The sequence below is a fragment of the Molossus molossus genome, unplaced genomic scaffold, assembly GCF_014108415.1.
Source record: "Molossus molossus isolate mMolMol1 unplaced genomic scaffold, mMolMol1.p scaffold_m16_p_6, whole genome shotgun sequence".
In the NCBI taxonomy this organism is placed as follows: Eukaryota; Metazoa; Chordata; class Mammalia; order Chiroptera; family Molossidae; genus Molossus; species Molossus molossus.
The window spans coordinates 91,363,352-91,435,440 of NW_023425399.1; positions in this window are offsets into that span (position 1 = coordinate 91,363,352).

Here is a 72,089-nt window from a genome sequence, read left to right on the forward strand (position 1 = left end):
TGTTTACATTTAACCATCACATTCAGTACCTTTATGTAACTCCTCAAACCTAACCCTATTCATTGTCAATGCAGATAGGTAGTGCTCACTGACAGCACTTCAAAACTTTGCACACTCACACAGCACACAAAGGAAAACAAAAGCCAGAATACTCAGCGAGAGAGAATTAGAACTCTGGGGGAAATTTTGACCAATAGTTTGCAAACATTTATTTTTTTAAATTTCTTGGACATATAGTATTTAAAATATACATAAAGTCATCCAAGCTGTGAAGATAGAGGTGGGGCACTTTGACGAAAATGACAGGGATTGAAGACAGAGAGTGAAAAGAGAGCAAATGCATTTATGAACCATCTATCCTATATTGAATACCAAGGAAGGCACAGGATCTGTTTACATTGTGGAAGAACAAAGGGCATAATATAGAAATTCTCTGGTCCCCAAGAAATTATAAGCTTTACTACAATTTACCCAAGTAGTAATGAAAAGATGTAATACATTAGGTGACAAAAGTGAATGAGAGAAACTATAAGGAGACTGGAGAAAGAGAACACAAATGATGTTTGAGTGGTTAAAGAAGGGAGAGAAGATGACATTTTTCCAGAGTTAATAAAAGAGTGGATTAATAAGAAAGTGAAAAATGTAATGCTCATTGTTCTGAAGATAGTATAAGCAAAATTCCTGGATAGATAAAGGAGCTGAATTGAAACTTCCTAAAGGAGGAACATGACTAGAACAACACTCTTATGCCTTGGTGGAGGGGAGATGTGTTGAAAATGGCTGCTGGACATCAACTGTACAGTTCTAAATAATTAATAAATGACTTTCAGTAGAGCATCATATCAATAAAAACTAGCATGCATCATAACGTCTGGCACATAACTGGTGCCCAACGAATGAGTGGTGAAATCAATGAATACATGAATTAATAAAAACAAGTAAATGCACATAGTGTATTAAAGGAAAATTAACCTGGTGACAATGTGGAAGTAGAGAAGTAGCCTGGAGATGAAAAGTTTTAAGAGGCCATTTCAGGAAACTAGATAAGAGGTAACTGTGGTGATAAGGAAAGAAGAAAGAGAAGGTGAGAAGCAGTTCAAGAGATTTAGGGTACTTCCTTGGGGTGGGGGGTTGTAAAGCCTGGCTATTTGAGAAAGAGCAGGAATTGTGGTAAATTTGATACTGGAGACATTAACATTTGTAGCCATTGAAAATATAAAGGTGGTAGTTTGAGATTCAAAACTGGATCTTGGTACAAGCATTAATCTAGGGGTCTTATTAGAAAGAGTGAACATAGTGGTCAACTGAGACCATGAGAATGGTTGATGTCATATTGAAAAAAGGGAAGATTAGACAGAGAAGAATTGAGACTGGGGAATATTCATATGACCCATGAAACATACATCAATATGCATTGACCTAAGAGATGAAAACCCTCTGTCCACTGACCAAAAAAAAGTTGGCATGAATTGTTTGGCAATTCTTGAGCACAGAGATGTCTTAAGATGAAACAGTTGTTACAGACCAGTTCTGCTAGTTGCATTTGAACAAATTCAGGCTAGCTAAATTTGTTACTCATTTTACATTATAGAGGAGATCGCTGATAGAACTGTGAACATTTCCTTTGGGATTCCTTGATGAAGCCCAGTTATCTTCATTTAGCTGGTATTATCTGTGTTACATGTTCATGGTAAAGTCTCTTTCCTGACATTTCTAAAGCAAGTTAATCAACTCCCTTTTCATAAGCACACATACAACTAGAATAAGGTCATTTGATTTTGTTCTTTGAACACAACATTTTAGAAAGTCTAAATAACCAGAGTTAGTTAGGAGTGTTATTATTATTATTATTTTTGGTAGTATTTACTATATAAAATTATTTAAACTTAAATCTACTGGTAGTCAAATTAAATATTTAAAGTAATAAACCAAAAGAAGTCATGACAGTATTGTTTTTATAATCTGAGGTGGTGGGCTGGTGGTCATGGTGGTAGTTGTAGGGTTGCATGTGACATAAGATTCTAAGAGCTCAGTTGTATTTAAAATCAGGGAAATATAAGCAAAAGAAAAAAAGAGACAATATATTTACATTTGGGAAGAGTGATCACAAAATTTAGGGATTAGAAATTGTATTGGCAAGTATTTTTGAAGCTTCACTTTATGTTACTATAAATACAATGTTTTAGGTGGCACTCTTCATTTTTGTTCTTAATCAACTATACCAATTAAACAGAACCCTATAAATTATTAGGAGAGCTACACACACACAAAAATGCCTGTCAGTTTTGGAGTATTTGTTTTCTTTTTCCATGTTATATTTAGCTGTCTAGACTACATATATTTAAGTCAGGGCTTATTATTATAAGTCAGAAAGTCACCACAAATTAATTATTTTCAGTTCATTTATGTGATTAATGTTGCAAACTTGGAAACTTGTACACACCTTGAGTTGGCTCCAATTAATCAATGTGGAGAAAAAATTCAAGGTGCCCCCAGTCCTACTTCCAAAGCAGTGAAGTGGTACTAAATTTCAGACATGTTATTAGTTATTCTGGCTGGAATGAGCACATCAAAACTACACAGTGCTCTCATCCCTCCTACCTGACTCACTACAGAATGCAAAGGTGAAGAGAAGAGATACTTTTCATAGATTCTCCTCAAATGTAAGACTTCACAATGACAGGCAGGATTGCTATATTGTCTCCATATCCAGAAAGACACATTTCTTCAACCACAGGATCCAAAGACATTGACTTCATTACTGTTATTAAAGTCTGGCTTGAGCCAAGACCTTCAAAATCCTTACCCTTCAACAGCTGTTGGGTGGTTTATTTAGGACTTCAATGGGCAGTCTCAGCACAGTTCCTCCTGGACAAGTGTCAGCATCTCCTCCAAATCTCTGTCATCCTTTCCCTTAATTGGCTCCATTAACAGGTGTTCTCAGGCCAAAAGATGAGGATTCAACTGATTCATCACTTCCTGAGGCCCAATGTCAAAGATAGCATTTGGAGCACACTGGGGGTGAAGCAGGAGCTGGGAAATATGATAAGATCTTGCAGTCCATTTGGCTTAAGTTGGTAAAGTGTAGTAATGGGTTGGACTGAATTGAATTTGAACACTAGCCTTAATCTGAATGCCAGTATAATCATGGGATCTCAGCTTCTTGCAACTTCCTTGTGTTCTGTTTGGAATGATGCCAATGAATATATTACTGTTACTACTTCTTGTACAATATTTTTTCTTGCATTATAGCAAACATTATTTACTTTGCTTTTCATGGTACCATATCACGATTCTTATTTTAGTGTTGAATAAACTGAAGTTCAAAGAAATTAAAAGTCTTATAAAAAATTGTATTGCTTGAGTCTCAAGGTGGTAATGGTAATTACCTGTCAATGGGCATGAGGAATCTTATCAGGGTAATAAAAATACTTATCTAAAGGTTATTTATGGTGATGTTACTTGTATATTTATTAAGAGTTATTTACTGCGCTTGAATAGGGTAAATTTTACATTGCCTGAAATATACTTCACACAAGATGCTTGAGAAAAAAAAGTCTTAACAAAAGTCACATCCTTCTACTTGAACGCCAGTTGCTTGCATACAGAGTGCAATGCAACAAACTATGAAAAACACTGAAGAATGTTTCTCTTCTAGTTTGTTGTAGAATGCGGGGCAATTTATGTAAGTTTTCTGGGCAATAGTTTTCTCAACTGTAAAGGGAGGTCACTAGACTAGTTAAGTATCTTGAAGATATGGAATTATTTCAAGAGCATCCAATTGTAACCGAGCAAGCTGTCCATGAATTGACATGCAATGATACAATACAGGTTTTAAAATTGCAATATCAAAAATGATGGTATAGAAAGGAAAGGCATGAAAATACAGGTTATCACTTGAAAGTGGGACTATGAGAATTTAATTTATTCCTTTATGATGATTTTATTTTTTAAATATTCTAAAATAAATGTGATGTGAAAAGGAAGTGAATATTATTTTATTTTTAAAATTTACTCTGTAAGGACATTTGATGAAGACAATTTCATATGAAATCCTAAATGGAAAATGCTAGTGTGTTGAGATTCTGCTGTCTTTCTTGCTTCCAATCTGAAATAAAACGTCCATAAATCTGTACAACTATTTAACATTATGCAACAACAAGTCTGAGTTTTCTTTGTTTTGTTTGTTTATTTGTTTTTGTAGTTTCATTGGTGACTTAATAATTTATAAACACCCAGAAGATAGTCCTGGGATACAGTTAGATTTCCAGTATTTTTGCAAACCATGCTGATCTATAACTACACAGCAGAATGAGTAAGCTATGACAGGGCAATTTTATGAACAAAATAAGAGAACTATTTTAAAATTTACTCTAAGTTACAAGCATTCTCTTTAAGAGAACTCAATATTAAATTGAATAAAGATGTAGGGGACATATAAAAAAGATGGTACTTTTCCCACCATCAAAATTATATTTAAATTAAATTATTTTTCATATATTGACTTTTTATTGAATTTATTGGGGTGACATTGGTTAATAAAATAGATATGCTTACTTTCACCATAATTTTCTAATAAGATTTAATTTAGATTATTTTTATCTCATGTTTTAATTTCAAAACATGCCCATTGTCTAAAAGTGAGGCATATCTGTGTTCTAAATACACGTGAGACACTGTGGCTTCAATGCCAGTAGGTGAGCAGAAATGGGGCCTCTCTTACATCAGGGAAAGAAGAAAGAAAAACTTTCAGCCTCAGTGAAGGCAGCAAGAAGACCATGAGTAAATCTACACGCTGCCAAATATTTGGAATAAAATGAGCATCTCAGTTAGACACAGGGGTATTTGTACTACACCTCTGAAATTTGGGCCAGATGAACATAAATATCAACATGGTAGAAACTGCTCACATTTTATTCAGATTTTAGCTTAAGGATATTTTGAGAATGGCTCTCAGACGTAGAATCACAACTGAATTGTGAACTCGTGTTTAAAATATTTCTCTATTATGATCTATGTAAAGTACCCATTTGGTAAACACAGTTACACATATCACTAATCGTCACATCTGCCACTTGGGTTAACTATATGAGTTATTCATCGACTTATTAAGTCCAAAAATACTTTGTGGTTATTTTACCTAATCTCCCACCAAAATAAAGACTCTCAATTCTAGAAATGGATACTTAGATCCTCTATATTCCTTCAGTGACAATGAACTCACAAAAGCAGAGGAGGTCAGACCCATTTCTGACTTTTCAATTCTTTTTAAAAGATTGTTTTTCCCAATAAAAATAAAATATATTTTATCAAAAAGATATGGCTTTATTACTAATTGTAAAGGATAAACAACAACTTTACTCATTTTCCCCCCCAAGTGGCAAGTCTTTGAATATTTTAAGAGGGTTACTATTTTTTCAGCCTACATATATCTAGAATAATCTACCTGTTTTTTCAAATGTTTTTATTGATTTTTTTAGACAGAGATAGAAACATTGATGTGAGAGACAAACATGGATAGGCGGCCTCCTGCACATTCCCTATTGGGGATCAAGCCCGCAACCTGGGCATGTGCCCTGACCAGGAATCGAACCAGGACCTCTCAGTCCACGGGACAATGCTCAATCCACTGAACCACAGTGGCTGAGCCCTTTTCTCACTTTTTAAAAAAATCATAGAATTGTTAGGAGAGCTGTTTTGTGAATGTGTGTGTGCGGTTGTGTGTTTACAGGCAAACAGACAAAAAAAAAAAACAATCTTACTCTGATATCGTATCAGTTACAGTTCTACCCCAAAAGCTGCCCACTAAGACAGAACTGTGGAGCCAACAGAATGAATACCTACAAATGTGTGAAAAAAGAAAGAGGAAAGCAACCAGGAGATAGAAACATTGAGGCAAGATTATCATCTCTAAACATCAAGGGCCAAGGTTAGAGAACAGTAACTAGAATTAAAGAGAGTCGCTTTAGGAAACAAAAAACAAAAAACTAAATATCTTGGCAAGAACTGTGTCCTTCAGAAGAAAGACACAGCCAAACGTGAACTGCAAGGAGGGACATGGCAAATAAAAGTCCCCAACTCACTGGGCTTTGTTGTCCGGGGCCCACTGATGTCAGCCTCCTGAACCGCAGAGAGGACAGACATCGGTAGAGAGGAGATCTCAATGGAAAACAGAAAAATGTCTAGCACAACTACTAAGATAATTTTTTTCTTCACTAATTCAGTCACTGGTTTTCTTTTATCCTACAGCATTCTTCATGTCTCTCTTTACCAAATGTCCATTAATCCCAATACAAAATGTATTCTATAATTTTAAGATTAAATTCCTCAATGTAACACTTCCATGTGGTCACAGCCCACACACACACACACACACACACACTCACAAAACCAATATGTTCTGATATATATATATATATAAATATATAAAAGTTAAGAAATTTCAAATATCTTTTATAAACCTCACCTTAACTAGATACTTGGCAATAACCTGATGAATAGGAGTGAAGAGTAATCGTGATAATTTGAAAATGAGAAGAATAAAATCAGTTGACTGATTTGTCTGAGGTCAGAGCAATGGTAAAAATATAGGTACCACAGTCAGTTTTCCTTTTTTTCTTTTTCTAAAAGTCTTCCACAAGAAACTTTATAAAACCAGGCTGTAAATTCTTATATATGTATGCTCAGAGAAGCATCAATTGGACAGTGAAATGTCATCTACTTTCTATTACATAATCTTACATACTCAAGCTGTTGTTTATTCAGTATATGTGAGTGGCTTATAAAAATATCTACATATAAGGTCACATACATGCTGCTGTGATGAACACAAGAGAAGGCAACTGAAAATGTTTGAGGATCTAGACCAGGGGTGGGGAATGTCTGGTCCTCCAGCCATATAAGGATTATGAAATTATTTGGTTTGGCCCAATAAGGCAACCGCAGACAGCACCCGATATTCAATAAATCTGGGAGCATTTTTTTCATAGCAACATAAATTTATATTAAGTGAATAATAATAATAATAATGTAAATTTTGAGGGATAAGCAAGGAACATCCATTACGGGATAGACAGGACTCATAGGAGTACATGATAAAACAAACACATGACAAAGCATGTACGAAACAGTACATGCTTCTTGTTGGCTGCCTATATTTCGGTGACTCAGAGGACAGTCGGTGCAGGCAGGCTGTGAGTATACATGTTGTGAAAGTGTTAACACACCGTGGGAAAACCACAGCGATCTGGTGATGATGAGACGACGTGAGATGAGGATGATTCCTGACAATGTTGATGACCTTGCCTCTGGTGATTGACAATGCTGTTGTCAACTTCTTTGTCAACACAGACAGTAATTCCAATCCAACCATTATCCACACATCCACGGTCAACATTCCTCGCAAAAAGTGAATCTCAGATAAAGATTAAGGAAATTACAGTACACAGAAAAGACTGCAAGCTGATGATCTGAACATTGGATATGTTCCAAATCCAAGATGCAGGATTAGAAGAGCAATCAAAACAAAATAATCACACTGCGGTGACACACACACTGGATAGTTATTAAAACTTAAGTGGTGTGACATCCGACAAATGGCGACTACAAAGGAAAGTTGATGCAGAGTGTCAGTCTTTCCTGGAGAAATGATCATTTTGTTGTTGTTGTTGAAATCAAAGGCAAACCTGTGTGCCTAGTTTGTGGCGATGCATTAGTAGTAATGAGAAAAGCCAATCTGGAGCATCATTGCAGCTCAAAACATGCTGAAGTCAATGAAGTGGGAGGCCAAATGCTTCTGGATAAAATCCACTAGGATGCACTAGGCATCCCTGTGACAGAGACAGCGTTATTCAGAGGAGTTACATAGTGAGCAAGCTAATCACAAAGAAGCTGCGGCCTCGTGTAGGGGGAGAGTTTATAAAAGAGTGTGTGGTGGCTGCTGCAGAGTGTTAGCACCAGACAAAGGAAAATTGTTTCAGAGTGTTGGTTTGTCTCAGAGAACTGTCTCAGTTCCGATTACTGACTTAGCACAATATATTGAAAAAACACTGAAGGATTCTGCAAGAGATTTTCAATTTTTCTCTCTGGCTTGTGATGAGACAACAGACATAAGAAATACTGCCCAACTGGCCATTTTCGTTCATGGAATAACTGCAGAATTTGACATGCGAGAGGAACTGCTGTCACTGGGAGCCATGCTTGGCTCTACAAGAGGTGAGGACTTTGAGAGACTTGTTTTATCAATGAAAAACTTGAGCTAACATTTGAAAAGTTAAGTGGCCTTACTACAGATGGAGCTCCAGCCGTGGTTGGCTTGCAAAAAGAGTTAACTGCATTTGTCAAGAAAGAACTGAATTGTCTCAGTCTTGATCCAAGTAATTTAATTGTATGCCACTGCACCATACACCAGGAAAGTCTCTGTGCACAGTCATTGTGGCTCAACAATGTGATGTCAACAGTAGTGTCATGTATAAATTGTGTCGAAAGCAGAGGGTTTAACAGCCACCAGTTTAAGGAGCTACTTTATGATCTGGACTCTGAGTGTAGAGACCTTGTTTATCACTGTGAAGCATGGTGGCTGAGTCACAGAAACATGCTTACAAGGTTTCATGAACTGCAGGATAAAGTCTAGCATTTCATGGAAATGAGGGGAAACCTGCCAGGGAACTCAATGATAGCAAGTGGCTGTGTGATTTAGGGTTCATGGAGGATATAACAGAGCTGAATGTCAAGCTGCAGGGCCCCATCCAGCTTTTCAGCTCCCTGTTCAAACATGAAATCATTTGAAGCTGAATTAAGGTGGTGGAAAGTGCAACTCAAAAGGAATAACATGGTGCACTTCCCCACTCTGGAAGGACAAAAGCCTTCTATGACATTTGAATATGCTGGTGAATGTACAAAACTAATTGAGGCATTTAATGAAAGATCCAAGGATGTGAAAAGTAAACAAATGGAATTGAACATCTTTGCTACACAGTTCAATGTGGAACCAGCTGATGTGCCTGATAACCTACAACAGGAAATCATTCAGCTACAAAGTGATGATGAGCTAAAAGCTAGGTACAAGAACTGCCCACTGCTTGAGTTCTATAATCATTACACAAGCAATGATGAATTTTCCACTTTGAGGAGATATACACTGAAATATGCATCTGTGTTCAAAACAACTTACTGCTGTGAGCAGATATTTTAAAAACTTACCATCTCAAAGAGTCACCTGCACTCCAGACTGACCAACACAAACCTGGAAACACAGTTGTGAGTGGCAACATCACCAACACCGGCTAACATCACATATCTCACCAAAGAGAAGCAGGTCCAGCCATCATATTAGGGGTGGTTTAATTAAATGTTTGACCAAATATAGCAGGCTAATTTTTAAGTTAATAATTGTGTATGGCCCGTGAATATTTTAAATATCCAAATGGCCCTGGGCAGAAAAAAGGTTGACCACCCTGATCTAGACTTTAGGATAAGCAATTATCTCATGTTATATCATGTAATAAAATATGTTGTGCACATTCAGAGGGCATGCAATGTAATGGGAAGCAGAAAGTGCCTCGTTGCAATGAAAGGATGTGGCCAAGAAGCTTCTTGTCAACTTCACCAGAAGGGACACGAGCTGGGACTTGAAGAAAAAGAAAACATGCACAGAGCTGGGGGCATACAGACACAGTCATTACATCCAAAGGGCACTTTATCTGCAATGTGTAGGCACAGAGGTAGAAAAACTTATGGAAGCAGGTAGAAGAAGATTTTGGAACAGAGTATTGAGGGAAATCCTTAAAAATAAAGCTAGAATGAAACTTTATTCTAGCTCATACTAAGAATGGAGGGTCATGGATGCTAGTCAGAATATTTTGGCCTTTATTTAGTGTATATTTAATATCACGGAGCTTTTGATGAGAGGTGTGATATGATCACAGCCAAACTCAAAGTATTTTACTCTGAAAGCAGATGGAGAAAGGTGGCCCTTTAGGGCACCCACACTTAGAAATCAACAGCGCTCACTCCAGGGACTTTCCCTCTGTTCTCTTTATTGCTAAGCTGTCTCTCCCAGTGTTAGGTTCTGCTCACCAGACATGTGACAGTGATGTTTCTCACAGGTCCATATCTTCTAGGCCGCAGGACTATATGTTCAACTTTCTAATCAACATTCACTCAGATTTTTCGAATAAATACGTCCAAATAAATTCCTACATGCATGTATACAATGTGGCTCTCTTCCAGTAGGCTCCTTTTCTCTCTTCTATCATCTCTATCAACCCAAGTTTATAATCTAAAAACCAAGAGTCCTTCCAGATACCTCCTTTCTTGCCACTTATGTCCAACTCATCCCTATGTCTGCTTCTCATGGTGGTTGTCTTTCTAGTTCCCCCTCGTTAGTGTCTCTGTGACCTACAAGAGCTGCTTCTGGGAGGTTTCTAGCCCCATGCTTTCAGAATCTCAGTGTCCTCCATGTTGCCTCAAATCCTTGGTGCTGCAGACAATAGAGATGGAGGCAACAATCAATGAAGGTAATTTATATAAACGAGAGATCTTTTTGTTTTAAAAAATAATGGAATTTGTTTTCTAACTAAATATCTGTCTGAGTCATCAGAGTATGTGTGGCCTGATGATTCCCATACTGAGGCAGGAGCTGTACAGTGTCAAAGGAGTTCAGAGAGGATTCTAACTCATCTTCTAGAGACAGAAAAATAATAGATCACAGACCTAATTTTTCTTCTTGATGTTCTGCAGTGTCAAAAGCCACTTAGTGTATTGTGGTAAAGGTTCTTAGAAATCTCACTAGCAGTGATTAATATCTTTAAACCTGATTTTATCAGAAGAAATTGTCTTCACACAGCATGGAAAAGAGCTCTGCTAAGTCTATCCCCTGGAAGATATTGTCTGTAGGTCCCAAAACCACATTTGCCACAAGTGTTTTGGGGTTGATCAGCTGACCCCGTTTTAGGTTCTGATAAAAAGAAACCTAAGTGATTAATCAATGGGTGAATATTTGCCTGACTCTATGGATTGGGCTGCTCTCTCTCTTATAGTAAAGTGGCCCAATTCCACCCATACTTAATTAGAATTTCATAATATAATTGTAATTAAAATGGGTTCAAAACATTGTGTAGTGTTGATCTGGAGAGGTATGCTATTCAATGATATTTTGCTGTGAAGAAAAGTAAATTCATGATGATCGGTGTTCAGAATGGGAAAACATAGTTAACATTTGAAGGAACGTTTCACATCTTATATAAAATAACCCAGTACAAACTAAATGCCTGTCTTGTTGAATGGAGCTCTCCCAATAGGTATCTCAGGGGCCCTTTGAATTGCCAGAAGTGACTCTCATAAACATGCATTAATATACCAGGTTTGGGAAATATTTTTTTCTTTTTCAAAACATTGCAGTTTCTGTTAAAAAATTTTCATATAAGAAAGATAAATTTGAATACTGAAAGCAAATGAAAAGAGAGGAAAAACAAAAGATTTTCTGTGTTATCTCTCTATACCAACCGGTGCAGGAGTGAAAGAAGGTGCAATTAGGAACCTGTAGCATGATTGTCTCTTCAGGATAAAGAAGAGCAGGCTGGGAATTGTTTTTTGTTTTTGTTTTTTTCCTTTACCATTTGAATTCTGCCTTTATCTTTCTGATCAAATCTAAATCTAGATCTGTAAATTCCTATATATTAGAAAGGTTGACCTAAGACTTGAATATCTCTGTAAAGAGAGACATTGTTCACGCTTCATGAGTTTTCACAATACTTGGTCAGTTTCTGAAAGAGATCCATTTGACCATGGCACATAGTGGGTTTGGTCATTGTTGGTATGACATTAGCCTCTTCTGACTCTTCCACAAACATAGGAAATTCTGACAGAGCCAGCCTGGGTGTGGTCCTATAGCCTGGTCCAGTACTTCCCAGATTAGGTTCACATAATGGGAGAGAGGCTGCAAAATAGAACGTTCATGAGATTAAAAGACGTATCCGGAGAGTATTATGTTAAATGAAATAGAACAATCAGAGAAAGACAAGTACCACATGATCTCACTTGTATGGAATATAATGAATAAAATAAGCTGACAATCAAAATAGATCCAGAGACATGGAAGTAGGGAACATATTGACAAACCTCAGAGGGAAGAGGGGTAGGAGGTGGGAAGAGATAAACCAAATAACTTATATGAATATATGCACAACTAATGGACACAGAAAATGGTGTGGGGAAGGCAGGAGGGGGATGGGAGTGGGGAGAAGAGGGTCAATGGGGGGAAAATAGGGGAATATCTGTAATACTTTCAACAATAAATATTAGACTTACCAAAGAGTAAATGCTTTCTAAACAGTAGAGCTGGGGCTAAAACCAGCTGCAGCTCTGAAACCCAGTCCTCAAGTTTCCCCAATATTCCTTGTTAACAGACATGGCTCATTCTTTCATTCAGTAAATAGTGGTCATTGTCCTTGTGTGGCATTCTTCTAAATGTAGGGGATATGGCATTGAACAAGGCTCATGCACCCTGACCCTTCTGACACTTGCATTCTGAAGAGGGGAAACAAATAGATAAAATAGAATGAGTTCTGAAAAATAGTAGTATGTGCTATGAAAAGAATTGAATTAATTGAGAAGGAGGACTGAGCCTTTGGAAAAGTAAAATTTTAAATAGATTATTTATAGAAGACCTCAAAAGGAGATGGCATTTTCAATAAATACTTGAAGGTCTTGGTTGCAGCTTGTCCCTGGCCCTGGTTGGGGTCACGTGGGTGGTGACCACTCAATGTGTCTCTCTCACATCAATGTTTCTGCCTCCCTTCCTCCCTCTCTCCCTCCTGCTCTATCTGAAGATAAATGCAAAAAAAAAACAAAAACAAAAACAAAAACAAAAAAACTTGAAGGAGACTATGGAACAAGCTTTGGGACTAAGTATGAAATAGAATCTAGGTAAAGGGGGAGCAAATGCCGAGGTTATAAGAAAGCAATGTGCCTGATAAATATGAAAATAATGAGAAACCTATTGTAGCTGGAAAACTGAGCCAGAGCACTAAATGGAAGAAAGTTTTCACAGAACATTGTAGAAGGACATTAGTTGTACTCAGAGTGAGATGAGATACTACAGGAGTACTTTAAGGAAAGAATGACATGATATTACTCTGTTTTAATGGAATTAATTTATAATCTGTATATTGTGTTGAGGATAGACTCAAGAGGGACAAGGGAGAAAGCATGATACCTGATTTGGTTGGAATCACAAGAAATCAGTTTGGCTGGCTTGATGGAATTTGGAAGAAAAGAAGTGAAAAGGAGAAATTGGACTCTGGACACATTTTTAAACCATTAGAATTTACTGAATCATTGGATGTAGGATATGAGATAAAGAAAGGAGAAAGAATGCCTTAAGGGTTTTGACTGAGTTCCTGGAAGGATGGAGTTGCTATGAGTTGGAATGGACCGACGAGGAAGAGGAGATTTATGGTGGCAGAACAGAGGTCCAGATTCGTATGTGTTAAATTTGAAATATCTCTTAAACTTCAAGTAGAGCTGTGAATGTGAATTTGGATACATATTTGTCATTCAAAGGAGAAATTAGGCTGGAAATATAATTTGTTAGCTGTGCTAGGTTGAACAGTGTCCCCATGAAAGACTTATCCTTCATGGAATCTCAGAATGTGACCTTATTTGAAAATAGGGTTGTTGCAAATGTAATTATTTAACATGAGGTTCTACTGGAGCAGGGCGAATTCTTCATCCAGTATGATCTGTGTTCTTAAAGAAAGAAGCCACAGATGCACAAGAAGAATACCATGTTACCATGGGGACAAGGGTTGTGTGATGCATCTATAAGCCAAGAAACAAGCACCAAGGATCACCAGCAACACCAGAAGCGAAAGAAAAGCCACAGGATAGATTTTCTTCTATAGCCTTCAGGTAGAGCAAAGCCCTGCCAACACCTTGATTTCAACCTTCTAGCTTCCAAGATGGAGACAGAATACATTTCTATTATTTTAAGCTACTCCATTTATGGTACTTTGTTACAGCAGCCTGAGAAACCAATATATATGTCATCAGTGTACAGCAGTTAAAGTCAAGGGACTACATGCAATTCCCCAAGGGAGTAACATAGTTAGACAAAAAGGAAGTGCAATGTCTGAACCTTGGGTAACACTAGCTTTTGGAGGCCAAGGAGATGAAGAGAAACCAGTAAAGGAGATTAAGTAGTAGTCAGTGAATTAGGAAAAAAGTAAGAAAAGTGTCAGATCCTGGAACTCAAATGGAGAAAGTGTACAGAAGAAAGGAATGTGTTAAGTGCTGCAAACAGGTAAACATGAAATTGAGAACTGACTATCGGTTTCAGAAATGCAGCAGTCACTTGTAAACTTGCCATTAAATTGATTTTCCATATTGAAAATGATCCTAATATGATTAATTTTTAAATCTCCAAAGATAACTATTTACACAATCCAACATAATTTCCAAGGGCATAGCTACCTGACAGAGATTACAGGATGAGAAAAGCAGGATGTGGTAATATTTCTAAGGGAAAAAAACAAAACAAAACAAAACAAAACACAAAAAACTTAATTCAGAGAAAGATGAAGAATCTATGACTCTAATGCTCACACCAAGAAGAAAAGAGTTGAGAAGTTACCCTTCTGCATTTCCTAAGCTTGTATTTTAGAGGGCACTTTGTATTTTGGCTGTTCCACTTTTCCTTTTTCTTATAAAATAGAGGAGATAAAAACAACAAAAGGAAAAAAGACAAAGAAAGCCACTAATACAAAAGAAGGCAAAAAAGTGAGACTCATATGGGATCATTCTCTTTGTTGTCCTCAAGTGGGAATTCTTGATAGAAGGCAGAATACCAGCCAGACATCTTTGTCAACAGCATTTACCTTCCCCACCATAATTCTCTGCTTTGAAACCAATCTGCAATTCCCCTGACATCAGTTTTCAATTTATGACCCCAGGTGGGTTGGTCTCTGAGGATGGCCAGCCTATCTATGCAGCAGCTGAATTACCTAGTTGGGGCTAGCTAATGAAAATGAGACTGTCTGGGGCTGGTTAATATTTATATATTTAAAGGGAGCATTTCTATTTAACCCGAGGGCTATATTTTATTAGATTTGTGCACTGTAATACAATATCTGAAAGCTGAATAAAACTGGTAATGTTTTGTTAAATACCTGCAGTATTTTCACTTATGCTCCAGATAAAAATCCGCCCATCTTTGTCACATGCACGCCTGTTCTCCCTCTCAGCTACTAAGGTTTTTCTCATCGTGGTCACTATATCTTATTGTAGTAACATAGGTAATTCACTTGGATATTAGACTAAGACATTCTTTTCCCCGCAAGAGTGAATGCAACTCTTTGTCAAAGGTCTTAAGCAATTGTAACATCTAAAGTAATGACTGCAGCAGGGTCTAGAGACATATTCTTACCAGTGGCATGAAGGGTGACAGGGGCAGCCCAAGGGCCCAGGAAAGAACAATAAGATTCCAGAGGCTGGACCACACACTGCAGCCAAAGGCAAATGAGGAAAGCTATTTTTGTAATTTTGTTAGACAGAGAAGTATTGAATGTTGCAGTAAGCAAGAAGAGTTCACAAGCACGGATCTCAAATGTGGATTGCATTGGAATGAAGTGAGGATCCTATTAAAAGGTATGGCTGTCTAAAGCCCTTCGAGCTTCTGGGCCTACCTAGTTAGAGTATGTGGCGGTAGATCTCAGACACCTGTACCAGAAGGAAGGAAGATAAGGTTCTGCAGGAAACATTACACAGTGAAGCCAGTTTCTGAGTAAACTCTGGCCATGTTTTCTGCCCTCGTCTCTTCTGCTTAATAAACATTATGTTTGTGGTTTCACTTTTCTTGTTGATAATTGGAAAGATTACAAAGTCCTTCATGTGAACCCTATCATTTTTTTGAGGTAGCAGAAAGCAGAGGGAAGTTCAAGAATGGTTCAAGTCATCCAGGAGGTGCCAATGCATGCACACACATACAGGATTCCTCTACAAAATGCACTCATGGAACACTGCACAGACAGCCGGCAAATACTTGGATGATCCAAACTACACCTTAGTCCATTTCATATTATGTGGAGTACTAAAGTTAAAAAATCAGCTTATCAGTTTCTCTTTGTTGAAACTAGTATTTATTTGCCCATAGAATCCTCATTTATTCTGCTTACCTTCAACACAGCTCAGAAGATGCCACCACTGGTGGAATTTCTATTCTGTTTACTTATTTTACATTTCACTTTTGATTCATGAGTCTACCATATAGTTCTCTTTAATGGAACCCTATCTTTGTTAGTTTATAGAATGAAATTGCCCAGTTGAATATGCTAAATCAGGAGCCTAAAGTTCAAATGCACACAGGGTTCAAATGGTAATAAAATGTATAAACTGAGCTGGCTGCAAGTCAGTAGGCAGTGGTGGTGTCTATGGGTGACTGAAGAATTTCTTATTTGCCGGTGGGTACTCATAATCTTTTTCTAAACTCTACACCAAATAATATAAATATTTTCTCTTTTTTTCTCTATCTATCTATCTATCTATCTATCTATCTATCTATCTATCTATCATCTATCTATCTTTTTTAAAGAGAGAGCTTGCTGACACAATTCAGGTTGTGGGTCTTCATTTTCAAACCCGATTCTAAGTCAATCTTATCATCAAGGCTAAGAATTCCAATATGTTTTTCTTGATAGTATTCAATTACCTTTTCATTAGCAATTTTTATGAAAGGAGACAAACTTTACAAATAATGGATAAGCCATAAAAATCCACCTCAACTACATTACATGACAAAATAATTTTTATATTTTACATTTATTTCAGGTAGTAACAATATGCTCATGTATCCAACATGTGTACTCCCCTGTAGAAAAACAAAGAACAAGCAAGGTAAAGGAAATTTTTTTAGAACCCAAGATTATGCCCAGTCTGTGTGGCTCAGTGAACTGAGCATCGTCCCATGGACTGAGAGGTCCCAGTTCCATTCCCAGTCAGAGCACATGCCCAGGTTGAGGGCTTGATCTCCAGTGTGGGGCGTGCAGGAGGCAGCTGATCAATGTTTCTCTCTCACATTGATGTTTTTATCTCTCTCTCTAAAAAAAAAATCAATAAAAACATATTTAAAAATAATAAAAATAAAACCCAAGGTTATGAGACTATTAACTCAAATCCTCACATATCTCAAATGGGCATGCCTGTTCTTCATAGACACTAAGTGAAACAAACCCAGATAAGACATCCATAAAACTTATGCAGCTCTAAAAAAAAAGATATGCTTAAGTTTCTCCAATGTTTAAATGTTTGATTATCAGGTCTTAACCCAAAAGGGAATAAATGCTACCCATGAGGCAGAGAGAGTTAGTACATTCTGATGTCTACATAAAGATCGCAAAAGCACTTGATAGGAAGTGAGAGAATATCTACATATTACTGTCTGTCTATCTATCTATCTATCATCGATCTATATATCTATATATCTATATATCTATATATCTATATATCTATATATCTAATCTTTATCTCTGTCTGGTCTGTCTACCCGAGGTTAGCTGCATGGCAACACTTCCTACAAAGGGCAAATACTTCAGGCTCAAGGAATTCAAGTGTCACAGACATATTCAGAAGACAGCCAGCCTTTTGTGCACTGGAGCATTCCAGCCCTCTCTGGCCCTGTAGAAGGAAGAGAAGTCAATCTTGGTAATCTGATGTGATGACACTCCATTTTTTTTTTTCCGTGGTGTTTTGTTTTGGAATTGAAACACTCCATTAACATGTGTCTTGAAAAATCGGACAGTTGAAAAGAAATCTGCCTCAGAGAAATGTGCCCATTCTGGCATTTGCATCCCGCACCCTCTAGCTAACCCCTCTCAGAGGGCAATATTTTGCCATTTAGGCTCAACTGCCTTGCCCAGTGGGTCACACGGCATGGTGAAGAAAGCTGGCGACTTAAAAGTGGTAACAAGCGTGGATAGTTTCAGAAATCTATTGATTTAAAATGCTTCCTCTGCTCTTTAATTTTGTCAGAGCCCTTATAAATGTATTAAGACATTTTTAGAGACATTTTAGGTTCACAGTAAAATAAAGAGATGGTACAAAAATTTCTCCATAGACCCCTTTCCCCACAGGCATGACCTTCCCTATTAACATCCTCATCAAAATGCAAAATTATATACATATATATGTATATATATATGTATATATATAATATATGTATATGTATGTATATATATATATATGTATATATATAATATATATATATATATATATATATATATATTTTTTTTTACCAAGGATTGACTTACATTGACACATCTTCACCACCCAAAGTCCACAGTTTACATCAGTGTTTACTCCTGGTGGTGAACATTCTACGCATTTAGACAAATATACAATGTCATGGATACATCACTATAGTATGCATATTATTTTCACTGTCCTAACAATTCTCTGTGTTCTACCTGTTTTTTCCTCCCCAAACCTCAACCCCTTGCAACTACTGATCTTTTATCGTCTCTATACTTTTGCCGTTTCAATAATGTCATATAGTTGAAATCATATAGTATGCAGCCTTTTCAGATTGGCTTCTTTCACTTAGTAATATGCATAAAAATTTTCTCCATGTCATTTCATAATTTCTTAGTTTTGTAAGAAACTGGCAAAATGTCTTTAAAAGTGGCTGTATCATTTGCATCCCTACCTGCAATGAGTGAGAGGTCCTGCTGCTCAACATTTTCATCAGCATTTTGTGTTCCAAGTGCTCTGGGGTTTTGCCATTCTAATAGGGGTGTGGTGGTAGCTCATTGTTTTAATTTGCATTTTCTAGATGAGATATGATTTGGATGCCTTGTCATATACTTACGTAGCATCTGCAGGTCTTCCATGGTGACATATCTATTCAGGTCTTGAGCTCATTTTGTAACCAGGTTGTTTGTTGTTGTTTTTTGGTGAGTGTTAAGAGTTCTTTGTATGTTTTGGATACCAGTTCTCTATCATAAGTGCTTTTTTTGCCATTATTTTCTTCCAGTTTGTGGCTTGTCTTCTCATTCCTTTGACATTGTTCTTCACATAGCAGTAGTTTCCTGGTTTGTTTGTTTTTTTTCAATAATTAATTTATTTTTGTTACAGATGTTTCTCCTTTTCCCCCTACTGATTCCCCCCTCCCTCTCTCTCACCGCCCTGTCCCCACTTTGTTGCCCATGTTCATTGTTCATGCACACATGCATATAAGTTCTGTGGTTTATCTCTCCCCCACCACCCATTCCTCTGGGGATTGTAAGTATGTACCCCACTTCCACGTCTATGGGACCACCCCATTCCTCAGACTGTTATGTTCCACAAATAACTAAGATCATATGATACTTGTCTTTCTCTGTTTGGCTTGTTTCGCTTAAGATAATACTTTCCAAGTCCCTCCATGACATATCAAAGGATAAGAGATCTTTCTTTCTTACAGCTGCATAGTACTCCATTGTCTATATGTACCACTGCTTTTTTATCCATTCATCTACTAATGGACATTTGGGCTGTTTCCAGATCTTAGCTATTGTAAATAGTGCTGCTACAAACATGGGGGTACATATATTCTTTCTGATTGGTGTTTCATGCTTCTTAGGGTATATTCCTAGAAGTGGGATCACTGGGTCAAATGGAAGTTCAATTTTTAATTTTTTGAGATAACACCGTATTGTTTTCCATAGTGGCTGCACCAGTCTGCATTCCTACCAGCAGTGTACTAAAGTCCCCTTTTCTCCACACCCTCGCCAACACTTGTTGTTTGATGATTTGTTGATGGAGGCCATTCTGACAGGTGTGAGGTGATACCTCATTGTTGTTTTAATTTGCATCTCTCTGATGATTAGTGATGTTGAGCATTTCTTCATATGTCTCTTAGCCACTCGTATGTCCTGTTTGGAGAGGTGTCTATTTAGTTCCTCTGCCCATTTTTTGATTGAGTTCTTTGTCGTCTTTTTTTTTTTTTTTTATCCTCACCCGAGGACATTTTTCCAATTTTTGTACAGATAGAGTGGGAGGGAGAGAGAGAGAGAGAGAGAAACATCGATGTGAAAGGGACACATCGAGTGGCCGCCACCCGCACGACCAACCAGGGCCGGGGACAAACTGCAACCGAAGTACGTGCCCTTAGAGGGAACTGAACCCGGGTCTCTCCAGACCGCAGGCCGACGCTCTAACCGCTGAGCCAAACTGGCCAGGGTGAGTTCTTTGTCTTCTTGTTGTTGAGTTGTATGAGCACTCTCTATATATTGGAAATTAACCCCTTGTCTGATATATCATTGGCAATTATGCTCTCCCATACAGTGGGTAGCCTTTCTGTTTTGATGATTGTATCTTTCGCTGTGTAGAAGCTTTTTAATTTGATGTAGCCCCATGTGTTCATTTTCTCCTTTGTTTCTGTTGCCTTAGGTGATTTATCAGTGAAAATTCTGCTGTGTATGATGTTAGAAATTTTGTTGCCTACAGTTTCTTCTAGGATTTTTATGGATTCATGAGTCACATTTAAGTCTTTTATCTATTTTGAGTTTATTCTTGTGTAGGGTGTAGGTTGATGGTCTATTTTCATTTTTTTGCACGTAGCTGTCCCATTTTCCCAACACCATTTATTAACTAGGCTGTCCTTACTCCACTGTTTGCTCTTGCCATCTTTGTCAAATATTAATGGAGCATATTGCCTTGGGTTTATTTCTGGGTTCTCTTTTCTGTTCCATTGGTCTATCTGCCTATTCTTGTGCCAGTACCAGGCTGTTTTGATGACAGCGGCTTTGAAGTATAACCTGAAATCTAGTAATGTGATCTCTCCAACTTTGTTCTTCTTTTTCGAGATTGCCGTGGCTATTTGAGGTCTTTTTTGGTTCCATATGAACTTTTGAAGTATTTGTTCTAACTCTGTGAAGTATGTCGTTGGTATTTTGATAGAGATTGCATTGAATCTATAGATTGCTTTGAGTAGTAGGGACATTTTAATGATGTTAATTCTTTTAATCCATGAACAGGGTATGTGCTTCCACTTTTTTATATCTTCCTCTATTTATTTTTTCAATGACCTGTAGTTTACTCTAAATAGGTCCCCACTCTAAATGAATCCCACTTGGTTATGGCGAATAATTTTTTTATGTATTGCTGGATTCAATTTGCTAGTATTTTGTTCAGGATTTTGGCATCTATGTTCATCAGGAATATTTTCCTGTAGTTTTCTTTCTTTGTAGTATTTTTTTTCTGGTTTTGGAATTAGAATTATGCTGGCTTCATAAAATGAGTTGGGATGTCTTCCTTCTTCTTGAATTTTTTGAAATAGTTTGAGGAGAATTGGTATTAGTTCTTCTTTGAATGTTTGGTAAAATTCCCCTATAAAGCCGTCTGCTCCTGGGCTTTTGTTTTCTGGGAGAGTCTTGGTTACATCTTCAATTTCTTCTCTTGTTATTGGTCTGTTCAATCTTTCTCTTCCCGGTTCAGTTTTGGGAGACTATGTGTTTTTAGAAATTTGTCCATTTCACTTAGATTGTCAAATTTGTTGCCGTATAATTGTTCATAATATTTGTTCACAATTCTTTGTATTTCTGTAGTGTCAGTTATTATTTCTCCTCTTTCATTTCAGATTTTGTGTATTCGGGTTCTCTCTCTTTGTTTTTTGGTGAGTATAGCAAGGGTCCATCAATCTTGTTTATCTTTTCAAAGAACCAGCTCTTTGTTTCATTGATCCTTTGAATTGTTGTGTTTTTTTTTTTGTTGTTTTGTTTTTGGTCTCCGTGTCATTTATTTCTGCTCTGATCTTTACTATTTTCTTCCACAGTTATCTTAAGCTGTCTTCCTGTTTTTTAATTGTTTTTTCCTTTTTGGTTTTCTGATTGGTTAATTTTTTCTACCCTGTCTTCTTATTCAATGATCCAGTCCTCAGCTTCCTCTACTCTGCTGGTTAGTCCTTCCAAAGGACTATGTCTCTTTCTGCTATGTTTCTTCATTTCCACTTGGTTGGTTTTCAATGTTTCTATATCTTACTCATGGTGCTGATGTCCATACTTATGCTGTCGAGCTTCCTCAAGATCATGGCTCTGAACTCCACCTCCAATAATTTGCTTAGCTGCATTTCACTTATCTCAACTTAGTGTTCTTTCATTTGGGATTTGTTTCTTTGTTTCACCATTTTTGCTATCTCAGTAGGTTTTGGAGCCTGCCAAATTTTCCCTATGAGTGTTGGTGTTCTACTATTTGTGGCTCCCTCTACTGGGTTTGGATGAGCCTGGGTGGGCCTATGTTAAACACCACTGTCAAGTCTTACTTTTCTGAGTAGATGTAAAAGCCCAGGAAAGGTTCAGTTATCCTCTAGCTTTTTCCTGGAGGCTAGTAGTCTCGGTTACTCAGGGCCTTGCAATGTAGTCCTGGTGTTCTGCAGAAGAGGATTTCCAGAGGGTGAGATAGAGGCTGGTTGTTAATGAGCCTCAATTTGCATTTCTTTGCCTCACCTGTGAAAGTCTGAATTTCCGAAGGGGGTGGCTACTGCTTTTCCCGGCAGCTTTGGGAAGGAGCACACTGGCCATTGTCCTTTGTAGCCACAACTCAGGAAAAACTCTGAGTGCCCTCTAAAACCTGGGTGTCTCCACAGAGTTCCAGCCCAGTCTGCCCTCCCTCTGCTGTAGTCCCAGGCGAGTGGCTCTGGCTATTTTAGCACTCTGTCCTGGCTCTCTGTGCTGTGGAGTGGGTGTGGTCTTTATTCCCAAAGGACGCTGCTCACAGCTAAGACTTATGCTGTCTGTGGGCTCCCAGCCCACCACCCTCTTGCACCTCCACAGATCCTACCAGTGTCCCTGGTTATATGGTCCTGTCCTGCTGCTTTTCTGAGGATTTGTCTTTATTTTAGTAGTAATTCCCGTTTGGTCCTGGGAGATCTTCTGTGTAGTTTCTATTCACTTTGCTTCCATTTTCACATCCTCTATGCCTATCTTGTGCACAGCTGGATTGCACAGGCCTTTCTGGTGCCCCCGCACTCTGCAGGTTCTGCAGGTAACTGGATCACACAGTCCCTTTGGGGACCAGACTATATGCCAATGTAATGGGCTCCTGGGTCGCACAGGCCTTTCTGGTGCCCCTGCACCCTGCAGATCCCTGGGGTAACTGGATGGCACAGTCCCTGCTGAGTCCCACTGCTCTTGTGAGCTACTGGCCTGCACAGGCCTCTGTGGAGCCCCAGGTCTCACCGCTGGTGGCTGGGGTGTGCTGCTGCCCCATGGGGCTCAACTCCTGCTCAGCTTTTGCTGTAGTTTTTGGGGATGGGTCTCAGCTGCTGTCTGTGATTCTGTTGCCTGGGGATGGATGTCTGCTTCCCAGCCTCTGTTGCTGGGGGTATATCTCCACTCTGATCCGGCTGCTGCTATGGTGGATGGTGCTGGGCTCCAGGCTGTCCGTGGCTTTCATGACTGGCACCTTGGACGCTCCGCTACTATGCACTGGTCTGTGTTGACACAGAGTGTCCACTGGTCCAATAGTGCCAGGTGTGCTGGTGGGCTTGGGTTGCTGTGCCTGAGTCGCTCCCACTGCCTCCTCCTACGGAAGACCAGGGATCTTCTAAAATGGTGGGACCTCCCCACAGTGCAAGGAGAAGTGCCCTGAAGGGCCAATTACCAAGGTAGCCGGCTCCTCCGTCCACAGCACAGAAACTTTCTGCTCCAAGGCTCTGCACTGCTGGGGTTTGGTCGTCCACCTTCACGTCTACTCATGCTCTCTCACACACCGGCTCACTCTCTCACACACTCAGCCTCCCTCCTGTCCTGCCCTCTGCCATCTTCCAGTAGTTTCTAGTTTTGATGAAGGACAGCTTAGCCATGTTTCTTTCATGGATCATGAATGGCTTCGGTGTTTTATGTAATATCCAAGGCATCTAGATTTTCCTATAAGGAGCTTTATAATTTTGTATTTTACATTCAAGTCTCTGTTTTCTTTTGAGATAATTTTTGTGAAGTAAATGTTGTGAATAAATTTTTGGAGGTGCTAATGTGAATTATACTCTGATTTTAATCACAGATGCCACTTATTCATTCTAGTACATGGGAAAGTGATTGACTTTTGTACATTAACCCTGTATCCTGAAACCTTGCTATAATTGCTTGTTACTTCCAGAAGGATTTTTTTTCCCAGTTTACTCATATTTTCTACATAGATGATTATGCCATCTGTGAACAGAGAGAGTTTTATTTTTTATGTCCCAATAGGTATACCTTTTAGACTTGTGTTACTGCACTAGCTAGACCGACCAGTAGGATGTGGGAAAGGAGTAGACAGAGGGGAAGTGTTCTATAGCCCTATGACCAGTCTTAAGACTTTAAGTGAGTCTATGTCTCTGGACTACGTACTTTACAACTGCATATCAGTTCTTCCCTCCTACATTATGTGAATCAGGATGGCTAGAGGGGTCTGGAGTTGGTTATTTCCTTTTCCCACCTTAAAGACTAGAGCTGACTAGTGTGGTTATCTCCCTTCCCCTGGGTCAGCAAGACTCAGAAAGGCTCTGGTTAGCTATTTTCTCCAGCGGGTAGGTCTTGTTAAGAAGAGAGTGCTCTGAAGTATTTCAAAATCATTCCTTTTCCCCTCCCCCTGATGAACAAATGAATGGATTTTTCTCTGAAATTTACTGGGGGAACCTGGCCAAGTCCCTGGAGGTAAATCTCACAATATAGTGGCAGGTTAACTATGACTATATATCTCTCTGGAATTATTAACTCTCAAAGTTATCAAACACAGTCAGGTTTCCCTACCTGGCACTGGTTTCTCTTGTGGTTTATACTGTTATTCTCTCTTCATTTGTCTGTCTCTCCAAGCTTGGAGGCAAATGTTTCCCTGTACCCTCCCTTGCCATGGATCTAAGAAAAGTTGTTGATTTTTCAGCCTGTCCAGCCTTATTTTTCTCTGTTTTTTTTTTTTTTTTCCTTTATCCTCAACCCCAAGGGGATATGTTTATTGAATTTGTGAGAGTGAGCGAGTGAGAGAGAGAGAGAGAAAAATATATCAAGTGGTTGCCTCTCATACTTGCCCCAACCAGGGATCGAACCCACAATCTAGGAATGTGCCCTGACCAGAAATCAAACCCATAACCTTTTGGTGTATGGGACAGCGCTCCAGCCCACTGAACTACCCGGTCAGGGCTGTTCATTAATTTATTAATTGTTAGGCTGAGGTGTCAACTCCCAAGCTCCTTACAGGTTGAATTGCAAACTCAATCCCATTCAATTTTTTACATCAAGATCATATAGATAATAGACCTTTGCACCATGACTACTTTTTTCCTAGATGAGATGAAGAAGACTGAATCCTTCAGAAGCATCTCAAACATAAACTAGTGAGAGCTGAGAAGAGATAAGTAAAGTGCTCTGGAGAAGAGACAGATACTGGGCAGCACACATTCAAGCACAGTTAGGTTGCTGTAGTAACAAACTTACAGTGTTTAAGCAGAATGGACATAATTGTTTCCACAGCTCCATGTTGTCTACATATCCCAAGCTGTTGTCTTTCGTTCCTTCTCCTAAGAGTTTTTGAAAGCCAAAGTTTCTGACACGCAGGCTATTTTAATGTCTGACAACTACGTCATGAGATACAACAGAGTAAATCATGAAAATATATCCTCTCCAGCAATAAATGTTTTATGACATTAATTCAACTGATTATAAAGGAAGCCACTCTGATTATTACCGATTATTTAGTCTCTACACCAAAATATCCCTTTAACACCACAAGGGGGCATTGTTTCAGCTGGGGGAAGTACATGGGTAGAATAGACAGATTATAAAAACTGCCACTTTGTGGTATTTCTGTAATGTTCAAGAAGTGAAACTATCCCAGTTTGCTTTCTCTGCACAAGAATAGGTCTTCAGAGTCATTGTCTCAGTCTCTCAGATCATTTAAGCTGCTGAGACAAATCACCATAGACTGGGTGGCTTATAAACAACAGAAATATATTTTTTACAGATCTGGAGGCTAGAAGTCCAAGATAGGATGCCAGCATGATTGGCTTCTGTTGAAAGCCCTCTTACCGGCTGCAGACTGCTGACTTCTCCTCCTGTCCTCCCAGAGCAGAAAGGAAGCTAGCTAGCTCTCTGGCCTCTTTCTACATGGTCACCAATCCTATTTATGAGGACTCCATCTTCATGACCTAATTACCTCACAGAGACCTCACCCCTTCACAAGCCATCACAAGAGGGGTTAATACTTTTAACATACAAATTTTCTGAGATTTACACATGAAGTCCAGAACACCCGGGGATACTGCGGAAAACAATGTGATTGGATAACCATGCTCACATTGAGAGGGTAATTGGAATTGTTTTGGGGTATTCAGAGGTCCCTTTCAATAACTTTTGTGCTTTTATTATTTGATTAAATGTTTTTGTTCATTTTATTGTTATTGTTTTTAGCATACTTGGGCCTGGACAACTCCATGAACTTTGCCCTGGAATACCAGGCACCTCAGATAATAAAAGTCAGAACACTTGCTTTTATGTCTTATATAAGTTATTTCTATTTTAGTGAGAATTAAAATTACTGATTTATTTTTTGAGTTAACATGGATTTTTATTATTAAAAGTGTTTAGTTGAAAAATATTTTCCCCTCAAAATAGAGATTTCACACATCAAAAATAGGTAGGAGTAATGCTTTTTATAACATAGATACATAAAGAAATTGTTGGGCTTTCTGAATTATAATTTCATGTGAGGTTTCTCTTGGGTGTAATCTCTAAGGAAGATCTGTAAACCCTTTGTCCAATAGCAGCCTAATTTTCATTTTACTTTTCTTTTTTTCATTTTCCTTTTGTTAATGAATTCTTTGAAAAGGAAACAATGGAAGAGAAAAAGATAAAGAAACTGCAGCTCCATCAATTTTCTCATTGCTTCTCATTAGTTAAGAGACCAGTGTTGATACCTTTGTGATTTTTGTAGTATTGACTTTAGGCTATTTTCAGTTTGTGAAAATAAATGAGTCCATCAATTTCTCTTTGTTTCTTCTGAATACGAGCATTCTATGAGCTAAGTATAGTAATGGGTTAACAATATTTAAGATGTCTTTTACTGATACCCCCCAAAATGTTAGAGATTGAAACAGTTTTAAGTCATTTTGTAATTCGTCAATTTTGCTATTTGTACTTTGTTGTATGTTTTGGTTAAAAACATGATTAACGTTGTATATCTTTATAAAAAAAATATTCCCTTTAACTTTAATGACCCTTATATTACTACTAATATTTTTAACTTAAATATTTTTAAATACTAGCCATGTAGATAACCATCTTTTTTTGTTTGTTTGTTTAGGACTATACCTGGTAGTACTTATTTCATCCCTTCACTTTCTTTTCTGCTGGTAAATTCTGTTCTTGTTTTGTATCTTTGTTAATAGCAGGTAACCAGATTTTTTAAAAATTTCTAATCTGAGAATCACAATATTTTAATAAACAGCTATTGACATTTATTGCATTTACTGCTGCATTTGGATTTGTTCAAACCAACCGTTTTTGTTCTTTGCTTCTTTTTCCTCTTCTGCCTTTTATTGAATTTATTATACATTTGCTATTTTCTTTTACTTTCTAGTAAGATAATATTTTACACTTTATTTCTTTTATTTTAATAGTTTCCCTCAAGGTCTAGAACACATACTCTACTTAAGAATATTAAAAGCGATATGCACTTTTTCCACCTTATCAAAATAAAGCTGCATGATTGGCTGACCCAACATGCATTCCTGACAAACCGTTTGTTCTGTCTTACACTATAAAAACATTACAGTTAAATGTGTGCTCTCTCTAACCAGCTACTGAACTCAGCCACTTCTAGTGAGCTTTTCTGTTTCAGCTGAATCTATTTCTAAAGATGTTACCACCCCTCCTCCATATCACGTTACACATGTCAAGCACTAAAATTTTAATATTTTTTTCTAATTCATCATTATTATTTGTATATAGTCAGTGCTAGTTCAGATTCACCACTAGGTTAGCAATTTATTTGTTCAATATTGCTTATAGAATTTTATTACCTTTGTTAGGGTTATTGTTCTTGAGCTCATAGTTCTTTTCAATAGGGGATCTATGAGTAATAAATTCTTACAGTTTTTTCTCTCTTTCTGTCTTATCTAGTATCATTATTAGAAATTTTATGTCTAACAGGAATGAGTAAGCTTCTAACAAATTATCCTTCACATAATAACTATAAACTATATATGAGATTAAAATAAAAACCTACTATCTTACAACTCTAGAGAATAAATAGAAGCAGGAATAGTTAAGTAGTTAAATATGTACACTATACTCCCTAAAACAACAACTAGAAAATATGTAAATAACAAAGTAAAGAGGTATATGTAAAAAATAATGAGTTTAAATGGAATACTAAAGCAAACAAAAAATACTCAAATAATAAAAAAGGGTGTGACAGGTCAAAGAGAGGCTAAAAACAGAGAAGGTAAACAAAAATAAATAATAAAATTGATATTTAATAGGGTTCATATGAATTAAATGTTAATATACTAAACACTTCTATTAGGAGGCAGAGATTATTAAAAAGGTTCTAAGAGTAAGATCCAACAATGTACTATCTACAAGAGAAATATTTTATTTTATTTTTATTAAATTTATTGGGGTGGCCCTGGCCGGTTTGGCTCAGCGGTTAGAGCGTCGGCCTGTGGTCCTGAGAGACCCGTGTTCGGTTCCCGCTAAGGGCGTGTACCTGGGTTGCAGTTTGTCCCCAGCCCTGGTCAGTTGTGCGGGTGGCAGCCACTCGATGTGTTCCTTTCACATCGATGTTTCTCTCTCTCTCTCTGTTCCTCCCTCTCCCTCCCACTCTACCTGAACAAAAAGTGGAAAAATGTCCTCGGGTGAGGATAAAAAAAAAAAAAATTATTGGGATGACACTGGTTTAATTTTAATATAATAAAGACAGAAAATAAAAAGTAAATAAATGTAAAAATACATATAAATAGAAAACATAAAACTGTTGAAGTGATTGCATTGAAATCAGATATAATAGATTTCAAAGCAAAGTATTTCACCAAACAGAGAGAGACCTTTCATATTAATAAACAAGCAATTCATCAAGAAGATATGGCAATTATTAATATAATTGGGTAAAAAAGAATTTCAACATACATAAAACAGACAATGACAGAAAGGAGAAACTTACAATTTTCATAGTAGGAAATTTTCAACAGTAGGAAATTCTAACATTGCTCTCTCAGCAATCGATAGAACAACTAGACCTTGATATCACATCAAAACATACATAAATAAGTGAACAACATTGTCTTCTATCTCACTTAATTGTGTCTCAGAAAACAAATATACAAAGGATGGCCTCTAAATACAATGGAATTAACTTATGAAATCAATCATAATATAAAATGTAAGAAAACCCAAATATATTTAAGTTAATAAACAAAGTCCTAAATATATTGTTAATCAAAGAAGAAATCATAAAAAAATTAAAAGATAGTTAAAATAAAATATGTAGAAATATGTGAGACACAGCCAAAGAAATGCTGGGAAATATATGTAGGTTTAGATATTTATAGAAATGAAGAAAGAATTCAAGTGAATGACCTAAGAGTTCACTACCAAAAGCTAGAAAGAAAATATCAAAGTAAACCTAAAATAATTGGAAAGAACTAAATAAAGAGCTTAAATCAGTGAAACTAAAAAGAAATATAAAATTAAGAAGCTTAACAAAACAATGACCTGGAAAGTGTTTAACAATTCTGGATTAAAAATAAAAATCATGAATATCAGAAATAAAATATGGTGGTTACTATAGATGCTATATATAGTTAAAAGATAATATTAAAATGTTATGAACATAGTCATGCCAACTTAATGAAGATAAACAAATTTCTTTAAAAATACCACTTGCAAAGATTTACACAAAGTGAAACAAAATACTAAACAGCCCTTTACCTATAAAAGTATTCAATTAATTATCAAAGCTTTCTTGCCAGTTAAGTCTAAGTCCAGAAGCGAAATATATTAAACATTCAAAAAAGAAATAACACCACTCATAGAAAATGTTCTTGAGAAAAAGGAAAGTATTTCCCTACTGTTTTATAAGACTTACAGAGCCCTGAGAGCAAAATCTAACACAGACCGAAGGAAGGAAGGAAGGAAGGAAGGAAGGAAGGAAGGAAGGAAGGAAGGAAGGAAGGAAGGGAGAAGGAAGGGAGGGAGGCGGGGGGTAGAGAGAGAGAGAGAGAGAGGAAGGAAGGAAGGAAGGAAGGAAGGAAGGAAGGAAGGAAGGAAGGAAGGGAGGGAGGGAGGGAGGGAGGGAGGGAGGGAGGAAGGAAGGAAGGAAGGAAGGAAGGAAGGAAGGAAGGAAGGAAGGAAGGAAGGAAGGGAGGGAGGGAGGGAGGGAGGAAGGAAGGAAGGAAAATTACAGTCAAATAGTCCTCATGCACAAAATTGCAAATTTCCTTAACAATATATAATAAAGTTTAATACAATTACAGATAAAAAAGATATCTCATGACTTTTAATGAAAGGTAGCTTTACATTTGAAATTATCCAGTGTAGCCCAGCTGGTGTGGCCCAGTGGCCTGAGTGTCCTCCCATGGACTGAGATTTCCCTGTTTGATTCCAGGTCAGGGCACATGCCACAGTTTAGGGCTCAATTCCCTGTGGGTGGCATGCAGGTGGCAGCCAATTGATCAATGTTTCTCTCTCACAGAAATGTTTCTCTCTCTCCCTTCTTCTCTTTCTAAAAAATCAGTACAAGCATAAAAAAAATTCAATGTAATTTTCTTTATTTTAGAATAAAGAAAAATATGGTTATTTCAATAGAATCCCAAAACACACTCGAAAAAATTCAACACCAACTCATGAGAAAAGTGCTCAGTAAACTAGGTATGGGGACATAGATGAGAATTTCCTTAGTCTGATCCAGGGCATCAAAGAAAAGCAATAACAACAACAACAAAAAAGAAACCTACAACTAAGTTCATATTATTGGTGAAACATTAAACAATTTCCCCCTAAAATAAGAAACAGTCAAATATCCATTGACGCTTCTGTTCTAGATTGTGCTGGAGGACACGGCTATTGCAATAATACAAACTAAAGGAAAAAAAAAAACTTTTAAGAAGTAGAAAAGAGTTGCAGATGGAATTATTATTTACCACTGTCAGCTGACTCTTACTTAAGGTAGGTAGATACGTTTTTGTGTGTTAAGAAATTTTTAAAGTTAAGTTCCTCTTCAGTGAGGATTCAGGATTCTCTGGGCTTTGTATCTGTCTCTCCATAGGTTTTTATTTGCTATATCAAGGACCATATTATTCCCTGTTAGATTCAATTTATATTATTTCCTTGTCTTAGTGACAGAGGTCCAAAGGCTTTCTTTCCAGGGAGTGTGGAACCAGACAGAGAAAAGCTTCCATGTGGTCTTCTGTCTTCTATGGCAATGGACACGAGTTTTCTCACTCATTCTTTAACTAGTTTCATCCAGGGCCTCAGTTCTAAATACTTGACTCTTCTAGGTATAAAGCTGTGACATGCATGGCTGTATACGTGTTAATATGCGAGCCCCTACATGTTCCCAACGCAGGTCATTGAAATTATTATCTACAGGTCTAATTGGCTTTCATTCTGACATCTAGGAATTTTTGTTGTTGAAGTTTTTTTGTTTTGTTTTTTTTTATACAATCTTAGTAATGCATTTTAATTTGTTTTTGCTATTGTAGTGTATGAGCATTGTGGATGTTCAGAGAGAGGCTTTTCAATTTATTTCTGTGTCATCTTGAAAAAGCCAGAAATATTTTTTGTTATAATAAAATACATTTTTAATATTTATTTTTTAATTGATTTTAGAGAGAGAGGAAGAAAGGGGAGGGAGAGGAAAACAGAGAGAGAGGGTGAAAGAGAGAGTGAGAGAGAGACACATTTACGTGTTGTTCCACTTATTTACGCATTCATCGGTTGAGTCTTATATGCGCCCTGAACCAGAGATTAATACTGCAAACTTGGTGTATCAGGATGACACTCTAACCAACTGAGCGACCCAGCCAGGGTACATTTTTATTTTTAACAACATATGGAAATGGACACAATATACTGTGTTAAAAATAAAAATGAAAAAATTGTTTTATAGAATAATATATATTAGTAATATAGTCATGTAGTATAAGTAAAATTGATCATTTTTATTGCTCTATTCAGGAATTATATGTTGAATATACTCTATATTTAGTTTGATAAAGAAAGGTTATTATATATACATTTTTAAATTAGCACATATGTGCCCTGGCCAGTTTGGCTCAGCAGTTAGAGCATCAGCCCACAGAACAAAAAAATCACAGGTTCGATTCTCAGTCAAGGGGCATGTACCTCAGTTGCAGGTTTGATACCCGGCCCCAGTTGGGGTCATGTGAGAGGCAACCAACCAATGTGTCCCTCTTTCATTAATGTTTCTCTCTGTCTCTCTCTTCTCCCTTCCACTATATATATATATAAAAAAAAAAAAATCAATGGAAAAATATCCTCAGATGAGGATTTAAAAATATTTTGCACGTATACAATTATGTTGGAAAATACAAAGAGCTCTCCTAATACATTGCAGAGTTATCCCATGAAACATAAAGTGAGTGGAGAAATTTCCTTATGAAACTCTAGGATATATTTGAAAATTATTTCCAAAAGTTTATGACATTGAAATTACCAATTGCAAAAATAACGGGTTCAACTTCTCTCTATATATATTGGTGAAACAATGAACCATGGTGAAGTGAAGAAGTAACCTAACCAATATAGGCCAAAATTATTATTCTCTTTTTAAAAAAATCAAAACATTCACAACCAGAGACTCTATATAATGTAAATATGACTACTAGACGTCTTGATATTGCTTGACACAAACAAATGGCAAAGGCAAAAACCTGATAAAGATAAGAATGGGGAACTGGTTGGAGTAAAGAACTGCAGACTTAGACTAGAGTTACAATTCTTTATCCAGAGAGGAAAGCAAAAGCAACAAGATGACTACAGGTAGGAAATATGGATGGGCAAGATGGATAAGAACATAGAATTAATTTTCAAAAAGTGTATGGTTTCAAAGTTATAGAATTATGTTTTGAAATAAGTCACTGTATTCTTTTCTTTCATCTCTTAGTTCCCTCTATAGTTGAAGTAGAATATTCTCACTATCTAATTTTTGACAAAATCTTAATGTGAAAAGAATATCATCATTAGCATAAGCTGAATAGATTCATTCTTTATAAAGACCATGCTATCGTATATTATTATTTTCTAATTTACCTATAGTAAAATTCACTGTTGCCAGGCCCCATTGTCCTCGGCCAGCTATCCTGGAAGAGGATGACAGATTTTTCCTTTTACCAAACTCTTATTTTTTTAATATCTTTAACCTGAATCTTAAGCTCACAGTATACAAGTTTCCCTTCTTGCAGTAAGTTTACATTTCTCTTTTTGGCTGCAGTTTACATTCTATCAGTAACTAAAGTTAGTTGGTCATTTTTATGTATTCTTTTTTAAAAATCATTTTCTTCAACTTCTATTTCTTTAAATAAGACCATGATTATCTCTATAGTCTACTGTGACAATGGCTTTCTAAGTAGTCTTCTATTTGTGTCTCAATATCAGGTCCATCTTGAGCTCTGCATCCGTATTGACATTCTTAGTGCATTGTGTACAACATAACAGCTCATCATTCACCTAACATTCTGTGAAATAGTGTTTCCATTTCTTTGTTCTTTTCGCTTCCTCCATGAAGACACCTGTTTTCTCTATTTCCATTCATCAACTTACATTCTCATCTTTCAAGATCTAAGCAAAAATGCCATGGACTTCATGGCAAACTTATTTCATTCCAAAATTATGTCCTTATATTTTGTTTAAAAACATTTACTTCTAGCCCTGGCCAGTGTGACTCAGTGGTTAGAGTGATGACGTGTGAACAGAAGAGTCATGGGTTTGATTCCAGTCAAGGGCATGTACCTGGGTTGCATCCCTGATCAGGAAGTGTGTGGGAGGCAACCACTTGATGTATCTCTCTCACATCAGTGTTTCTCTTTCTCTCTCTCTCTTGTTTTCTCTCCTTCCCTCCCTCCATTCAACTCTCTCAAACTCAGTGGAAACATATTCTTGGGTGAGGATTAATACATATAAAAACAAAACAAAACAAAACATTTAAGTCTAGGACCTGTTGTGATCAAGATGCTTGAGTTAATGTTCAGAAAGCATTTGCAACTACAGAGGTGAGATTTTTCACTTCGGGAAGTAGTCTACATTGAAGACAAGCATTTGGAAGCAATTAACATATGCATACCTGCTGGAATAGTGTGAAGCAATAGAACCATCAGGCAGACATTAGGATGTTCAGTAAATGTCAGAGCCATTCCATTATGTAAACAGAAAGTCCAAACTCTTCAGTTGATCATGCAAAACTTCCAACTTCTGGTTTCAATTTAATTTCCAAACTACCCCACTATTTTGTTTCTATTGAATATCTGCATTGGTCAGTAGGATCTTTCTTTCTAGAATATTCTATTTCTTGAAGAGTGTGCATTTTCTTATGATCTTCCTTTCCTGGGACTTTTGTTCAACTCCTCTTTGTGTACATTTATTTTACTCATTTTAAAGGAACAATTTAGATGTTACTTGTTCCATGAGGTCTTCCTAATTTTACTACAACTTCTTCCAGAAAAAAATAGTGATATCATTATCTTATAAGGATTTGATCACATAGAATTATATCATCATTGAATTAATTAGATGGATCTTCATTAATTGGATGATGATAGAAAGAGGTGTAGGCACTAGTCCAAGCTCACACAGATTATTGAAAATTTTTGACACAAATCTGTGTCAGAACCTATACCAGAGAGGTCTCTTTTACTTTAATTTCATTTTTAGGTCTACTAAACTTGCCACTTTTCATTACTAATTAACTTTTAAGTATATAGGCTTCCCCCACCCCCTGAGCTTTAAGCATCTTAAATTTCCAGTTCATGTTTTTATATGTGCTACTTTGTATTTTGCACAATACTTGGCAGAGCAAGTACTTGGCAGAGAAACTTCTGCATACTATATGTTCAATGCATTTTTATGTGTTCTATTAAAGACCCTAGGGTCAATATTAAAATTTAGGCTACGTTGTAGTTCCCCAACAATAGCCCTTGCACCGTCATTACCTCATCAACTAAATAGTAGAAAATCTGGATCCCTTTTACTTGTTTTCCTTGTAACCTACTTATTTTTACTATAGTAATTACTGTTTGGAAGCTTTTGAAATCTAAGCCAAAACCATTTCTGGAAGGTGAAGCATTTTTAGCTAAAAAGTGGAAAATAGATTTTGAATCTCATCTCTGTGTCAGCATATAGTATTTTAAAACTAATCTATTCAGTTTCATTTTTACCATTCTATCAAACATCAAGGACACTCAGTGAAAGTTCTTTCTCTTCATATTTATTAGATCATGGTTTGCTAAATAGAGGAAAATACATTTTTAACTTGGATTATTTCAAGACCATGACAAACTGTAGATTTGTTAGTTATAATAATAGTGATAATTACAGGATATTATGAAGTATTTCATTAGATTATTTTCAATATGTTTTATGGAATAGGTAAGGCAGGTCTTATTAGCTCTGTTCTACTGGTCAGGAAACTGAGGTTAAATGAGATTCAGTAAATGCTCAGAAATTCCCATAATAGGAAGCAGAGCTGGATTAGAATCCAGTTCTCTTGTCTTCCTTCCCAGTTCCCTTACTATTACTTCATGGCCTGTCCCCAGTTGGCAAAGCAAGGCCCATTTTGGCTGTGAAATGTAGATAGCCTCTAATTGCTGCCAAGGAGGCATATTGAGTGGGATGTACTGAATATTTCGGTTGCATCGGGTTCTGCTGTGCATGTATGAATTTTGCCAGAATCAGCTTCTTTCATCAAGATGTTCAATTTCCAGAGATGAAATTTAATAGCATGAAATTTCATATAGTCCACGGTTAGTGGATAGGAAATAAAATAGGGGTACTCTGAGTTGGATAACCTCCACAGAAAAAAGTTGAGAAAACTTTTACAGTCACCACTTCTATTTGGCAGAACTCAATTCTTAAAAATCTTGATTACTATAAAAAATAGTAACTTGAATTCTAGTTCTTTCTTTAATTATTTGAGTCTGTCATAAAAGTTTCCCACTGATCTTAGATATCTCATACCTTAGTGGACTAGATCAAATAAATGTTACGGAAGCTTTTAGAAAGGAACAAGAAGTGCTTAATAACGATTTTCAAGTTTTCTGGCTTGGGACCTTGGGACGATGGTGAGGGCAATCATTAGCTTCTTCTCTTGCTTCTTTTTTTTTTTTTTTTTTTCAATTTAATTGGTATGACAGGTGTTTGAAGCACAATTTTACAGGAAATAGAGGAGAGAAGGAAGTTATAGGAACCATTATAAAATATGTTTTTACTGACTTTTAGAGAGAGAGGAAGAGAGAGAGATAAACATCAATGAGAGAGCAAAACATCCTTTGGCTGCCTCCTGCACGGCCCCTACTGGGGATCAAGCTCACAACATAGGCATGTGCCCTGACTGGGAATCAAACCAGTGACCTCTCAGTGCATGGGACAATGCTCAACCAACTGAGCCACACTGACCAGGGCTGGAACCTTCCTAAATGAGTAAATAGCTCGATTTACATATAGGGCTGAAGGTGAGAAATTCTGGGATACCTTTCCCAGTCTTTTCACTCTGCACACTCAGGCTCCCTATGTCACAGAATAGGAAACACCAAACTGGCATGGTCATAATCCTTCTATTTCTTCTGATAGAATCTCTTTTGTCTTTTTTTTTTTTTTTTCAGCCATCCCAGCCTACTCCAGGGGGCTTCATAACTTTCCTAGCTTCTGTGTTTTAATTATAAGATGGTTGGTGGCACCCATTCCTTCAAGGAAACAAATGTTACGGAATAGCTCACTGCCGAATCGGAGCTTACATCAGAGGCTGCTCACAGCAGCAAATCACTGACACAAGGCTCTTACATCCTCTATTTTCCAACCTTATCAAAAGTCATGTTTGCATAGGCCTTGACTTTATTATACAGGGACAAAAGGAAAAGCAGTCATATAGATGGAGACTTTATTTCCTTTTCTCCCACCATGAAGTCTTCTCAGGTAGACCAAGGAACTGCTGACAAGCTTGGTCTCTGTCTTCTCTCCTCCCTTCCCCCCACACTTTTCTATTCTAGAAATGTGCTTTCCCCGACAGGTTCATAACAGAATCCTCATTTATTTGTGCAGTATCAACTCTCATTATGCCTGTGGGTTTTATCTGCAACAAAAACGTAATGCCAAGCTGGGGCTGCCTCTGTGGTCACTTGATGTTTACTCATCTAATGCAAACTAATTTCATTGTTTGTCCAAGAAAAACAAGGCAAAACTGTAATCAAAACCTGTTCTCCGGCATTGAAAAGCCGAATAGAAATTAGGAGCACACAGCCTATTTTAAATGATCAGAGCCATCCCCTCTCTCATCTAGGACAGCCATTTAGTCACTATGGCTATTTTTGTTTATGATGTCTCTATTATTCTAAATAGTGCCTAAACCCAAGAACTGATTAAATGTGGAATTTAATAAGTATTTCCACAATTTCTCTTGCATGTTTCTCTTGGTACTGGATCTATCTATCATCTGTCTATCATCTATCTATCTATCTATCTATCTATCTATCTATCTATCTATCTATCATCTATCTATCATCTATCTATCTATCTATCTATCTATCTATCATCTATCTATCTATCATCTATCAGTCTGTAGGTGTTTTAGGTCATGCTCATAATAAATTGAATGTGAAAACTTTAAGTCAAATTCTCAGCTAGCTAAGTGTTGAATCCTCAAGCAACCAAACAATCAAAAGCACTCTTTAATTACCATTAGAGTAAAGGTTAGCATTCCAGTTTGAAGGAGCCCTCCCGTTCTGTTCATTTGGCTTTAATGGAAAAGGGCGCTAAGTGGTGGAGACAGTGGAAGAGAGAGAGGGACTGGAGAGAAGCGGGACTCAGACTGGGAGGCAGGGCTGCAGCTGGTGTCATTGGAGCACTGTGCTCTCGTAGGCCGGCACCATGAAACCAGACCCGGATTTGGACGTCGCTTATCCCGCAGGACTGTGAATGGGCTAGACAATAACCAGCATCTCTTTCTGCTATACTGTGATTGTTTAAAACCATACAAATTACCACTGTTGCTGCCTCTGTGTTGTGAACAGACTGAACATGAGAACTAGCAGCCCCAGCTGTCCTATAAGGTCCAAAGGGTTTTTTTCTAGGTGAAGATTTAGGGGTGTGGGCTCCCATTGGTTAAGCTGCAATATATGTATATATTTTACATCAGTGGATGGCATTGTTATATAGAGATAATTTTAATCTCCATAAACTTTATTGGGAATATTAATAAATACTTGTCAAAAACAGATACTAAGAGGGCCTCAAAAAGTAATTTTTCTTTTAAAAGTAATGATATAATGAAGATCCGTTCTAAAATCACCAGTTACAAGCCAAATGATGGAAGGCTACCTTATCTGCTTGCAAGACTCCTGAACTATCAATATTGAACTCGTTATATTTAAAGCTCTTCGTAAGCATAAAACATGTTCCATGAAACCAAATACTGTTCTAACTCACTGCACCTCAACGGTCATGGCTAAGGCTTCCTTTCCCATAATCAGGGCTTTCCAGAGGGCACACCTGCTTCACGGAACTACAAGCACAGTCTGCATTGAAAGAAAAAAAAAAACCCACAAAAACCAACTGGATAACAATTCTGGGATTCATAAATGCATTCTCATGACAACACCCTGCCACCAGAGGCACAGACAACAGAGATAACCCAGCTGGTATGACTTACTTTCCAAAGCCATAGCCCTAATGCATCCCAGCGGAGGAAATGAAAAGAGATTTATTATTAGTTCTGAGCTAATGCTGATCAATAAGCAAAATGCCACGCGGCTGAAGCCAAGGCCATATATGCTGTCCAAGAAAAAATAAAAGGGAAGAATAAGGGGGAAATGCCTGCAATATGCAAAAGAAATACAGGGGAGAATAAAACCTCTTTTGTTAGGAAACTATCCCTCATGACCGAGAGCAGTGATCTGCCATCTGCTCTCCGTACAGCGGTCTCAGTGCAAATGCCTGTCGTGTATAACAAGCAAACGAAGCATTAGAAAAAGTGAACATTTCTAAGATAATTCTCCTAATATCAAGTAAGTTTGTCAAGATCCTGAAGGCCTCTGTTTTACTGGGTATCCACAGGTCTCAGATCTATAACACAAACTCCCAACAGAACAGCATCCAATACTGAGGGTGGAAAGTATAAGCAGGGACTTCCGCCCTGAGGGAACCAGACAAACCAAAGTGACAAAGAGAGAGATACAGAGAAAAATGGGTGTGACCACCAGAAGCCCAGTGGAAACATATTTAATATATAGAATTCCCATTCACCTTGCTGTGAGATCAGGTTTGTATCTTAATTACCAGCTGGCATTCCCAAAATCTCCTCCCACCCATGGGGAAACAGTTATGAAAAATTTGTAGCAGTGGCAATGCTAATGACAACAGGAAATGTCATGGGGAGCAGGGAATGTGACTGTCATGAGCAAGTGTGCACAGCAGCAGGATGAATGGACAAGAGAGAAGTTAGAACAAGGGAAGAGGTGGCGAGTCCCCGAATGCAAAGGCCAGGCCTGCGCGAGCGCTGAGTCTGATAGGATGAGGAGAACTAGGAGGATGCTACAACCAGGTTTAGGCAAATGGTTCATTGCCAGTGGAAACTCAGGGCTGCAGGGCAAAGCCTCCCAGGAAATTTGCCAGATCTGAGAAAGCAGAGAGGTATCAAAGAAAAGCAAGGACACACTCACTAACAGAGAACTAAGTGGTGCCCTAGAGGGTTTGGCTCAGTGGTTGGAGCATCTGCCTACAGACTGAAGGGTCACTGGTTCGATTTCCAGTCAACAACAGGTACCTGGGTTGCAGGTTCGACCCTGGCCCCTGGTGGGGGTGCACACAATAGGTAACAAATTGATTAGTCTCTCCCACATTGATGTCTCTCTCTCCCTCCCTCCCTCCCTCCCTCCCTCCCTCCTCCCTCCCTCCCTCCCTCCCTCCCTCCCTCCCTCCTCCCTCCCTCTCTTCCACTCTGTGTCAGATTTCCCTGCTACCTTAAGCAAGAGAGGCCTGGAGACTGGTAGCTGATATCAATTCAAAATAGCTGGCCTGATAGTAAGCGTGGTTACAGGGGACAGGCAGAGATAAATTGCAGGTGTCCACCAGCAAAGACAGTCACACAGTGCAGTATTTTAAACCATAAAAGCCACTACCTAATGTCAAACTTGAAATATGCAAGGGGCAAACCTGCCTAGTGGTTCAGTTTATGCATTAAGACAGACATGAGTTTGCATCCTACTTCTGTCTCTTAGGAGGACTGTGATTTCAGGCACGTCACTGAATCCGGATTATAAGAAATACCTTATAGAGATACTTTTAAAATTCAATAAAATACTCTGCATACTAAGTTGTTGCATAGTACCAATGTCCATTTGTCACATATCTTACCTGTTGGGTCCACTGGGTGGCAAGCACTGCTCTAAGCACCAAGGATTTGGGCTAGAAGGACAAAATGCCCTGCCCACACAGCACTTACACTCCGATGTGAACATGAAATTAGCACTAAATAAACATTAGCTTTTATTATCATTATTTACCATGCCATTTAAATTGGTGTTATTGTTGTCATTATTGTTCCAATTAAGTTTTTTCTACCACTATGATGAGAACTGACATGCCCACTTCTATCCAAACCAATTTAAAAAAAAAAAAAAAGTGATTCAAACAATAAATAAAATTACATATTGACTTGGAAGGAAGGAAGAAAAAAAGGGATGGATCATAAGAGCACTGACATGCATACCCACCTGCACGCCTTCAGACTGGGACAATTTAGACATGCCGAAAGAATGAAACAGAGAGAGGTTAATTAAAATCAAGAATAAGACAGGTATGTCAAGTATCACAATATTATTAGATATCGGTTCAGGGCTTCTAGGAAATGTTAGACAAGAAAATGAAGTACTTGATATATTCATTGGAAAAATATGCAAATATTTAGCTAATCTACTTGCAATTTTTATTTTAAAGGACATATATACAATGGAATACTACTCAGCCATAGAAATGATGAAATACTGCCATTTGCAACAACATGGATAGATCTTGAGAATATCATGCTAAGAGAAATAAGTCATACAGAAAAAGTCAAGAACCATATGGTTTCACTTATATGTGGGATATAAAACTGAAAGCAATAGATGAATAAACAAGGCAAACAAATAAACAAAATCTCATAGACAGACAGTATAGTTGTTACCTGAGGGAAGAGGGTAGAGGGTAGGAAAGGGTAAAGGGGATCAAATATATGGTGACAGAAAATGATTTGACTTCGAGTGGGAAACACACAATGCAATATACAGATCATGTATCGTAGAACTGCACACTTGAAACTTACATAATTGTATTAACCGGTGTTAATCCAATAAATTTAATTAAAAAAATATATAACAAAACAAAGCAAAAATTTTTTTTTTAAAGTACTAATATTTAAGAGGTGAATTTGGGCAGATTGAGGGGTATATAATATAAAAATCAATAATCTTCTCTATTTTAAATATATATGAAATATTCCTCTTACAATTTGAAAACAAAAATACTTAAGAATAAACACAGAGGAACCATGATGTTTTTAATGGGAATAAAGTAAGAGCTGAATATTGTAAGTAGAAAGCAATGATGTGATCTTTGTTAAGTTTACAAGTTATAAAAAAGTAAATGTATCCCAAATTAACACATAGTTTATTTCACAACGGAAAAATGTTATCAAAATTCCCAATGTAATGAAGAAAAATGGGAAAAAAAGGAAAAGTTATAGAGGAATGGCCTTATCTGAAGTAGAGTACACTACAAAGCTACTGTACTCTAATCACTGACATGCCACTGTCATAGAAACTGTATTTGTGTAACACAGAAGTGGCAGTCTATGACCATGGGTCAATTTCTGCCTTCTACTTGTTTCATGTGGGTTTTCCATTTTTAAATGATTGAAAAAATCCAACAGAAGAATGACATTTTGTGACACATAAAAATTATGTGAAATTTAAATTTTGGTGTCTGTAAGTAGTTTTGTTGGAACACAGTTTGCACATTTATTTGCATACTGTCTGGCTCCTTTTGTAATACAACAGCAGAGTTGAGTAGTTGTGGAAGAGGCCATCTGGCACACAAAGAATAAAGTGTTTAGTATCTGGCCTTTTATAGAAAAAATTTTGATGAGCCTTAGTATAGCATATTATAGTTCTCTCTATGTATGTATATGTGTGTATATAATACACTTTCTTTAGAAAAGTGTAAACAAGAAACTATAAGAAAAGCATAGATAATATTTAATCATAAAAATAAAAATATTTTTGTATAAGGTAAACATGTCTGAATAGCTCCACCACAAATTTAAAGGAGAAATTGCAATATGAGGGTGAGGCAGAAGATTATTACCTATAATATAATTCACTCTTATCTATTGTTAAGAATAATGACAAGTAATACAAATAATGACAAATAATGACAAAATAAAATTAATAAAAAAGTAAATCCAAATAGCAAAACAAAATAAAATCTCAAACTCCATGGTAGTTAGGGAAATGTAAATAAAAATGTGTCATTACTTTACAACCATCAGACTGGGAAAATTTTCAACGGAGCATTAGAACTTACTGCACGTGGAGAAAATGGCTAATGGATATATAAATTAAAAAGCTTCTTTGGAAAGAAATCCAGTTGAGTATACTGAACACTTGTAAAAACAGACTTATTAATCCTACTCCTGAGAAACTTAATAATAATAATAATAATAAAGCATAGAGACATATATGTATGTTAAGTGTTGTATGGCAAACTTGTACACACCGAAAAAAAAAACAAAAACAAAAACACACAAGTAAAAGAAACAATCATCAATACATGTGTGATTGGATAGATTACGGTACATTTCTACTGTGGAATATCATATGGCCATTATTTTATAGGGTATGTTGTCACCAGCATGGAGAAAAGAATGGGTAAAGACATACAGAGTTAATATTTATCTAAGACTGAGATGGAAAATGTTGGGGAAGAGAAGGAGGTGAAAGAAAATTTTTAAAAGGCAATGAACAACCACAAACAGACTGCTCCCTATACCCTACGTATGTCATGATTACCTTGATGCATCTGTCAATATATTTGTGCGAATAAAGAAATCTCAGAAATACTTTTTGAAACAATTTTGTTTCTGTTTTGCTCCACATTTTGTAGCCTTGACTTTGTATATTTTATTAATGTTTCTTACCGATGTAGGTTAATTAAATTTGTATCCATGTCAGATATTTATTCTACATCATGAAATTGTGCTCTTAATATTTATATCTCCATAATTGCTTTTTACTTTTCTTTTCAATTTGTTTTCCTTTATTGATTTTAGAGAAAAAAAAAAAGAGAGAGGGAGAGAGAGAAACATTGATGAAAGAGAACATTGATTGGCTGCCTCCTGCATGCTCCTCACTGGGGATTTGGCCCACAACCTGGGCATGTGCCCTGACCAGGAATTGAACTGGTGACCTCTTGGTGCATGGGTTGATGCTCAACCACCAAGCCACACTGTTGGACTCCATTCTTGCTTTTTAGATAACATTTAATATTTACTTAACTGTTTACCCTCACATAACCCCATTTTATTGTTGTTGCATGTTTTAGTTTTTGTTGTGATCAAATATTTAACTGATGACTCTCCATTCCTCTTCCTCTAAATTAACTTTACTTTGCACAAAAGTGATCACACTTGGCTTGAGTTTGCTCATATGCTGATGCTGATTCTCTCTCTCCCTCCTCCCCCATCCCTTCTCTCTCTCATACAGACCTTGGTTAGTAGACAATAGTTATTTTATTTTTATTAGTTATGGCTACCTCTTCTTCCATTTTCATTTCTTCTTCTAGATACCAAAGCTAACGAGGGCTATGTCTCCATTATCTAGTGATCCATATCCAGTATACGGTCTGTCATCTTTTATTTGATTTGATTTTTTTCCATCACCATTTATTCCCCTATACCCTCTTCCACCTTCACCCACCACCCCTCCCCCCGGCAATCACCCCACTGTTGTCCCTGTCAATTAATTCTTTCTCTTTTTTTTTCTTTTTTGCTCAATTCCTCCACTCCACCCACCCAGCCCCTCAACTCTGACAGCTACCAGTCTGCTCTCTATCTATTAGTGTCTCTATTTTGCTTGTTATTTCATCGTTTTTGACCTCATTTATTTGTTTTCCTTCCTGTTTGTTTTTCCATAGCTATCCTTAGTATCACTGAATTTATTTTATGTAGTGGTATGTCTCCCACTTACATTTGCTACTGAGAATTAAATTCAGATGCTTTGTTATTCACTCTCCTACATCACATTTTTATTGATCAGTTGTCATGTTATAAAAGCAATGTCCTTCAATTTATAGAGAGTATAAATTAGACATCTTTAATCTTTTATTTTGATTTATGAAAAGTATCTATTTTAATGTCACAAATTTCCTCAAAAATATTAGCATTTTCTTATTTATTCTTATAATTAAATTTCTTATATACTCCATGTGGATTTTTTTTTCCATAGAAAGGAGCTTTAGCCAGGAACATGTTAGAAGTCACAGGCGGTGACTGTTCTGAGCCCTGACAGCCTGAGTACCTACAGAGGCAGTAGGCAATCCACTGTCTGAGCCTGGAGGCCAGAAAGAGATGCCAAGCACAGTTGTTGGCACACTGAAGATTTCTCCCTAAAGTAAAAGTAAAAGTAATATTTACTTTTAGGTATAAATTTCCACTTCAATTTTTCTGGCTCATCCTAGAATGAGCCTGGAAGAGAAAAATATATTGAGTGAAACCCTGACCTCTGTTGACAGAGGATTTAAGACCCAAATATAACAAATTTCCGTAATGAACGCAAGATTCCGCAATATGGTGGAAAGGATACTTTTTCCTTCCTTCTTAAGTGTAAAATGTGGGCATGACCACAGGCAAATCATACCCTCTGATCAGTTGACGGACTCGTGCAACTGTGCTAACTTCCAGGGACTGTGTCTTATGTTGTACTTACAAAATGGAAAAAAAAAAGGAACACATTCCCTAAAGAATTTAATTCTGAAAAAGGATTGGGAAAATTCTAACAGAATATGAAATGTTCTTATTTGTTCAGTTCAATGGCAGATGCAGTTGAAACACTGAAGGGGGTGTTTTCCTGGGGGCACAGAGACTTCCCCACGGCAGAGGAAACTCTTTCATCGTTCACATTTCTTTTCTCCTCTCTACTGCTCTACCTTCCACTCTCCTTCCTCTTCCACTCTCTCCATACTGTTTATGCTAAAACTTTTCTCCAGAAACAGCCACCAGATAGGATTAGGAGGCCAATCTGATTGGAGCAGTATATTGAATTTCTGCCTTATGGAAGTGGAAAAATTCAGAGCCTCCTAAAACACTTAGATAAATGGAAATAGATGGTGGCAGTAAAAAATGGAGTTCTAAGGGTACATTTTTATGTATTGCTCCTTTAAAATTATCTTACTTTTTCATTACAAAAATAATGCAAGTTATTTTACTCAATTTGGAATATACAGAAAAGCCTACAGATAATGAAAAAAATTTACTTGTAATCTCACCACCTTGAAATAACCATTGTGAAAATATAAGCATACTTTCTATGGTATTTATTTTTTTTTAACTCTGTGTGAGTCTAAAATGAAATTGGGGTCATTTCTGATATACTTATGAGTAACCTTCTTATTTACACTTAACAATATATTGCAAACTTTTTATATTTATTTTTACATTCTGAAAAATGATTTTTAGTGCCCTCATATGAATGCTAATTTCAAACCAATCTACTCTTATCAAGCGTTTAGGTTCTTTCCATTTTTTTGCTATTATAAATAACTCTGTGATACAATTTTGTATATAAATATTTTTGCCCAGCATTGATTGTTTTCTTAAGTTAAATAATGGAATGCGGTCTTTTAACCAAAGCTGTCTTCCAAGAATTTTGCTTTTCCTTTAAAATTAAATATATGCTAATGTGCTTCAGGGTCTTAATGGATCTAAAAGAAATAATTTTCCCTAAATTAAGTAAAATACATAAACTGTCCATATTTTTTTCTATTTTCTTTTTATTTGCATTATGAGATTCTAAAGGAGCATAAATCAACCACCATAAAAGCCAAGAACGTTTTGATGTCTAACTCCATTTCTTTAAAATGAAAGTTAAATCACTAAACCTGTGTCTAGTGGGAACTTGCCAATAATTTCACGCAGAATATTGTCTAAACGTGGCCTTTTCTCCGACCTGGTTTATAGTTCTTACAATGTTCTACATGGACTGTGTCTATGTTTTCCACTTCAAATGTTAAAAAATCCTATACTGTTCTCTCTTAGCAAACTTGCACTAAAAAGCACCCATGAGACTAACCCATTTAACAAGTCTAATACAAATGGAATATGGTATTTTCTAGACTTACAATGGCGCTCATAATTTAATGAGAAAAAAAAACAATAACAAGCCTTATATAAATCATTTTTTCTGTAGAGAGAATGCACTTGCTTCTCAATACAAGGCATGAGAATGTACTTGAATCTACAATCTACTTGATATCTAGAAGCCAATATTTTTACAAGCTGACAAAGTTTTCATGTGATAAAGGTGTGTGAGCACATAGTCTCTAACTTCCTTGCAAAGACATTTAGAAAGAGAGAGAACTGTGTATTTTTAGCCATGGTATTTACCCTGATTTTTTTATTTTTTATTTTTTAGTTTTATTTATTTAATTTATTTATTTTGGTATGTGCCCCTAGCGTGAACCAAACCTAGAACTCTCTGGTCCGCAGGCCGATGCTCCAACCGCTGAGCCAAATCGGCCAGGACTACCCGGATTTTTAAAAAATCCATATGTAACTTAGAATTGACCCAATGGAAGTCAATGGCTTGGGGCGGTGAAACTGGATACTTTGGTACAAGAGCAATAAAATCAAGTTTGAAAGAAATGGGTTGTACTTGAATTCCCGGTATTATTCTGCAACAAATGTTTGAGGAAGAAAAGAAGGTAGAAAAGAAAGAAAATAAGAGGAAAAAGAAAAAAAAAGGATGGCAGGTAGGAAAAAGGGAAGGAATAAAAAAAGAAGAAACCAAGGATGAGAAATTGGGATGAACTACTGTTTGAACAATTGAATAAACTGATAGTTTACTTCTTCTTTTTTTTTTTTTTTTAAATTGATTTTTAGAGAGAGGAAGGGAGAAGGACAGAAAAATAAAAACATCAAGGAGAGAGAACATTGACTGGCCCCCTCCTGCATGCCCCCTACTGGGAATTAGGCCCACAACCTGGACATGTGCTCTGACCAGGAATCAAACCGGCGACCTCTTGGTGCATGGGTCAATGCTCAACCACTGAGCTACACCAGTCAGGCAATAGTTTATTTCTTAAGCCTCTACTTCTTCATTTCATTAAGTAGGGTTTTGTTTATTTGTTTGTTTTTGTTTTTTCTTCCCATGTGCTCCATGGGATAAAGAATGGGAAGAAGGACACAAGGGGACCATTAAGATGTTTCTATTATTTTTCAAATTTATTGATTAATAACAACCTTTGACCTTTTACTACATGATTTATATATGTCACAGCATGAAATAGTTGCATATATTCTGGTAGTAATTGTTTTTGTGTCTAGAGTCCATCAGACAAGTATCTATAGAGACAGAGTGATTTGGGAAATTTTTCTGAGGTTCTTTAATGATATCAGTGGTGAACTACTCAACAGAATTCACTGAGAGGCAGCATAATGCTTATACATCAGCCTTGAATTCTCCCCATCCTTTAGGCCACATCCTTTTCCACATACCTCTGTGCTAAGGTTCTTATGTTTTTATTTAGCTCAGCAACATAAATAAACTGATCCTAAAAAATTTTAAAAAGGAGAAAATGTTGACATTCTTTTTATCTTAGTCTTTTGAAAAAGGTTAATTTACTAAATAAAATGACCGGTTAAAATACTTTCTGAATCATTATTATATTTCATGCAAAAGGTAAAAATAAAAATATAAATTGATCATCTTTCTGCAAGCTTGGGTAAATGTTTCTGGCAAAATTTTGTTTGATTAACAATTTCCACAGGTAATTTTTATTTTGAAAAGTAGAATGTAAATAAACATATTTAAGGTGTTTTGCTTATTTGTGTGCATATATGTGTGTTTTTCTGCACACATACTATCTCTGTATGAAACATCTTGGTGGTTTGACTCTATCACTTTCTACACTATAATCATATATTTGAGATAACAGACACTGGAATTTCTACAAACTTTTACAGCTTACTATGAGATGTCAAATCAACTAAGGGAAACACTGCATTCAATTTACTGCCTGTCATCACAAACTTTAGTGAAGTCATATCGGAGGTCAGGTACATTTTCAGCCTCTGTCTTGATCTCACAGATCTCAAGGTCCTATCAATGTGATATGAACTTGACTATTTTTTTTATAAGATGATAGACAGGGCCTATAATATTTAAGTTCAAAGACCTACCTGACCAAGTCCATGACAACATTCTCAACTAAAGCTTAAGTTATAAACAAAAAGTAACTGGAGTGTTCAACTGATATGATTTACCTTATGTACTATGCAGCAGGTGTAGTTACCTCCTCTGGCACACTGACCTGATGGGAACATGGGGGCAGAACAAACTTCACATTCAGAAAAGCACACTCATCATTATTCTTGTAATAGGTGTAAAAGGTGGGATGATAAAAACAAACTAAATATAATATTTTCTTTGCGTTTCCCTTTCACTGAAATAATATGGACTAGTGCATATTAGTATGGGTATAGCAGTAGGAAGACTCACTACATTGCTTACAAGTACATAAATGCTATTAGCCAAAATTTTGGGAATAGGAGTTGATTGGTTAATCACCAAGCTGATTTCCATTTAATACAAAAAAATATATTTATTTATGAATAATTTGTCTTTCTTTGGCTTATGGATTTGTCTCTTCTGTGTCTTATAATTTGTTTTTTACTATCACATTCATAATTGAATTATCCATATGTTTAAATTTTGGCTTTGAAAGGCTAACAGCCATATGTTTCAACCTCATTTCTGGCACACTTGATGAAATGTACAATGAATAATCATGTGATTGTGTAACTTATCATCATTTACATAATGATGATAATATATATGTACTCATTTCTACCTCAATCTGTTAGTAAAAAACAAAAAACAAACAAAAAAACAAACTGTAATTTAGATTTATTGTCAATTTCTGAACATCTATTTTAAAATATACTTAAATATTTTAGTGAAATTGTTAATTGTAAGAAAATAGGAAATAATGTACACCAACAATCTTACTCCTTCAGTGAGTTCACTTGAAAATGACAAGTCATTTATAATTGTCATCTAGAATCTGTGACTGCTAAAACATTTATTTCCTGTGACCAACAAACTTTAAAAATTTAACAATTAGAAATGTAAAAAGTGTAATAATAATAATACAATTTTAATATAATCTTAGATTTTTTAAATATCCTAAAATGATATTGACATCTGGTTTTGATCAAATTTTTATTTTAATATTCATAATTCCACCATCTGTCTTTTAAAAAAATATGTATTGGTTGCTTGTTGAGAAGTAGATATCTCACATAGATCATCAAAAGAGAACTAAGAACTTCCAAAGAAAACTCTCTTAGCTCTGCAACAAAAATATGACCTGGAATCTACACAAGTTTATTTATGTCTCATAATATTACCCTGGCTAGGGTCATCACTGGGTTTCCCCTGGACATGTACAAGGAAGTCCTAAGTGGGTTCTGAGCTTTTCTTCTTGCCTCTTGAAAATCTCATCTGAACAAGAAATGATCTTTTAAAACCATATTACATAGTCCCCATTAAATCCCTGTAATGGTTCTACAGTACTTTTTTTTTTTTTTCAGTCAATTCTTTACTTCATTTTAAAATAGCTCCTTGAGCCATCATTTTTCTACTTCTTTGAGTAATTAAACATTTCGCTCTTATTCATCCTCTAGTTCTTTTATTCACACACATCCCACCAAGCTCGCCCTTGCCTTAGGAACTTGCTCTTTATTCTGATTGGAACTTTGGACCCACAAATTCTCATAGCTGCTTCTTCACAGTCAGTTCTCAGTTCTAACATCACCTCTTCTGAAAGGCTCATCATGTCAGTCTCGGGGTTCTGTGGGAGACTTTTTGCATGGCGTCAATTTTGTTATAATCTGCTCTGCCATCGCCTTCCCCAAGGCAGGATATCTCTGCATTCTGCATTTCTTCATCTCTGCATTTTGCATTTCTTTATGCAACCATTTACTCAAGAAGCCAGTCTTTGCTGACCTTTTGTTCCTTTGTAGTATTTCCTAGATTTGCTTTGGGCAAGCCTGGTGCTTGGCAACAGGTGCTTCTTGCCCTATATATTGTGTGAATTACCCCTGAATAAAGGAGACTTGATCAGAGCCCTGTCTTGTCTCCATTTCTCGTGTCTCTTGTCCCTCCTCATTCTCACTCCCCCTCTAGAGTCCTCGATGCTCGACCTGCGGGACCTGCGGGACGGGTCAGGGTTCTGCATCTTTTGTAGGTCAGATATTTTTTTGAGGCACTGATGCATGTTATAAACTCCCTCCACAATGTGCATATTCATTGCCACACAATTTTTATACAATTTCTAGTATTTCATTGAACCTGTTAATTACATATATAGAAGCCCTAGAAGTCCAAGTTCCCTAGATTAAGAATCCTGAATTTCTTCAGTCCTTATAACCAACACTTTATCATCTCCACCGGAATTATTATCATCTAAAATCACATTATTATATATTTATTTATTGGCCTATATAACATCTATTTTCCCTCTTAGTGTAAGTTTTATAAGAGAAGGCAAAGTCTTTTTTTGTCTTTCTGGTTCACTGAATCCCTCAAACCTGAAATAGTGCCCAAATTTAGGCATTCAATATGTATCTATCAGATGAATGAATAAATGAGTCCTTGCTGTTCATAACAACTGTAGGAGAAAAGGTAAGCATAGTAAAAAGGCCTGAACTATTATAAAAAGTGTTTTGATTTTGTATGTCCTAGGTTCAAGAAAATGTCTGTGTCTCCCTCCAGAAACTCCACCTGCATCTGCTTTTGGTAGTTGAGAACTAAGTCATTGCATGTCAACTGTCCTGTTCCATATGTGGATAGATTTAAAAATAGGATAGATTTAAAAATACAGAACTATAGTGGAGACCTGACCATTTCCCGGGAACATCTTGGTTTGGCCAAAGTGGAGAGCAGCCAACAGAAAAGAAATCAAAGCCTGTGAGTTATATTGACTGGAAAATACCCCAAATGGCTTTGAGGTAATTTGGAGGTAGTTAGTGTAATGGGTTAAAACTATAGTATTTTGTATCCTAGAGATGTAAGTTTAATTTTCAACCCTGCCATTTACTAGTTGTGTGACCTTGGGTAATTTTTTTCAATCACCAAAATATACAGAGTTGTTCTGACTTTCTGATGAAAGGGTTTGACATGTTTCCCCTTCTTCAAAGAGATCGGAACAATCAGCATCTTACTTATGGCACTGAGAATGTGACCACATACTCCTAAACATTCTCATTTTCCAGAGGGATAGAGAATATAAAATGAAACCAAAAGAATAAAGAATAAATAAATAAACCTTTGGCAAGAAAAGAGTAGTAAGATGGTACTCAATTTGGCTTAAAGGAAAAACTACTTTAAAATTAGAAATGGCTTTGAGGTACGGATGTCCTTAAGGTAATTTTTCTTTTTCAGTAATATACCATCTGTTTAGTCCTGTTTGCTTAAATATCATCTTACTTCACTGTATTAAGAAAGATTGGTGTTATGTTTAATATGCTTAGTATTTTGACTAGGCTGATGTGTCCCGATGGGTGAATGCACCCATTAATTTCAATCTCCTCCGCCTGCCCCCTTATCAGTTTACACGTTAGAAAACCAGTCACTCTGATAGCTATTCTTACTCTTCTTCTCTTCTTTTTCTTCATTTCTTTACTCCCCCTGCCCTCCCATAGCCATACATGCATCAGCCTTCTTAGAAGATTGTCCAGAGGAGATAAATCAGAATGACAAGTGACTGGGATAGACGATCGCACAGGTGAAGAAAAAATAATGAGAAAGGACACAATGTAGCTGATAATGTTGAGGGCTGATATGAGAAGAGGCAGTCTGTTTGGCTCATGTTATTTCAAAAAGTAAAACTAGAACTAAAGAATCAAGAGGCATATGTGTGCTGCCTAGTAAAGGAAAGATGTGAGTGTCATGCAAACCAGTAAAGTTGAGTATGCCAGGGATGCAATATATTAATTTCCTGGGCATTAATTTTGGTTGCCTCAGATTCTCCTGAGTTATTCTATGCCACTCCCCTGATTTAAACAAACAGAATGAAGCTGCAGTGCAATACGTGTCTGCAGGGTTTTCCTGATTGTGGTAGCAACTGATTCCTCTACTCTCTTACCCTCTCTTCTATCCAGTTCTAGTACAAAACAGTGCCCTGGTAATCCATGTGGGCACATGCTACAGAATGAATGAATACAAATATCTCATTACTGTGGCAAAGTGATTGGTCTACGGAGAGCCAATCAGATTCTTTCTCTAGACTATATACCGACAATGGGAAGAGGAAACCCTTCCTTTTCACTGGGGTTGCTAAATTAAACAATCTGATTTTTGAGTGCCTAGGAGTCATTTCCCCCAGTTAAAGGCAGAAAAATCCTGTAGGAAAACATGCAACTAAACATGAAGGCTAAATGGAAAGATTTTTAAAAGTAAGAGTCCCCAGATATACTGTTAGGTTCCTTTGGATTCTGTCATGCTTCTGGTCAGTTTCATTTTTGTACTGTTCGATTATGCCATATAATAAATGTCCCCAAAAGACTCTAGCGTACGATAAGGATCAAACCTAATCTTATCGGGGTATGCATGCTAGGCATATCAGACTATCAATACTTGGCATTTATAATATATTTGACGTACTATTACTTATAGGAGGAGGTAATCCTAGAGGATTTCCAAGGGGAAAAAAATCACAGTGCAAATGGCTTTTCTGTCCACCTTCTTTTAGGGCTCTGATAAGGGCCCAAAAAAATAGTTTATTTGTGTGGATCAATCATTTAGATCTGATTAGAACTCTAAAGGCGTTTATTTTAGATATTTTTATTGATGTTCCTCTAATGGGAAAATGGAATGAACTCAAACCCTAGGCGTTAGGGATTTAGCTTGATGTTGCCACCACTAACGCAATATTCCTTTAAAATCTTATCTTTTATTTTTCTTAATCATCAAGTCTTGCATTAACACACACAATAGATCATTTTTTAAAAAAATATTCACATCATATGTTTTCAATTTGTATCCTATTTCTGGAAATCTTTCAGTAAAAAAAAAAAAAAATGTGCTAGGAAGACGTTCTGTATTTATAACATGGAGTTGCATCACCTTTGGGCATACAATATTATAGCCCTAAGAGTACCTCATTTGAGAAACATTGATAATCAAAACCTGTAGGTACAACAAAAAGCAAGTATTGCTCCCCAGTCATTCTGGGAAGAAAATAAATATTAAGATTTATTTTAGATTTCCAATGTCCTGTATTTTGTTGGTCCTAAATTCAAAGTTTCTATTAGAAAGTGTCTCACAAATTGCCTTACATATAAAAGATATTAAAATATTCAGGCTTATTGATTGATAAAAGGAATTTGGGGAAGCAGTTCTGATAATTTGTTCTTAATATTTAAAATTAAGATGGTGCTGGCTATCCAGAAAACTAATCATCAGTCTCTATAATAAGGGTGCTTGATATCCTCATTACAAATAATGAATTAGATTCTTAAAAAATAATTTAAAAAACACCAAAAAAAATTAATTATCTTAAACCTAGAGACTACAGATTCTGACTTTGCAAGATGTCTGCTTGACCTGCTTTCTGAAGCTGAATTGCCATGGGAATTGGAGAGAACAAGCATGAGAAGTGGTTGCTTTTACCAAGTGGTACCATGGGAGGAATCAGATTGAAATTTAAAATGTGATATAAATTATTCACCATGATGTTAATGTTTTAAACAGAGTCTTTTCACATCTCTTATCCCATTGGGATCCCCGATGGTCTTCTGAGGTAGATAAGACTACTATCATTATCCCCACCCTACGGATGAAGATACTTAGGCCCTTGCAAGTTGAATGAGTTGCCCAAGGTCAGACAATATTTAATCTAGAAATAAATCCTGGAGTTTTCTTTCTCTTTCTGGGCTTTACTTATTCACTTTTTTTTTTCCCCCTGCCTTATATGCAGAAAAGAGACACTGTGCTTACAAATACTGTGGAACTGAGAGAGAAGAATAACCAACATCACAGAATAACCAAATTGGTATTACCATAGATTTTGGCCTATATATTGATCTTTTCTGTTAAACACACATACACACCCATAAGGCATAAGTCACAATAATTGATAGTAGGTACGTAAGTAAGTAGTTTTCCCAACACATTTCTCAAGTAGAGTGGAAGACTCAATTCTCAGTCCAACGTCTTAGGATGCATCTTTCATTACAAATTTTTTTTCTCTTTTATCATTCAAATCATCAGTAATACTTTCTGGCTTAACATTCAGCACATTCTGCATCTAAAACTTCTACCTACACTACCCTGACCCAAATGACCGTCATCTCTCCCCTGAGTTATTTCCTTTCTTCTCTTCCCCTTCTCTCTTCTAGAAGTATATTCTACATTCTAACCTTTAAAGTTAAAAGTCTTCTAAATGTGTTCATTAATCTTACTCTTCTCTCGACAATTTTCAGTGGCTTCCCATCACATTTTCAATAACATCTACATTCCTTGCCGCAGCAAAAACTAGTAATTGGCCTCCATTGTCAACTACCATCCTTTCTCATGTTTAGTAACATAAATATCCAAAAATTTAGCTGGCTACATTTTATAGTTCCCTTCGTATAGTGTGAGTAGCAATCTACACAATTTAGGAACCATACCTTTAAACAGTATATGTGCTTTCATGTCACCAGCTCAAACACTGACATAGTGCATTAGGATATTGCCCAATGGCAGGGCAAGTGACAAAGAACTGGATGCCCAAAGAGCAGTGCCACCCAAGAACCCTAGATTGCCCACCTCTAAACATGATATGGGGGCAAAGCAATTGTCTGCTATATATGAACTGTTGTATTTTAGGGTTTCCTACCTATAGACACTTAGCTTGTACTTGCCAATGCCGTTATCCGAGCCCACAGGTGATGGACAATCTTCCTTCTGCCTACAGCCCTGACTTCAGCTTTGTATCACTATCACTATGACCTGAGCCACGCTATTCTTCTTTGAGCAGCATGTGTGACTTTTCCACTTGTTTTTTTCCTCACCTGAAATAATCTTCCCCCCAAATTTCCATTTGCCTTAGCTCCTTATTTTATTGAGATCTTTGTTGAAATACCACCTTCATAAAGAGGAATTTTCTGACTACTCAGTCTAAGATAGCCTCGTCTCTCTACCATTGAGGACTCTCTCTCAATCTAAGTTTTGTTTTTTTATTCTCAGAACACTTGCCACTATTTTAAATTATATTACATATCTATATACTGTTTTCTTCATTATGAAAGAGATCTTCATGTAAGCAAGGACTTTGTCCTGTTCACGCGTGTATTGTCAAGGGTCTGGAACAGTATTTTGCTCAAGAAGTTCCTGTCACTTCTCCTTTTTTGACTCTAGGTTATTGAGCAGGCTTATGCCCAGCCTGCTGAAGAGACAGAAATTAATGGGAAATAAAGATACATGTAGAGCTGAAACTTAGACCGAGAGAGCTGCAGCAGTCCTAGGGGTTAACATAAACAAATGCTTTTGATGAGTGCTAAGATTGTGATAGGTCCATCACATCTTTCCCATTGTATGAGGAGGAGCCTACCCTTATTTGCATATTATAAGTACATATCTAATTGTAACTGACATAGAAAGAATAAGACTATATGTCTCATAAGGCTTCAGTCCATTTTCCTAATTAAGATATTTTCTCTCAATAAGGCATATTCTTAAACAGGAAAAAAAAACAGTGATTATTCTCGTGTTAAATCAATACTAAAATATTCAAGGTTGGTGGTCTGGTATAATGACCCCAATGATCTTCCACATAACTGGTTCACTAAAATACTCTGTCTCTGTGAGACAGGGAAGGAAGTGAGAGTCTTGGAATCAAATAAAAAGGTACTTTTGTATGAGTGCATACTGGAGATTTACTTACATAAGTGATTTTTGAGAGATTCAAAATTACATACATGAACTATGCATGAAGGAGCAAGTTGACTGGTTATGTGGAATTCAGAGAGAGAGAACAGGGAATCTATATAAAGATAGATTGACCTTTGGATGTAAGTTCAATTATTTAACCATAGATTTCTGCTTGTACAGTTAGAAGTGGGCGCCTGAAGGAGGTCAGCAGGACATCTAAAGTTCGACAGCAGGGTCACTGCTACCAAGCAGAGGGAATGTCTTACCCAATTGTGCTAAGAAAACCCCAACTTCCCAGTCATAAACTACATTTACCATAGGTCAGCATCTGGCTGAAAGCTTCTGGAAACAAAAATGCAGTTTCATCCCCTTTCTAACGGAGGAATTATGCGCCCTAAACATATATTTCATGTCTCTTGACTCTGTGGCCCCTTGAATGCTACTTTCTCTGATGGCAACACAAACCATAGTGAATATGTGTCCGAGTAATTTTAAAGCTCTCTTCAAACAGCTACAGCTCTTTCAGTCAGAAAATCCATTTTGGTGACTTTGGATCCTTGAAAGCACCTCAAATCAGAAACATTTAACATTTCTCCTTTATGTTTCATTTTCAGAATCTTGTACATGTCTCCCAGATCTTCGTCACATATTCCCCTTCACTCACAATTTTAAGTAGTCTAGGTCAGCAGCAAAGCCATGAACAGAATTATATACATGAATAACCTAATTAAAGGTCTCTAAAATCTAGGCATCAGCTGCTGACCAAATAGGAGACCTACCCAGTCGTAAACCTACGGGTCAAGATGATACAACATACTAGGGCGAGAAAAAAGCCAGTACCTGAACACAAAGAGCATTCTGGACATCCCAGAAAATGCTATGGAAATAGGACCAGTGCTGTGGGTCAAAATGTGTCCTCCCAAAGTCCATATATTGAAGCCCTAACCCTAACGTGACTGTGTGTTTGAGAGGACAATTAAGGTTAAATGGGGTAATAGTGGGACACTAGATGAGAAGACCACCAACAAGCAGAAGGAGGGGTTTCACCAGATGCCAACCTTGCTGGCACCTTGATCTTGGACTCTCAGTCTCTAGAACTGAGAAAATAAATTTCAGTTGTTTAAGTAACCCAGTGCATCAACGTTATCTTGTTATCGTGACATAAGCAGATTAATATAATTAGTAACTAATATTTGAGAGATACCTTCTGGACAACTCTATGATTAGGCACTAATATTAGTACTCTAATTTAGGGAATTGAGGCCCAGAGATCTAGGCAATGTATTCAGTTATTCAGAAAACGGCAAAATCGGGACAAAAGCTTAAGGCCACTTAGTTTATAATCCATGTGGTCAGGCAGTGTGCAGTTACATCACCCCCAGACGAGCACACTACTATGAAAAATGCATACTGGTCTTAAGAAATGAGTAGCATTCTTAAAATGCTCACGCTTTGCCTGGCTGGTTTGGCTCAGCAGTTAGAGCATTGGCCTGTGGACCAAAGAGTTCCGGGTTCGATTTCGGCTGAGGGCATGCACCTCGGTTGTGGTTCATCCCTGGCCCCAGTTGGAGTCATGCAGGTGTCAACCAATCCATATGTCTCTCTCACATCGATGTCCCCCCCCTCCCCCACTCCCACTCTGTCTGAAGATAAAAGTAAAAATATCCTTGGGTGAGGATTAAGAAATAAAAAGACACACCTTTGCAATCTAAAATATATTTATATAATTTTTCTCACTTGATGCATTTCTTTGTGAGTAATGTACCTACATATATTGTCCTTAAGATTATGCCTCTGACCTTTCATGGATTAATGTATATGAGGGTAAGCACCTCATACCTACTTCCCTTCTCAAACCATGAACTTGCTTTTTGAACTAATGAATAGCTTTTTCCTTTAGCAGTTGTCAGAAGCAAAATGACAAAGTCAGGAAAAGTGAGAAATGGAGCATGCATACGAATATTACCTTTCTCCCAAGCTAACCGCTGTTTTATGCTCATCTGATGTATTAATGATCCACGATAAAGTCCCACAATTTAATAATTTGCAAACAGTTAATAGTATTTTTTATTAAATCAGTGAAGCAAGAGGTTGAATCAAATTGTGAGATAAAATTTAAGGACAAACAAACTTCAAATGATGGTTGAATGTTTAATCAAAGCGTTTCAGTGATGACATAAATGTCAAAACAAGAGACTTATGCACCTAAACCTTTAAAACAACAGGGTGTCTTATTATTTTTAATACTTTTCAAAAAAACATGTATTTTTTAATCAACAACTTCTATTACCTAACTTTATGGTTCATAAACTGTTATAGTTGTCAGAAGATCTACACATTTCTCTTTCTACCCAACTAATAAAAATAAATGAGAAAACTGAAGATATTCTTATTTTTGTGTGGGGTTGTAATTGAAACTTTTTAAAACTTTGTCTTCTTTCTACCTACTCACAGGACGCTGTTTTGATGTAGCAAAGTATGCTCATGGGACAGCACGTGAATTTGCCTTACACTTATTTATTTCAGATTAGAGAATTTTGCCTGAAAATAATTTATTCACATGACTCTTTAGATTCTCCTAGATTTCATTTGTCAACACCTTCTTAATGATTATTTAACAAATATAATAATATCTACATTTGTGCCAATAGTTGTTTTCTGAATGCTTCTGCATCCTTTCAATTTTATTCCCAAAACAAATTTCTAGGGTTGATAGGGCAGATATTAATTTTATAGAAGGAAACTGAGGTTCAGTGACTTGCTTACTATGCCTTAGCTGCTAAGGCTTAGCATGTATTCTATTGCTTTGTCCACCATAGCAGGTGAATGTTCAAAGACAAGTTCTTTATTTCTTTCCTATATTTTTTGTCTACATTTTATGAAAAAAAATCTATAATAACAAGAAAGGATATAACTTTAATGAATATTAATCAATTTTCAATGTTCTCTTTCACAGCACTGGGGTTTCAGAAATTCCTCAGCCATCATGATAGTTCATTTACTGAGCACCTACTGCATGTTCTGAACATGTAACAGTGAGAGTCCATGTTTAATACAAAATATCCATCCTCCAGTTGGCCTAGGTTGCTGGAGGACAAGCTTTTGAAGTAGTGACTATATAAAATAATTTATTTGGCTCAGTAAATTACACATAAAGATACCTCCATCACTACATAGTTACATTATATGCATTAGTAAAAATTATCTAAGGGTATAAGACAATGGGACATCTTTGAAAGATGGCATCAGGCAGTACAAGCCTTCAGACATAAGTGTGATGAAAACTATAATAGTCATGAAACAAAGTCATTCATTATAGGCTGGATATACAGAAAACATTTTGTTTGGATGCTGAGAGATTTGAGCTAGTCCATGTTTATTTGCTTTAGATTTCCTTACCAATTCATCTTTCAACCTCTGAGTCTCCTCTGCCATCCACCTCAGTTAATAAATATGTGTGCCTAATAACGTCCTCAGACAACTCAGGAGGAAGGCCCCATATCGGCCACCCCAGATTGTGGAGACAAATGATTAGTGAGTATTGTTTTCATGGTCAGCAAGTTGCCTGGATAGTGCCCTGGGGCATCTAATTAAATAGGCCAAACTTATAAAATACAGCATTGCATAAACTTTATCTTAAAAATGATTATTTTATTTATATGACTGTAACTCATCCAAACTTTGGTATAGATAGTTCTACTGTATTTATCATACAGACATTTTAGTTTTCCTGGAGTTTGAGTTAGAATACAAAATCTTGTAGTATAATTTATTTAGTTATGATATACGTATAGTTATGGTCCTTTTTGTTTCCTTTAATCAAATACTGAGAATGCCTATTTGCTCAAAGAGATTCCTTATTCTGCTTTAATTGCCTGGCCTCTACGTACATAGGGGCATTTCGTATAGAGGATGATCCACAGTACATTGAGAAAGTTCGAAAAACTTTCTAATTATGTCAGTTTAAGGAATCCCTCCTTTAAAGAGCTGTGCAGAAATAGCCATGTAGGCAGTAAAGTCTTTTGATGAACTTCAAATATAGTGAATAGAGTCCACATGACTTTATCTCCAAATTAAACTGGACAATTCAAGAATCTCTGAATTTTCCAAGCCATACTGGTTTAAAGCTTAATACATTCTGAATGCCTCCCGTCTTTCTAGCCCAGATGATTGTCCTGCCTTGGCCACTTAATATGCATGCCTCAAAACGAGATTGTGATTATCTTCCCTCTCACTGGGCATTCTCTTTTCTTGGAGTCACACACGGTTTGAGTGTTTCATTTTCAATATCACACAAATCCTGAACCTTCATCAAAACTGTGAATATCCAACAGGTTTACTGGCATTTGCCTATAATCATCTTCAAATGAACTGTCATCACAGTCTTAATCTGTCTTTGGCTGCCCGAATTGTTCCTACCTCACCTGCCAAGTCTTTCAATACTTGAAAAGTTTTGCTAAGATTTTAAATCTATTCACCGGTGATTGTAAAAATGTGTGTAAGGATATATTACTTAAACACGTGAAAGACCTTATCTGAGCACCTCGTCATGGCAGCAAGCCATAAAACCCCAAATGTTGAATGTAAGTCTATTGCCAAACATTCTACCTTCATCTCATTTGGAGAAAGAATCAAATATATGTAGCATCTACACCATTACAAAAGCAATTACAGTGCTAATCAATTATCCAGATGTTTTATTGACTTGATGCCCAAAGTCCAGATGTTTGGAAATTTCGATGATTGGCATGATGTAAACACATCCAAAGACTATTAATTCAGTGTGCTGAAAGGGATAATGTTACACACAGATAATCTGTTTGCTAATAATGCTTTTATATCCTTTTCCTACACTGCACAGTCCCAAAAAGCAGAGTCAGAAACATACATTAGTTCTGTAGTTGCTGCTGAAAGATTCTACTAGACATAAAACCATCCTACCAGACTTCCTTTGACCTATTGCCTATTTTCAATGGCCTAGAAAGCAAAAGAGGCAGTAAATAAAACTTAACAATCAGCATCTGTGTCATTGAAGAATACAAATTTAATATACTGATTTAACTTTGTCTTCTTGCTCAGAGGACAGTTTCTGTTCTAAGCACTCTATAGCTGTAACCTGTTCTTTCTTGAATTAAATTTTTCATGAAATTTTGCAAAGACAATACAGGAAAAAGTTTATGAGTATCTCTTTGGCAGCTACAAATATTCCCATTGTGTCCTTGTTGAATAACAAATTTAAAGTGCAGAATTGGCACTGGAAGATTGACTGGATTCTAAATGAACTTTTTAATAGTCATGTAAAACTAGAGGGAACAGAGCACCAGTAATGAAGGGAAATAGAAGGCTAAGTATTGGAAAGTAATTAGCAAGCTCATCACTGACAACCCTTTGATGGTCTGAATTGCTTCCAGAAAGATAAGAGTATATTGTTTAAAAAACAATTAAATCCCACACGCACATTCATAGAATTATTTCACATTCATATGCAAATAGAGAGGCCCAGATTCTTTGAACATACTAATATGTATCAACAGGGAAGCATTATATTTGGCACTGGCATATCTGGGTATGTAAAAGGCACCCACATTAAAAAGGTACACTACAGAACAATGGATTTTATAAGGTCCCTAGGAATTGTTAAATGTTACAATGTGGCTAGGGTCTACTGACAAACATTGTATGCACAGATTCAACCAGATTTCTCAAGAGGTATTAAGTTATTTGTACTGACATCACAAACAAAAAATAAAATAAAATAAAGACAATCCTGTTGTCTGCCCCCACCCCCCCACCCCAGCCTGGATAATAGCCCTTATTTATTCAGTAGAATTTATGCATATGTATTTAATAAACAAGAGCACAATACTGAAACAGAAAGTACAAAACACTCATAGACTGAATCCAATGAACATGATTATTGCATTAAAGTTGAAAACTCCTACACTTTTTATTTTTGACTAACAAATGCAGTCTTAACGTCCTATCCTGGTAATGACTTCCCTTCATAATTCAGCGTGAACTCATTATTCTGGTCCCATTTAAGCTCAATTCTTCAACTAATCAATATCCTTCAGTCTTCCAAGCTCACAGCTCTTCTATGTGCTCAAGCTCTAGTCGTGCCTACATATTACAATCCACTCTCTTCGTTGCATGCTCACCATGTTTTCAGACCCACGTCACCTCCCAAACACCACATTTACCATCGAGGCTAATCCCAAACCCTACTATTCTACTCCATGGTCAATGTTAGATATTTTAACTGGATGCATCTGTTATATTTTAGTAATTATTATTTTCAGCCTCTATTTTTCATCACCTTGAGTGGATGTGTGTACTTATGCAGGTGTGAACATGGGTACAATTTAGGCACAGCTTTGTTTTACCCATTTCAATTGCAAAGGCTTGGCAGGAGAAGCAATATGTAATACCTCACTTGTTTGGTTCTCATAAATCCTTATTGAGTTTCTTGACAAAATTAACTGTTCAATAAATATTTGGGTCCATTGTCATATATTCACAACTTGCTACACTTAAAAATGTATAACATAGTGGCAACTATGCTAAGTGGCAACTGCTAAGACATATTTATAAATACATTAATATGAATGTTTAAAAATCCACTTTAACACAAGCCAAATGATTATTTCTGAATGATAATTTTGGCCACAGATATTAATGAATGGATATGAAAGTAAGAAATGACCACATTAACTGAGAGGGAAAAGCCAGGGATATTTTGTATCAACCATTCTATCTAATTTCCAAGCTCTAGAAGGACTTTAGGATAAGGAAGGAAGACCAACGACCCTTTAAATTGGGAAAAAAAATAACTCCAGAAACATAAAACTACCTGCCACTGCCCTGCAACCTGCTGGGAGCCTGGCATTGATGGTATTAGCACCACAGTTTGTTCCTTCGGTTCAAAATGCTGCCCCCAAGGGGAGTGAAGTATCTGACTCATCAATACTGTGGTCTCTGCAATATACAGATGATGTATCATAGAAATGTACACTTGAAATATATATAATTTTATGAACCAATGTCACCTCAACAAATTTAATATAAATTTTTTTTTAGAAAACATATACTGTGGTCTCTTGACTATGCAGCAGGCTCAGTTACTGCAGCTGTCACATTTGACCTAACCAGTGACCAGAGAGCATCCTTGCTTTCTGTGCTAAAGCCTGAGGCCTAAGGCCTATTTTTTAAGTCATTGTGTAGACTGCAAAATTAACCCGTCTCTCATCTCATCACTGGCATCATACAGATGTCTACTACCTAACATGGTTTTAATTGAATCCTTATCTCTGTTTTGGTTTTGGCTTTGCTTTAATCCAAACTACTTATGTTTTTAGTCTATGCTTCTCTGTCTTTCGCAGTATCTAAGAGAATGTTTGGTAAACAGGGCCTTTTCAAATGCATTGTTTAACTGATGACTATTGCATAGCAAATTGTTTTAAAATCACTGCAAATATCCCTATATCATGGCCCAAACAAGAGTGGAAGTTTCAGTAATCAGATGCCTTTGGAGGCATGAACACATCCATCTCTAATTTTCGCTGAAACCACAGCAATCCTATCTTCTAGGGCAGGAAACTCCACGAGAAACTGAAAAGCAGCTCCGATGTCTGGATGATCCGTAGTAGAGACTGTTGTCTGATGACTGCTATCAAAACCTGTGACAGGAGGTCTTCATTATGAGTTCAATATTGTCATGGCCACTGCTATAAGGTTGAGCAGGCCTTGTAGCAAATATTGTAGGATAAAAATGTACCCGGAGGACACAAGTTAGTTATACAAACACTATGTCCAAACTTTCCACTGCACTCATCATCTCTCTGTGTTCTCAAACTTATGATCTTTTGACAATTTTCCCAAAACTGGCTTTGGAGAAGAAAAATTCCAGACCCGAATCGACAATGGGTGGGTTTAGTATGTTGGTACAAATTGCACTATGGTCACACATGAGGGTGGGGTGGTGATTCTGAAGGACAGTGATGATGGAAATCCTTCCAGTGGGAAGAAAGTCAAACATTAAAATTGGCTGGAAAGTCTGTAAGCCATGAGATGCTGACTGGGGGTGGGGATGTGGGCAGGGGTGAAGATTGCAGAAACTCCTGGGTTGTGGCATGTGGTTTAGCCTATTAATTGGGGCCTGGAAGATGTGAGGTTGGAAGAGCAGAAACAACGCGATCTTGGGAAGAGGCAGCTGGATACACTGTGGGACTGAGCCCATTGTACACCAATCTTTTTGCCTCACTTCACTGCCCACCAGAGGATACTTTGAACCACCCGGTGAACATAATGGCTTGCCTGTTGGCTGTTGGTTAGCAATATTTTTAGGCACTGGACCATTTCCACAATTAACTCTCGAATGGACTAGCCATGGTTTCAAAGATGTAGACTAAATGAACTCTCCTTTGGGCTCCATCTCAGCAAGCTGATCTGCTGCCTTAGCTGCTGAATGCTGTGCTATCAGCCATAGAGATGCTGAAACCCAGTCGCGGCAACTTCCCTTGAGAAGACCAGAAAACCAGCTGGCAAGCTGACTACATCAGACTCCTCCCACCTTTGAGAGGATATAAATGTTTTCCTATCATGATTTTTCTCTCTTTAGGGAAAGGGTTTCCTTTTCCTGTTAGCAGGGTGTATGCTGAGGGCTAATAGAAAGACCACTTTATAGGGAGTGGATACCCCACAAAATGTCCTCCAAACAAGGTTCCCATTTATCAGTGAAGGTGGATTTACCTTGCAGGGTTGTTAGTGATCATTAGATAAATCATGTACCCTTGAGTGACACCTTATTCATGTTTTAAGTTCTGTCAAAATGTGTAATGACAGAATTTGTTTATTAGGTTCTGTTTGGGGGAATATTTTAAAAGTATAAAAGAGTTATAAAAATTTAGGATAATAACTAGCTTTAAGTCATGTAGCCAATAATTGTAAGAGTAGGAAGATGATTTGACTTTGGGTGGTAGGCACACAATGCAATTACAAATCATGTATCATAAAAATGTATACTTGAAACCTATATGTTCTTATAGACTAATGTCACCGCATGAATGTAATTTAAGAGTTGAATATAAATACAATATGCGATTTCAGAGCCTAATCTCTGTATACTGTGTCACATTACATCTTCACAATATTAAATCACCAACAGATGACATATCAAGGCCAGCTACTTAACAATTGCCCAAATGTGAAAATGCATTTGCATAGAGAGACTTTTAACATTAGAGGGCATTACTTATTAATTATCTTAGCTAAAACAATAGGAATGATTGCCTTTTGAGAGTGGGACTAATAAAAAAATTCAGAAAAAATTAAATTCACTATGATCACTCAGTTTATTGCTTGACAGTTTCAATGTCAATGCTATAGGTCAAATCATATCTACCAAAATATTTCAATTAGATAAATTAGGGGGCTATGATTATTTAAATATAAGAATGGTACATTAAAATCAATCTGGAGAAATGGTGTTGATGTTAATGCCCAGGGCCAGACTCCCGATCAACTTAGTCATCTAGAATTTGATCACATATCCAAAGTTATGGTTGATCTTTGCACAGAAATGTAATATGCACATGTATAATAAATCTTTGTAAGATAAGAAAGAGACTCTCTCAAGTAGGAAATTAAATGTGAAATTAGTCAGCATATCAGAATCTGTGAGGAGAAGCTATGAACCTTAAGGAGCCAACGAAAGTGTTGGAAGGATAAAGACTGCTAAGGCAATTTAGGGACATAAGGACAAATATTTCCAAAAAACCCTGTTGAAAGTGCAATATGTTTATTTGTACAGTTATGATACATCATGACACAGCTCCCCTAACCCCCACTTAGAGATGTGTGCAATGTAAGAATGTTTCATTTTAGTACTTACCTATCCATTTAAAGTATTAAGAATTAAATAATACACTTCAGTATCTTAGAAATAAAATTTTGGAATGCTCTCCTATCATACTGGGAACACAAAAGAACTATCTTACTTCCTGGGCCCAGTTTTCCTATCAATTTTTAAAAAGAGTAAAGAAATCACAGAAAAGATTCTCAATGACTGCACTACCCAGTTCTGTTTGCCATCATGTGGTTAAAAAAAAAACAAAAAAAAAACTTTCTTTCATTTTTTCCTATTATAGAGGAGGCTAAGACCATTAGACTCAGTGGTCAAGTCAAAAGTTATGTGAAGAACTATAATAAATTCATGTGTGGGTAAAAGTCAATATTAAATATAGGTCATATAGGATTGAGCACTTTTTCTCTGAAAACTCAATTCAAAGATAAAGTAGTAAAAATGAAAATAAAATAGTGCTACCATGTCTTAAGGCTTGAGTTGCTACCAATTGACTAGATTAGCTTTCCAGTCCCCTTCGGTTGTCTAATCTTTCTTTTATATTTCATAATACTGATCAATAGAAGACCCCTCCTTCAACTAAATTAGCCTCACAAGGAGAAAAAAAAAAAACCAGTCACTAAATTAATATTTATTTTGTAACATAGAAAAGCCAGTGCTATCTACAAACAGTATAATTAATTGGGATTAATTTCATGTGCAAATTTTGTCATTGCAGATGTTGATGGAGTAATACATCAAAGGGACTTCACCTCTGTAAAAATCAATGCTAACATAACCTTGATTATTGTTCCTGTGGATGTCACATATAACACTAATCAGTCATGGTTTGTAGCAAACATCTTAGAGAACAAATATAATTTGCTTTTTTATTGGCATTTTTCAAGATGAACGATATAATGTGCATTCATGGGGTGAGGAATTACCTGAAAGAATACAATCTTCTAGGGAAAGTGGTGGAGACAGTGTTAGTGCAGTTGGAATGCTTAAGAAGAAAATTACAAGAATGTGAAAAAAAATCTTCACATTGATATGGAAACTACTGATTCTGTTTTGGGAATATAGGCCTCCCAGGATGCTTATAGAAAAGCCAGAGATCTTCAAATCTATAAAAGAACAACATTTTGTCGTACCCAAAGGAAAAAATAACCCAACTCTATGGTAACAGACATCGTATAATCCTTACCTCTGCTTCTCCCAAATACCACAGGCCCTTCATTGTATCAATTATGACCACAATGGAGCAAGAACAGAGTAAACGTTTGGTTGGTTTTCTTATGTTGACCTTTAATGATTCTCGTGTATCCAAAATTATAACTGCAATGCTATTTTCTAGATTTGGGTATTTTAAAATTTCTTCCATTTAGGTCATCGTTATTTTACCTTTTATCATTATCACATTAAGAGAATTATCAGTGCTAGGACCATCACACTGGCCAATCAGCATGTATTAAAAGCTTATTGTTACAAATGAATACTATGAAAACGAATCATTGTATTACAATAAGTGATACGCAAGGAGGAAACCTGGAGCAGTGAGATGACATGTAAGGTGGTATAAAACAGATTTCATTCTCTTAAAAAAGTTTGCATTGTAGCCCTGGCCGGTTTGGCTCAGCGGTTGGAGCGTCGGCCTGCGGTCCCGAGGGACCCAGGTTCGGTTCCCGCTAAGGGCATGTACCTCGGTTGCAGTTTGTCCCCGGCCCTGGTTGGTCGTGCGGGTGGCAGCCACTCGATGTGTCCCTTCACGTCGATGTTTCTCTCTCTCTCTCTTCCTCTTTCTCCCTCCCTCTCTATCTGAACAAAAAATGTCCTCGGGTGAGGATAAAAAAAAAAAAAAAAAGTTTGCATTGTAAAGACAAGACAGATTGTTGTATCCTGCAACTGATAAATATGGCTTCATGGATCTTAACATTTTTTTTCCTTATTGATTTTAGAGAGAGAGGAAAGGGAAGGGAGAGAGAGAGAAACATCGATGAGAGAGAACATCAATTGGCTGCCTCCTGCATGCCTCCCACTGGGGATCTGGCCCACAACCTGGGCACGTGCTCTGTCTGATCAGGAATCAAACTGACGACCTCTTGGTGCCTGAGTCGATGATCAACCACTGAGCCACATTGGCTGGGCTTGGATCTTAAATTGTGCTTTTTTTAAAAGAGAGACTTTGATGAGCACAGAGGAGTTGAGGTCTGCAAATTTCATTAAGTTCCAAGCCCATCCACATGGCAGATACCCTGGTCAGTACAGCCCCGCTGAGAGGTGGGGAATGCTGGATGGAGGCACCAGGGAGTTTTATAATAATCAAGTTTTCATTGTGGTAAATTTCAATGTTTGTCCTTTAAGTTTGAGAACATCCCATATATTTTGATGATAAAAGATAAAGAACATTGCTTGAAAGGACATGCTCCCCTGAAATAAAAGTATTAATTAAGAAACGAGAAGAGTATGATATTAATGTGAAACTATTCTACTATACCAATAAGCCAGAAAGAGACCCAGCCTGATAAGGACACGTGATTGATGACAAAGACAAAACTCTAGAGAGTAGGGAGAAATAAAGCTTATTGCAGTCAATCATGTTGCAGTCAAATGAATCTTCATCTGGAAGACAATGAAATTTAATCTTTACCTTTCAATGTAACAAAACTCAATTCTGAATGGATTGTAGAAAAGTACATAAACATTACAAAATTTAAATTAAGCCCTGGTTGGTTTGGCTCAGCGGTTAGAGTGTCAGCCCACTGACCAAAGAGTCATGGGTTCAATTCGGTCAAGGGCACATACCTAGCTTGCAGTTCGTCCCAGGCCCTGGTTGGGTTGTCCAGGAGGCAACCAGTCGATGTGTCTCTCTCACATCGATGTTTCTCTCTCTCTCTCCCTCCCTTCTACTCTATCTGATGATAAACAGAAAAATATCCTTAGGTGAGGACTTAAAAAATAAAAAATAATAAATAATAAATTTAAATCAAGCTTCCAGAAGGTAACATGGAAAAAAAATTCCCTGAACAACTCATACAAAACACTAAAAATAATTAATGATATTTTGGCATCAAAGGCCACTAAGAGAATAAAAGGCTGAAGCGTGGGAAAAGATTGCACCACATATATGACCAACAAAGGGGTTATGTTATATATGAGATATCTGAGAGTTACATGATAAGGATAAATGAAAGAGAAAGAGAGAACCTTTTATAAATAAATTTTAAAAAGATAGTTAATTCAATCTTAAAAATAGGCAAGAGATTTAACAAGTCCTTTACAACAGAAACAAATCCAAAAGAAAAAAGAAAAAAGAAAAACTAAATGGTGCTAAATCTAACTTGAAATCAGAATTAAAAACAAAATTAGTCTTCACCAGAATGACTAAAATAAAAAAGATTGACAAATGAAATGTTGAAAAGCATAACACTTAATAATTTTTTTCACTTTTATGAAACAGTTTTTTTGTGAATATTTTTATTCAATTTAATTTAATTAATTTATTTTTATTAATTTATTTATTTTTGTTACAGATGTTTCTCCTTTTCCCCCCACAGATACCCCACTCCTTCTCCCTCCTTGCCCTGTCCCCAGCTTTGTTGTCCATGTCCATTGTTCATGCATACATGTATAAGTTCTGTGGTTTATCTCTCCCGCACCACCTCTTCTTCTGGGGATTGTTAGTCTGTACCCCACTTCTACGTTTCTGAGACTATCCCATTCCTGACTGTTATGTTAATTATATTCCACAAATAAGTGAGATCATATGATACTTGTCTTTGTTTGACTTGTTTCGCTTAGGATAATACTTTCCAGGTCCCTCCATGTAGTCTCAAAGGATAAGAGATCTTTCTTTCTTACAGCTGCATAATACTCCATTGTGTATATGTACCATTGCTTTTTTATCCATCCGTCTACTGATGGACACTTGGGCTGTTTCCAGATCTTAGCTATTGTAAATAGTGCTGCTACAAACATGGGGGTACATATATTCTTTCTGATTGGTGTTTCAGGCTTCTTAGGGTATATTCCTAATTCTTATATGCTGTTTATGGGAATTTAAATTTTACAACCATATAAAAAAACTCTGTGGATTTATCTATTAAAGTTGAATATATACCTATAACAAATAATAAATAGTAAATAGAATCTAGCACTCCTAGGTGTATTCTCCCCAAAATGTGTGTACAGACATACCAGTAGTCATGTACAGAATTCCCATAAGAATATTGTTTGCAATAGCCCAAACAGCTCAATTGTCCGTGTTAGAAGAGTGAATGCGTGAATTATGATATAATCATAAAATGAAATACTACAAAATAAAAGTGAATATGCTATAGTGATCTAAATCATAATCCAGGCAAAACTAACCTAAAGAGTTTAGAGATGCATAATAAAGCGGTTGAACTTTAAAAGAAAATGAGGAAACAGTTACCATAATAATTAAAATCATCTTTAACTTTATCTTTAAAGGGGAAAGGAGCCGGGTAAAAAGAGTTATTAGGAAATCATATAGAGGCTTCTGGAGTGCTGGCATCTTTGCATTTCTTACTTAAATGGGTGTTTGCTTCATAATAATTTATTAGTCTGTACCTTTATGCATCATGTCATTTTAGTATGCATTATATTGCACAATTAAAACAAAAGATTTTTGTTTGTAATGGTTTAATCTCATATCTAAGCATTGATAAATATGTACATCTGGGGACAAATGACTGTCAGGGAGACATTTAAATACTTTATGAAAGATTTATACATTCATCAACCTGGTGACACTTGTATCACTGACTAATAGATACACTTGCTATCGAACATGTTTTCTTAATTAGACTTTCGACTTCTTACTTCCATGCTGTAACATGTCCGAGACATCAATTCTTTGTTTCTGCGAAAGTCTTGGTAACAAGACTGAAAATGAATGTAACTGCCGTGCATATGAACATTTGAAATTCACAAATTAATATGTGGGTTTCTGCAGCTGCACACCACGTTCCTATTCAGCCCCCATTTGCATATCTGCTTCCTCTGAGACCTGAGTTATCTCTTATCATTCAATCTGGCCCTTAGCAAGATATTAAGACAGCAGGAACTTTTACAACCTGCGCTGCTTCTTCATGTCCTCTTGACTCTCTCTCTCGTCCTAAAATCTTTTATTCTGATTCAATTTCCTCGGAAACTCGAGCCCTTTCATTTATTTTGAGATTCTCTAAGCAACCATTTTAGTTCCCAAATGATTTCTCCTTATGATTGACAACACTGAAGCCCCGCGAACATTACGGCACTTGAACATGTAGTGTAGATGTACCAGTCAACTTTCGGGCACTCCCTCAAAACTTGTCATAGCAGTCCCTTTCCCCAAACTGCAAAAATGTATAACCCTGAAATAACAAAGGAGCAGTGAATTCCCATCCATTAGAGAATAAGGAGAAGATCTATTTGATCTATGCCTGTTTGCGTGTTATTGCTGTTGCAGAGGTTTGGATGATGTGGTCGCCTACCAGTTATGGATTTGAGACATCACTTCCCTGCTCGCAGCCATACCTTCTCTACGTTCTCAACAAAAGTTAGCTGATCATATAAAACAAGGGCAGATGGAGTATATTTAAGCAAGTTGGTTCTTGATTACTTTTCTGTACTGAGCATGCGACTTCCATGACTTTCCCACTTAGATATTGTCCTGGTAGAGTAAAGAAAAAAAAATTCTTGATATACCACTGACTTTGTGAACTGTGGACAACATTACTTCTTGGGGAATACTTGACCAATAGACTAGGCACTTCTGTTAAATTGGATGTTTACGTAACATTTGGCCCCCTTGGCTCTCTCTCTCTCTCTTTTTTTTTTATCCTCACC